Source organism: Squalius cephalus (assembly GCF_949319135.1).
Source record: "Squalius cephalus genome assembly, chromosome: 10".
NCBI lineage: Eukaryota > Metazoa > Chordata > Actinopteri > Cypriniformes > Leuciscidae > Squalius > Squalius cephalus.
This window is the reverse complement of record NC_137131.1, coordinates 18,125,566-18,197,654: the sequence shown is the minus strand read 5'-3', so window position 1 is coordinate 18,197,654 and position 72,089 is coordinate 18,125,566. Positions and strand designations below refer to the sequence as shown.

The window sequence follows — 72,089 nt, the reverse complement described above, 5'->3', positions numbered from 1 at the left end:
ATACAATATGTTGTTGTAAAATGTATTGTAAAAATTACATCAATTGCTAACAGTGTAAAAGACAAAACAATTGCATTGCTTACAAAATTCAATCATTTGTCTTTTGTATTGTCATTGTACTAAAGAAAATGGTAAAACTATCTGCAAAATATTTACCTTTAAGTTTTTTTTTAATGATTTCTGACTAGTCTTCAATTCATTCAAAACAGAAAAACATTCAAATTGGTGAAATATTATTTATAAAATATTAAATTCACGAATTTTGAATGTTTATTTTTAATGTTTTTGTATTTTAACCTTATTAAGATCTCAAAAATTAAACAGATTTAATTCACATCCTAATTGCACTACGACCGCCATAAAAACACATTTTGTAAAAGTGTGTCTGTTTAACCGTTAAGCTAGTAAATCCAACAAGAATGAGATGGATGGTGCAGAACAAAAGATAATCACTTTAAAGCAACACCAAAGAACTTTTCCTCTTCGGTCCCCCTACAGTTTGGAAGCGGAATTGTCCATCCGTACGACTTGATGAACCACTGAAACTATTCTGGAAAAAATTTAATTATTTTAAGGTAAAAAATAATCTTAGCCTGGTTAAAACCAGACAGTAGTAACTGAGTTATGGTCTGGCAAAACTCCTTTAATAACTCATTTCCAAAGGGGCGTCACCAACGGACGTCGTTCAAATGCCTCTGGGCGCAATTGGATAGACCTAAAACTCCTAAAACCAATCAGAGCATCGGCATCGTGTAAAGCATGCGGTGTCCCAAAGTTACACTACGCCATAAAAGTATGTAGGCTACACTTTTTGTGAAGAAAATGTATTTACTTTTGAATGTGTAGCAAAAAAGTAGGCAAGTTTTGGGACATACTACTTCGTCATCTTTATCGGACGGATCTGTTGCATGCATCCTGTCACGTAAACTGCCCTGTCAATCATATTGTCACAGTTAAAATCCTCTATTAAATCTAATTTAATTTCCTACCGTTTCGGAGAGAAATGTAGTAGCACGTTCATCTGCCAGTGGGTCTTTCATGGAGACTGTCCTCATGTGTTTGCAATTTGAATATAATAATGCATTTAAAACTTGGTGCGCTTCACCAACGGACGTCGCTCAAATGCCTCTGGACGCAATTGGATAGGCTAGTCCTAAAACCAATCAGAGCGATCGTCATCTTGTAAAGCCCGCCTCAACGTTTCTGATTGGTGCCATGATTTCGAGGCCATGGAAATGGGCTTGAATGAGCTCTTTGCCAGACTACTTGCAGAGCAAATCTAAATTTGCTGGAAGTTGTCTGGGTTTTCCCAGGCTAAATCTTTAGTGTTGCTTTAATAAACACAGAGAACAATTAAAAACTCTAGCGGGACATTTCATGTAGTTTTACTGTAAAATAAAATTAAATGTACAGATTTTGGAAGTACGCTGTAAAAAAAAATACCTTAGCATTTACTGTACTTTAACGTATAAAAAGCGGTAGAAATATTTTGATGTTTTACTGTACTGAACTTAAGTTTAAGGTTGAAAAAGATGGCAGCTACTGGTTGAAGTACTTTACCGTAAAAAATACAGTAGCAATATTTTAGGTTTTACTGTATTGAACTAAACTTTACGGGACAAACTGGCAGCTGTTGTTGCCAGTACTTTACCATAAAAAATATGTTATAAACAATTTTGTCATTATTTCTTTTATACGTGTACAAAAGTTATTATTAATAATCAACAGAAGCTTAGATATTGATGTTTTATTGGAAATAATAATTTGGTTTGAAACTATACTTAAGTGTTTGCTATAGTGTGTGTTTTCTAACATTAGTTTTTCTCTGGCTGATGTAACTGTTTACACATTTGTTATGGCAAGAAAAGCCAAGAGAAAATGTGATCAGATGACATTGGCTATGTATTGATGACTTAACACTGTGTAATGGCCTGATTCACTAATCTCATGGAGTCTAGTCTTTGATTATATGGGGGATGTGTTATTAATTTTGTGTTATTGATTATAGTAGCTCTGTGACACTACAGCATGAGATCCAGACATGTGACAAATAGATCATCTGAATGATTTTAAGTATAGTCAGAGATAAAATAATGTTAAAAGGTCAAGGGTCAAGATCCCAACTAAAGCAAACACTGATTACCAAAAAGTCAAGGGTCAAGATCCCAACTAAAGCAAATCACCATAATGAAACCAAACTACTATTTAATAAAACATCAACATCTAACCCTCTGTTAATTCTCAATAAGAACTTATGTAGATGTATGACAGAAATAAAGTCAAACTAGATGAAGCTGGTAATGCCATTTTTTAGTTGTTTAATCCTCCTCTGTTGAGATCTTGAGAGATTCAATGTCTTCTTTTATCATCAGTTGATTTTATCTGAGGCTGTGGCTGGAAGTCAGTTGTAGTTGTTGTCTATTCTCTTTTTTTTCTGTTCTTGTTTCTCTTTCCTTCAGTGATTCTGCTAGTTAACAGCAGGTGTTCATCACTAATGACACATAGGGCCCTATTTTAACAATCTAAGCGCATGGTCTAAAGCGCAGGGCACAAGTTCACTTAGGGCGTGTGCGAATCCACTTTTGCTAGTTTAGGTCACGGGAAAAATGGTCGGCGCGCCAGGTGCATGGTCTAAAAGGGTTGTCCCTATTCTCTTAATGAGTAACGGGTGTGTTTTGGGATTTACGTGCATTAAACCAATCAGAGTCTCATCTCCCATTCCCTTTAAATGCCAGTTGCGCTCGCGCCATGGCAGATTCGCTATTTACATGACGGAATTTGATAGTGAAAAGACCGAACGCATCTCCAGAGCGCAAACGGAACTGCTCGTGCGCGAGCTAAAAATGCGTAAGCAGACCATACGAGACAAGCCGGATTCCACCATTTCTTTATGTAGACAATAATAATCTTTTACATTGTAATCCTTTTATTTTAAATATTTGGCATGGTTGTGTGCTGCTGTACGTGCATCACTGTGCGTTTAATAAGCAGAGTGTACACGCGGTGTGGACCCGCCTATAGGCACACATTACTAACGCGCTCTTTAAATAACAAAAAAATATATATATATATTGCGCCAGAACACACCTCGTTTCCGGACCTGCACGCCCATGGGCGCACAAATGGGCGCAAATGTATTAGCTATTTAAACAACGTGGCGCAGAACGTGAAAATGAAAACTGCGGCGGACTGAAACTAGCAAAAAACACTTGCATCGCGCTTGGCGCTGCATTGCGCTGGGTATAAGATAGGGCCCTCAGTGTCACTTTTTTAAATTGCCTCTGTCGAGTGAACTATAGTAAACTAATGTAGGGAATAGTGAATGAGTATATGGGCAAATTCGGATACAGCCTGTGAATGTGGATGATCGGTGTTAATTGACAGTATATAATTGCTTAGGCTACTTTATGAAAATTTCCCAGAATGCATTGTTTTCTACAGTATATTTCTGTTTTAATGGAAAACAGTGTTTCTGTCAGAATTTTTTTTTTACATGTGAAAAACTGTAATAGATTTACAAAAAACTGCTAAATGTACAGATTTTGGAAGGAAACAAAACAAGTAGTTAATCATTTACAGTGAAAAAAACTGATATTCTCAGAATTCCCATGCGTGACACTTCACATTTGATGTTATTTCATTTAAATAATTACGGTTCTTCTTTATATTTGTTTGCAGTTATGTACTTTTGGGTTTTATTTTACATCAACCAATGCAGACCATTAGCAATGGTTCAAAATGCTGTCATCACGTGATGAATTTTAAAATGGCCATGGAATGAGGAAATTATAAAGTTAAATGTTAATATTAAATGCAGTCAGGTACAGCTGCAAGTGCTTTTCGTGTAATCTAAACAGCATCCATTGAGGATTTATCAACCTACACCAGCAAGCCACCCTGGACAAAAATATGCAGGTGGACAGAAGAAAATTTCCATCAAAATATCTGAATATGAGTGAGTTGGCTACCACCTTATCATAATTCATACAGAGAGTTTTTAATGTCAGTATGTTCAATAGACAATTAATTACAAAATTTAAATTATTTAAACCAACATTACAATTTAGCTTTCTGTAGGCCTACTTCATGAAATCTTAGCAAGTACATTCATGACTGAGAAAAAGCATAGTGCATATACATAATGTATATGTACATATTCATAAATACATGATATATAGGCTACATAATGTATGGAGAGCACTTACAGGCAGCTAGGGGAGTGTGCGGTTCCTTAATGACGCTGTACATAACTTTACTTTAATATTAAAAAAAAAAAAGAAAAAAAAAAAAAAAAAAAAAAAAAAAGAGCTGGACCATTGATGACTCTGAAAGAAAACACGGGACTCGGGAGCCCACTTTTGCCATAGTAACAAGCATAACTTTAACGAGCATCTGACAGATAAACTGCAGTATCTTATTTCACTGTTTGTGGAAATTTCTGCTAACAGTTTGTTTCATACATTCAGTTTAACAATATTAAGTTAAAGGTAAGGAAGGTAAACTTTATCATTCAACTGAACTGTGCACATATATTTTAAAAACTTACCTTACGTTCTTACTCTGTCCATGTAATAAATGGTAAAAAGTTTTTTTAGAGTATTTACTTTAACTTATCCGGTAATGTCAATGGTATGGCTCAAAAATCTAAATTATTGCTAGGGACAAAATAATTCAGTAATCTTTGGAAATTGGTAGGTACATGTCCCTATAACGTTCCTACTAAATTCTATGCCCTTGTGAAATATGATTTTTTTTTTTTTCCCTATCTTTTCTCTTCCTCCTCCTCTTTTCAACACAATATGCAGGAAGCCTTTTGCTAGCAGTCATCACATAAGAACAGAAATGAATGGAATGCTTTGCCCATTTCTCATCTACCAAAGCAGAGAATGCCAGAAAACATCATCGAGATATAGATAGCATGATTCTGAAAACTTCAGAGAGATGCTTCTAAATGAAGTTTAAGAGCCTGGCAAAGGCACGTAGGAATTTTTGCTGCTCTTCCATGCTCTTAAGCATTGAAGTCTACAGAAATACCTAATGACAAAAAGAGAGAAAACGAGTACCATAACATGGACATCTGTAGAAGAAACTTGACGTCCATGCTTGTTTTGGATTTTTCTATGGGTACTGTATTGAATTTTAAGAATGTTACTAAAAAAAAGTAACACATTTGCATTAGTAAATTGTACAAATTATTATGCTTATGAATCAGTTACATTTACCAAGCACATAGTAGGCTATTAAATGCATGAATACATATGATATGCAAGAAGATAGGAAACTTTGTTAATAAAGAGCAGTTTCATCAAAGCCTTTGAGGTCATTTCAATGCCAACCCCTCAAACAGCTGGTTTGTTGATCCATATGATTTTGTTTTCTGACAGATACCATCAGCAAATGACTTTCGGTGACTCGCGTATCAAGACTCAATGCATGTGTGGTAATACACCATCAGTAAGAGAAGAGAGCTTCTCCCCACTCCCTTAACACTTAACTCCATTCAACCCCTGTTTATCAACTTAATTATCCTTCTATCTGCAAGTGAAATACACATGGCCGCTTCATTCTCCAAGATATCCCTAAGTAAAAGATGAAAGCAAAGGGTGAAAGGTGTGCAGGCGAGAGAACGTGGGATGGAGAAGGAGTCAAAGTGTTTCATTTATAACCAGAAAGAGGCCCTCAGAGAGCATTTATCCATAATGGGGAAATAATGAAGAAAGATTAAAGCCCTCTGGGACATTTCCGTTTTTTTTCTCTAAATGATCATAACGTACCCCCGTTCGTCACAATGGACTCGGAGGGATCTTCAGACACCATTATATAGCCAAAAATGAGCCCTGGCAAAAGGGAGAGTCACTCAGTCAGTTAAATGCAGGCTGTAGCAACACCGGTGAAAGGCTTACCTGCAAATTAAGAGCAGCAGCTTTTGTCTCCCTTGTTTGGTGGTAGAAAACACCAGAATGGGGTCTATTTCCTGAGTGATTTGAGGTGAGTTAGGAGGTTCAATTGAACCTATCATTATGGCAATGATTAGTTTAATACCAGCAGGTGTGTTCAATGAGGACTTGAATAAGGATCTTTGGAGAGCTCTTTACAGCTTAACCCCTGACAGAACTATTTCTGTTCTGAAGAAGCAAGGTCTGCTCAATAGAGGTTTAAGAGCAAGAGAGAACAACCAAATGGTGAAATAAAGCATCAAAATGATAGCATCATATCTGGAGGAGCAGTATAAAGGCAGTATAAGCAGTATAATTTTATTAAAACATCTACCACGCCTCTTTTTACATTTTTTTTAAATGCTTTTCATAAATGGACTTTGTTTGACTTGTCTCAGTCCTTAAATATAGCCACATGGGCTTGGGAGTACTTTGGAAAAACCGTTAACACAGTCTGCCACTGCATCAAGAAATGCTACTTCAATCTCTATTACGGAAGGAGAAAGTTATAAATCAATTCTATGCAGAGATGTCGCCAAGTTCTCTGGGCCTGAGCTCATCTCAGATGGTCCAAAAGACAGTGAAAATGTGTGCTATGGTCAGATGAGTCCATGTGTTAACTTGTTTTTGGAAAAAACAGACATTAAGTTCTCAGTCCCGAAAGGGAGCATCCAGACTTTCATCAGCAACAGGTGCAAAATCAAACATCTGCCATGGTATGGGTGACTGTGTGAGGTACCAGTGACGTGGAGGTGTTTATTGGGATTCTACAGAGACATATATTGCCATCAAGATGACTTCTTTCCTGGGAAGTCCATGGTCAAGACAATGCCAGACATCATTCTGCACGTGATACAACAGAGTGATTTCGTAGACACTCTACACCTGTAGTCCAGATCTGTCTCCTATTGAAAATGCATGGACTATCATGAAAAGGAGAATCAGACCACAGACTGTTGAGAATCGGTCTGGTATCAGGTGAGATTTGGCTAAAATATCACTTGCAAAACAACGTCCTCATTTTACAACATCACTACTGGTATTTATGAATAACAGCAGAACTGATATCTTTCTGACATTATTTTTTATGTTATTTAAAGTACATTATGATAAATATTTGCTTGTTACATATACGTGCAACATTTTAGCCATAAATAAATAAGACATATTAGCTAGATTTGTTACCTGCCTGCTATGTTGATCTATAATTAAATAATGGTTTGTATTTTAAAAAAACATCTATCGCTTGTCATTGTGTAGTTAGTTGGTGCATGTGATTTTTGTTCCAAGTTACAGAACTTCCGTTAAGGGAACATAGTAAGCATCAATGCTTGCAGTTTTTCACAGTGTATTGTGGGACTTTTTAGGGAGCGAACGTGTCAGTGCACTGGTAGGATTTTGCAACTGATACAGCCCTTAAAATGGCCGACTCCCTGATCAGTGCCCTGACCTCTGAACTAAAGAGCTGATTGAAGTGCACCACTTGATTAGCTGGTTCAGGTGCATTTAATTGGGATTGGCGCTAAACTCTTAAGGATAGTGGCCCTCCATTCTGTGTGTGTGCTATGAGATGGAGCAAAACACGGACAAGCAAAAAATAAAAGTGACTTTGTGTGCGTGCATAAACAGTCAAATACATGCAAAAAAATTCTCGGAAACCCAATAGCTTATGACTTAAATGGACTTAAACAGTTTGGAGAAAATCAAATTTACAGATCCAATATACTGATACACATTACATGTCTTAAAAATTACAGGAGCCTAATAAACCTGCTGCACTCTGTGTCCTTAATGTTAATCAAACAACAAAAGTCAAAGAGGAAATCACTCACTGCTCTTGACTGAATGACTTTTGTAGCTTTAACAAGAATCATATAGCAAGTTTAACTCTTATTGTGAAGACTAGGCTGTGTAAAATTAACTTAAAGCACTGTTTGGTTCATTTGTATGTTTCTCTATTGTATTTAATCAAGCAGCCCTTCTCATTCAAATAACCTTTGATTACTGTAACATTCCAGACAACTCAGAACTTGGATTTCACCCACCTTCTACTTGAAAATAACCACCGGCGCTCGAAGTTGGAAGTGTCCAAGATGGTTGACTAAAGTAACATAGGTGACTTTCAAGTGGAGTTGTAAAGTTGTGCTTTTACTGGAACAATTTGAGGATGGAAGTGGAGCGTTTCAATAGCTTGTATTTAATTTTTCAAACAACTAACTGTATTTTTGCTTGTTTGCGCTGTAAACAAGCCATCATGCCGCCAAAAGGTCATGAGGAACAATGAAACTGTCATTTATAGGGTGCCTAAAAGTGTAGAAAATCCAGCTATCATTATTACTCCCCGGGCATCACAAACTGTGAATAACTCAGCCAAACAATATATGCCAGAAGGTCAAAGTGAAAGAAACTGGCCAGCAAAATGGGATTTCCATGAGAGGACAGATTAAAGATGTGGTGAGATGAAACGTTGACATGCTATACAAATGCATTTAAAAAAGTAATGAATATCCCTTGGTATGCCTGAATTATGGAGAACGGTCATTAATGAACTGACATAAAAAATATATATTTCACCTTAATTATGAAAAAAAGGTACAGCCTTAACATAGGGTGGAGCAGACAGCTTCCTCTGACACCTCAAGCATGGAAACACGCTTTACAATTTCCAGCTTGCTCAGGTATAGTTTGAATAACCCTGGGAACAGAAAATAACTCTATTGTGTGACGTTAATGAAATTTTGGCCAATCTAATTTGACTTGTTGCATAAAATTTTTTGGGCAAAACTTTTCTCTGCTAAAAATGCCTCTTATCCATTCATTTGTATGTCAAAAAAAAAAAAAAAAAGATGAAGGGGAGAAAATGGGAACAGATTGAAAAAGCCATAGAATATGCTCCCATTGTGCTACTGCAAACGAACGTGTGTCCTTCAAGAAAGAATAGCACTTTGCTTCTCATTCTGGAGTCTTGATGCTTTCCCTTGAATAAATCATTCACATCTATTGAATCCTTTTCGTTTCACAACACAGGCCGTCCTTTCAAGATGGAGAGAAAGGAGTCTGAATGACTTGGAGCTGGAGAGTTACCTTGCATAGAGAGGAATTAAGGACCAGTAGCCAATATTGTGGATCAACTATGCCCAGAAGAAAGGGTGCATTCTTGTGTTACCTGGCAGGGGAATTAAGCCACAATAGACTTCAAACAAGGGACAGCACACAATTCACGGATTGATTTTTACTTCAGGGACCTTAGATTTTCAAAACACACAATATCCACCGAAGATGGACATTAAGCTGTGAATGGCATGAATGGCTGATGTATTACCCCTCGTGGCTAGTGTCAAGGGAATATAGGTACCTTCAGACCTCTCTGAGTGACCTCAATCTCTCATACACCCTGTTAGAATGGCCAGGCGGTGAGAGCAGCTTTGTGACTCTTGTCACATATTGTTTGCGTACCAAGAGTTCTCCGTTCATTCTGCTGATACCTTTTCACCTTACACACTGAACTTGGACAAGAATTGGTTTCATAATACTAAACAAAGAGAATCCGAGAGTTCGCATCCACACAAACACTCAATTTAAGGAATAAAAGCATATATATATTTGCATAATTGGAGAGGTTCAGGTCATTGCGCATGCTAGCCATGTGATACAAAGTACAATGAAAACGAGAACTTATTATCAATCAAAGACATGTTCTATTACCAGAAAAATGTTTTTTTTTTTATTATTATTAATCAGAGAACTTAATTTTTGAAAATTTGTGGGAAGAGCCCTTAACCAGTGCCACGATTGCATGATTGCATGGGACTGTTTTCAGATTTTTGTGGCCTAAACTGACTGAATTTGCAGTGACTTTTCGCAAAATTTGCAGCAATATTTGCGCCATTTCTTGTGTTGTTTTGCAGTAAAAATATACCACACACAACATCCTTAACATTTTTATTACTTTTCTGACCCCAAGAAACAATGGGCTCTGTAATTTATAAAAACAGAACACTTAGAGAAACAAAAATAGAAATTTAAGTGTAGTCCTGTTAAACCCTATAAAGCCTACAGTATTAGATTTAATACATGCATTTCTAAGGAATCTATATTATCAACATGAACAAAACTTTGCTGAAAAATCTCTACTACATGGAGCAAAATCATTAGCATTAGACAAATTGTGTTAAAATGCATGCATCAAAAAAAAATTTATACAACAGGCTTTTGAGAAACATTTATTTATCTCTCAATCATCATTGTAGGCCTATTGCATTGTGTTTTGCCCACAAGTGACAAATTATATTTATATGCAAATATTACTGCTGTATTACTGCTGTTCCATAAGCGCCACCTACTGTCAGAGAGTGAATTTATTAATAATAATAATAATAATAATAATAATTTGTTACATTTATATAGCGCTTTTTCTGAGACCTCAAAGCGCTTTACATAGAAGGGGGGAATCTCCTCAACCACCACCAATGTGCAGCATCCACTTGGATGATGCGACGGCAGCCATATTGCGCCAGAACGCCCACCACACACCAGCTTACTGGTGGAGAGGAGACAGAGATGAAGCCAATCAGTATATGGGGATGATTAGGAGGCCATGATAGACAGAGGCCAAGGGGCAAATTTGGCCAGGATGCCGGGGTTACACCCCTACTCTTTTTCGAAGGACATCCTGGGATTTTTAATGACCACAGAGAGTCAGGACCTCAGTTTAACGTCTCATCCGAAGGACGGTGCTCTTTTAGCAGTATAATGTCCCCGTCACTACACTGGGGCATTAGGACCCACACAGACAACAGGGTGAGCACCCCCTGCTGGCCTCACTTAACACCTCTTCCAGCAGCAACCTGGTTTTCTCAGGAGGTCTCCCATCCAGGTACTAACCAGGCTTAGCCCTGCTTAGCTTCAGTGGGCAACCAGTCTTGGGCTACAGGGTGATATGGCTGCTGGCAAGAAGAATTTACATTTCCAATAAGCGTCTCCTTCAATAGTTCTGTCATGCTCCTCATCAATGTTGGGGTTGTTCACAGAGTGTGCGAGCCTCTTTTACGCAGCATGAAGTTGATCAATTGAACCTGTTGATGGAAAAGATGTTACTAAGAGCGCTCGTGTGTGTGTGTGTGTGTGTGTGTGTGTGTGTGTGTGTGTGTGTGTGAGAGAGAGAGAGAGAGAGGAAGAGCATGCTTGCTTATAGCGGGAGCAAGGATTGCAGTTGTTGGTTGACTGACTGGGAGTGACACATGCATTACCTAAGCAAAGGCGCAAACAGAAGTTTAGCGATCGATACAAAGTGGTCTTTGGCTGAATGCATGCTGTGAAGACATGTCTAGGCCCAAAATCTGCTATTTAGAAGAAACTGCAAGATCCTCTGAATATTGCGGAGTTTGTTTGATTTTGCGTTAAATTCTGTGATCAAAGAATCGCGAAATCCAGGAGGAACTGCTTAACAAGGGGTCAAAGTTTGGATGGTTAGCATGGTCCAGTTAGCCTCTCCCCTGCTGGTAGATGACGCAATTACACAATCTGGACCTCAAAAAAAAAAAAAAAAAAAAAAAAAAAAACATCTTTCACTAACCTCAGGCATTCAAGAGTAGCTCTGTATTCTGATCAAAGAAATTTACCAAATATTTCATCATATTATAAGTTGAAGTTTTAACAAAGCCTGATTTTTTTGTAGGGCTCTTAAAAGCATGAAATATTATATTTCTCTGTCTGCAGCTAATGAATAAATGAAACGCTTTATTAGGACTGTACCCATTCTTATTGAGTCATCAGCCAATATCATTTTTCTGTGGCTCCAAAGTGATTAGTAACATGGCATTTATAGCTCAGGTGTTTAGGTCAAAAAGGTGATCCATGAGAAAAGATTTTTGATGTGCAATTTTCTGATCGCATTCTTCTGAAGGCCAACTGCCATATAGATGAATAGGAATGCTAACAGATATCCGTCTCCAGACCTCCTTGATCCTGCCAGCGCAAGAGCTGTGACGTCAAAGCCAGCAGACTGTCCATTTCATGCTTTTAAGAACCCTCTAAAAGAAAATGTTACTGGTAAAACCTCTACTATAATATAATGAAATATGTGCAATTTATATGTTATCTTTTTTGGGTTCAGAATACACAGATTATTATGAATGGCCTTTAATGGAGAAAGAGTCCTGCAGTAGTTACAGCATCTACCCAGCAGGGTATTACGTTTTGTACTTCTTTAAATAAAGTACTTTTGGTGTCATTAGTTTGTAAATGTACACATCATACATATATCGCTAACTGAACAGGTCATTATTATTTCAGGTAGACCGATATTTTACCCAAAAAGTTTATTTAGATTTCATCCAACGGTTAATCTTTTACTAAAGTTCAAAGTCGCTTCGTTTACCGTTGAATTAAAGGCACACTATGTAAGATTTTTGGAGTAAAATATCCGAAAATCAAAATGTTATATATTTTGTTGACTTGTGTACTTACATTATCTCAAAAAGTTTCCAACACATTTAAATCTAGAGAAAACAGCAATTTTTAACCAGTGTAACGGCCCGTGTCATTGTGTCACGTGTCATTTAAGCCATCCTCTTTCCCTTCGATTTTCGGTATTACTTCCATAGAAACCATGGAAACACCATGTGTTTTATTAGACAGGTCAGCAACTGTTTGGAAACCTTTAGCAACAGAAAACTATCATTGTTATATAGCTCAATAGTATTATTGTTTAAACCTCTTCTATTCTTGATTTACCGCGAGTATGTTTGTACTATGCCTCAGAGACAACACAATTTTGTCAAGTGGCTAACATAGCACAAGCAGGAAAAGCTTTATTTGTAGTAACAGCATTTTCTCCCCCATACAATATATATTTTAAAAATAATTGCATGCCATTTAGCAACAGAGTAACGTTATGCAAGGAATAATTGATGACGGGCAGTTGAATTATTAGAAAACTGTTAAAAATATATATATATTTAAATGATATCTGTATTTCATCTGCTACAACATTGTGAACTTTTTAAAAGAAAACAGCTCAACAGCAAAACAGATACGTCAAAAGCTAATCAAATGTAAACAAAAGCGCAACCGTGCTTGCCTGACATGCAAGAACCGATGATGTTTATTATCTTTACTATATTTTATGTTTATATGCCTATGAATAAAAACTTTAATTAAATCTGTACATTATATAAAGCGACCATTTCTCTTCAGAAGATTAAACTGTTCGATTCATAGTAGATTCTTTTTACAATCTCTTTTTGTACTTTTTTGATGCATGACTTTTGGTTGCATTGACTTTCAATGGATAGGCAAAAATGATTAGAGAATCTAGTCTTTAGAAAAAATCTTATTTTTTGTTTTGAATACAAATGGAAGTTATGGGCTTGGAAGTACGTGTGGGTGAGTAAATTCATTTATTAGTGAACTACCATTTAATACTGCTGAATTTTTTCATTAGGTTCATGAAAATGCAATGCCTTTTCCCAATCACTGGAGGCCTAGACGCTGACTTTAAATGAAAAGGCACAGGCCATAGTCTCCTTAGGACCTGGCCAAGGCCACACTCATGAAGAGGGAGGGAGGAAACCTCAAATCATCAAACTACCCACCTGAGTGGCACGCGCTTGGGCTTGGTTCTTCCTTCTGAGGCCCTGATAACACGGATTTCTTATCGCCTTCAAGAGAGGAGATTTGGCCCCTGTCCAAGAGAACCAACGAAGCAAGAAAACCACTGTCTAGACACTTAAGGAGAAGTCAAGGAAAAAAATGCTCTGTTTGACAGGAAATACTGAAGGGGCTTTTCACTGAAGTCAGGCGAGTTGAAGGGCTGTAGTCCAGACAATGTCATTGTGCTGGACCGTCTCACCAAATCCCCTTTTCTCCCACCATTTCACAACCGTTTACCATGGATCTCAGAGCCGGACTATGGGGAATCACCTCTTATATGTGCTATCTCTGAGCAAGAGAGTGAACACAACAAGCATGGCTGCTTTTTGGTTTACAGTTACCATTAACAAAAATGATGGGGATGAGACATGACATTGGGCAGAATACTTCCCAGAGAGGTCACTACAGATTTTCAGATCTTTTTAAACATCATGTTCATATATAATTGTAGGTCAATGTCACTGTTTTCCTGGCCAAACACACACACACACACAGTAATTTCACTTAAAAATATGCCTAACTGAAACAATTTCAAAATTATTTTGGCAGACCAAGTTCAATTAGACTTACTCCAATAATCTATATTAATATTTTGTTGTTGTTGTTGTTGTTTTGGCTTGATTTGCCTTATAATTAAGTCATCTTGAAGCCTCCTTGGAAATTTGTGGGCCCTGGTAACTTTGTTGAGAACCACTGTGACATAAGTATGAATTAAAACAGTTTTGATGTTGTTGTTGCAATTTTCTACATATAAAATGCATGATTCAATCCAATCTCCCCATTGTTTCATGCACTGAGCATGCATTGAGAGACTGTTTGAGTGCCCTTCACCCAGAAACAGCTGAAAGAAAAAGGTACAAAGCAAAGACAACTGTGTTTACAGTCTCATCACATGCTTTGGATCTGAATGGCACCTCTGTGTCACAGCTCAGTGAAGCATGACGCGCCAGCCCCAAAGCGCTTTCAATAAAAAAAAAAAACATTACTCACTGTCTAACAAACATGCACTCACACACAGATAAGAAAAAACAATCATCTCAAATACACTGACCTCTTACCACACAATATGTCCACACACACAAAAACAACATGATATGAATCCATCAGTAACTTGCGAAAACATGCTATTAAGGGCTCTGACAGTTCAGTGATTTCGTATTGAATTCATATGATGTGATTTGTAAACAGGAACACAAGTTAAAAGAAAAAAGTAAGCAGGAAGTTCCACCCCGAAATCATCAGTGGGAATTTAAGGTGTAGTAAGCAATTTCTGAGAAACGCTGAAATATGAAGTCACCAAAACAAACACGCCCCTATCTAAAAGGATCGCCCTACACTCTAAAAAAATCTTGTGTTATTATTAGTGCTGGGAAAAAATTAATCGCGATTAATCGCATCCAAAATAAAAGTTTGTGTTTGCATAATATATATGTGTGTACTGTGTATAATTATTTTGTATATATAAATACACACATATGCATGTATATATTTAAGATTTTTATTTATTTATATATAAATTATTTATATATAATATAAATTATTTATAAATGTATATACAGTATATACATGCAAATATTTCTTAAATAAATACATGCATATGTGTGTATTTATATATACAAAATAATTATACACAGTACACACACATATATTATGCAAACACAAACTTTTATTTTGGATGCGATTAATCGCGATTAATTTTTTCCCAGCACTAGTTATTATTTGATCGAAAATAAAGGAATTATCATGCAAACCAGTGGTTGTGTGGAGTTTTAAAAAAAATTGAGGATTTAAGTTAATCCGTAAACATTAATTCATGGATGAAGAAAAAAAACACCTAGTATAGTAAAAATGAATCGACCCATTATGATGGGTTAAATCAAGCCATTATGCTGGGTTAAATAAACAACCAACCCAATATATTGGGTAAAATGAACCCAACACGTGTTATGTCTTATATTTACCTAGCCCTTGGGTTGAAAAAAACACAAACTGGGTTGTTTTTAAAACCAGTGTTTTTGTTTTTGTTTTTTTAATGTACCTTTATAGCTCCGCCCCCAAATTCGCAAACATGATATGCAAGACAGGCACCTCCCCCTAATGATTACTGCTGATTGGCTACAAGTGTGTTTTGTTGCTAGTCAGATCAACTTTCAACAGTGTTTCTCAGAAATCGCTTATTGCACCTTTAAGATTGTACGAAAACCTACGAATGATATATCGTACAAATTCATACGAATTAGCCAGCAATACGCCACATGTAAAATAGATAAGATTTCCCATAAGAGTGTGTTGTGTATCCTCATATTCAGGTTTGGAAAGATATCAAATGTAAACCATCATCTCTGAGGGGGGAAACATATCGGTTGACCACTAATCTGAATATTCCCTCTACAACCGAAGGCAAATAACAGTCATTTTAACAAACACTGGAGAAGAGTTGTTACCTCTGGCGTGGTTTTGATTGAAATATCACTGTCAAGTTTTGCTTCTGAAAGGTTGAACCCAGGAGGACTATGATGAAAAGCACCCGGAATATCAATTAAAAAGCAGAAGGAAAGAACAGAGCATACAAGGAAGAAGAGAACAGTGCTTTGGCGTCAGCTTCACTGATTGGTTGTACACATCCTTCTGCCCCCTTTGACCACAGGTGAAGTCATGGGAAGCGTGGGTGGCAACAGCAAGCAGAAGTAATTATTGTTCGGGGCCTTTTAATTTCAGTGGCATTTAAAATGATTAATCCTTTTCTAGAGCTCAGTCAGAGTACTTCATATTTTCATATCGGCCCCTGAGGAGTGACTGGCTTCTGAATAGGTCGTCTCTATCTCTCTTGATTGCTCTCTGTACATTCAGACATTGGAGACGTAACAGCAGTGTTTGTTATTGGCTGTGCAGATCATGCTTTACCCGAGTGGTCGGAAACCATCCGCTAATGGTCGCCGGTCTTCATTGTTGTTGGGCATTCAAAGCAATTCACATAATTAGAGTGCATTCTTACCACACAAAACCCATTACTGAAATAGATTAGAATGTGGAGTTTATCTGGTATACAACTGTGTAAATGAGATCAGGTATGTTTGTCGTGGATCAATTCACTCGCAGGATGCGCGGTTGGTGTTTTGTTGGTGAAATCAATGATTTGTCATCATTTTCCACAAAAAAAAAAAAAAAATTGTGAATGTCAGTTTTCATTAGGCACTGCTCTAAAAGAGAAATCTGCCAGCTCTGAATAATTCCAACATTCTTTCTTTATGAAGACTGGTAACCTACAATAGCATGGTATGAAAATGTATAAATAACCTTTATTCCATCACTACATGCCATGTGTCAAATTGAAATGAAATGACTTTTGAGCCATACTAATATCAAATACTAGGCCTAAATGTACTAATGAGCACAAAGAAAAGTGTAGAGAATAAGGCAGACTGGTTAGTTGTCACTGGTTGGTTAACTGTCTTCATTCAGAATAATGTGTGTGGATTCCATCCTCCAAACAAAAACCCTATATTATCATTTTTGTAGCTGTTGGATAAACCATAGTGAACACAATAAAGCCCAACTAGCACACATCAAGACTAAACTATTTAATGAACTTGAATTTCATAAACAGGAAAAGCTAACATTAATATTAGGGCATTTGGCGCATGTATTTAATATGCTGCATTTTATATGAATTACTATAAATTAATAATATAATGCAAAATATCAATAAATCATTTTTAATTTCTTAAAGCATTTTTGTCATAATCTTAATTAGTTATTTTTGTATGTTTCTAAGTCCTTAATTGTTTTCTTTCATAATTAATTTACTATTTAATTTATGATAATGTATATTAAATTCATTTCTTTATATATTTTAGATATCAAAGCGATAATAAAATCTCGAATTAGAGTCAATGAACGAACAGCCGTTCCCCGTTGTGACAATTTACCTCATATAGTGTTATATGAGCTGTATCTTTTTCCGTAGCCTTTTGCAGCCAAGACTTTAGGATATGGTACACATCAACTGACTTACCTTCATTGTCTTGATATATTCACTCGAGGGAAGAAAAAAAAAGTGACAGCCGGTCTCCCCTTTATCGATGAAACATGGGTAACACTGCCATCTAGTGGACAATCAGTAACAACACCAAACACAATTATTCGGTTTTAACGGTAAGAACACAATTCAAATAAACAATTGCATGCCCTTGTTCAAGAAAAGTTGGTATGTATTTAAAAAAATATTTACAAATATTAATTAAATATATATATATGTGTGTGTGTGTGTGTGTGTGTGTGTGTGTGTGTTTTGTTAATAACAATTGTTATTAATTGTTATTAGCGTCTTCTGCTGCCCACCACTACAGTGCGTGTGTAGCCCATGTAGTGGTGGGCAGAAGACGCTGGTTATAAACTGACAAATCCCAACAGACATATGGAGAAAGTCTGGCTCTCCAATGATCTCTCCAGTGTGGCAAATCAAAAACAAATTTCCTCCTGGGCAGCGGTAGACACGGACGAGCAGCAGATACCTGCGGCCACCTGGGCCACACTCCAAAGACTCGGCCAAGACAATTTCTCTCAAATCACTTCTCTATCTTAATCTGACAGCCCTCCTCGATTAGGAGGTGTGAAAATTACTTCTCTACCCACCAGCTGTCGTTCTGAAATTATCTTAATTGTACCATGATTATGCCTCTAAGCTCCTATGAGAGCAACCGTTGCATCCGTTAACAAGTACTAGCAAAGATGGGAAGACCTTCAAAGTGTAAGTGAACACCTCAGAAGCGCTGCACTCCACGCACACACAAATACAGACAGACAGGCAACAGGGAGTGTGTATACCTGCGTATGTCGCTTAATGTCAAAACATTATATTTGCACAAATAAGCTCATTACCAAACTCAACAAAAATTAGACCAAAAGATAATCTAAAAGACAATTAAACAAAGTTGCCCGTCTGTTAACACTGTTAGAAGTTAATAGTAAATATTGCACTTTGTTTTTCAAACGACTGGACTTAAGCAGACAAAAACATGGCAGCAGGCAAAGAGTTTCATTAACTAGCAATGCTTAATGTTTCTTTAAAAAAAATAAAAGATAAAAAAAAAAAAAATTCTTTAAAGGGGTCATATAATGGTACATGCACTTTTACAAGTTGATTGTACTGAAATGTGTGTTGGCAGTGCCTGTACACAACCATCATAAAATGATATAAGAAGATAAAAAAAAACACTGGATGGATTTTTATGTTTTCCCCCCAACTCAAATCAAGCCGTTCGACCATAGCGTTCGACCTAGTGACGTCATACGGTCGGACGCCCCTCCCACGATTGCTGATTGACAGCAGTGTTTCAACACAGACCCGCCCTCGCTCGTGAGCGAGCTGTCAATCATAGTCCGCGCGGACCATTGCGGTCATTGTTGATACGCTGCTGGAGCACTGTCTATGAGCAGAATGGCGTCTAAGCGATTGTGGTGTTCTGTTCTTGGGTGTAATAAGGAACACAGCAGTCATTTTGATGTTCCTAAATCCGAACCGCTGAAGACGCAGTGGCTGAGTTTTGTTTTGGAAGGGAATATTCCCCACGATCAACGTCAATGCTTTCATGTTTGCGCGCATCATTTCACACACCAGACTGCTCGAGTCGAGGGTGAAGCTGCTCCTGAAAAAAGGATCGTTACCAACTATTCGTGATCCTGTTGAACCTCCAGAAGAAGAAGTGAGTGTAACGTTTTATTAACCTTTATATTAATATTTATATTAATCTTTGCATATCGCTAGCTGCACGCTTCACGATGAATGCGGCTGTTTACCAGAGATGGGGGACTCGAGTCACATGACTTGACTCGAGTCAGACTCGAGTCGCAAATTTAAGGACTTGAGACTTGCTTGACTAAATAAAGAAAATGACTCGACTTGACTTTGACTTGAGATCCAATGACTCGAGACTTGACTTGACTTGAACTGTATGACTCGAGAATGACTTGATATACATTTTTATATAAATCATCGCAACATCAATTTGACCCTTCGCAAAGACCCGCCCCCCTTAGTTACTGTCCCTATGCCCGACAAGCTACGTTGTTCTCACGCCACACCATGTTCTCACGCAGTGAAAAATACATCGCGGAGCAGAGAGGAGACTGACAACACGCTGACAGACAGGACGGACCAGGTTACTTTTCGGTTACTTTTGATATTAGACATATTAAACAAAGTCTCACCTTTCAAATTTGGTCATTTTTTAAAAGAAATTTAAACGATACATACCGTTTTGTGGCTCTTAAATGTGTCTGACAGATCGCTGTAGAGCATCAGTTAAAGCTGCTCGTGAACCGATCATCTCTTCCTTCTCGTTAATTTATAGCATCAAATAAACATGAATGAACATAAGAAGGAATGTTGTTTTAACCGCGGAAAGGCGTCAGTACATTCCGTTTTTCAAGTTCAAATTCTCCCATGTTAATCAGCTATCTCTCCTGACTGCTTTGTCGGACAAAATGGCGGATGGCGGATTATGATTGGTTAGATCGCCTGTCAATCAAGCTCATGAACAAAATGAAAGCATTGACGTCAGTCATCAGATTCTGCGCGATTGCGTGACGCTGCACAAGCCCAGAAAAAACATACATCGCGGTGAGCGCGCTAAATACAAAAACATCTCCCAGCATCGTTTCTTTTTGGATATAGGCCTAAACACTAGAAATTGACCATATTCATACAAGAAGATTTGCTGTACGCATAATAACAGGCAAGGGATATCGACGACCATCACAACAACCTCGAACAGTCGAACTTCATTCACCACGTCTAAAAGTAAGCTTGTTTAACCTGTTTGTTATAGTTAATTTGACTATCTTTAAATCTAGAGAGAATATTGGTCAAAACAGCATGCCTCTTTATAGGCTACACAATTATGTTTTCATGTAGCTTAATGTTGTCAATATTCAAATGATAATTAATGATGGCATATGTTTTGTATAACATTTGCCACATTTTTTTCCAATCATGCTTTAAAGCCAAATATGTCGTTCTTTCCAATGACAAAAAACAACATAGAAAACTGTTAATGTTTTGTCGTGTTTTATGTTTCTCTTAAAGCAGGGATTAGATGTTATCAGGGGGTTGGGGGCAAAATGCCAGCAGAATTAATATGCACCCAAAATTCAAAATGTGGTGGAAAAATTGCCCTAGTATGGGTTTTATTATTTTTATAATTATATTATTATAAAAATATATAGTATTATTTTTATAATTATAACATATGATATTAAAAAATATTTCCAGAATATTGGCGCGATTGCAAATGTGATAATGATTTTATAAAACAGTTCAGTAAACAAAGAGTGAATATTGTGATGTGACATTTTAGACATAATATTCCAAATATTCTCTGTTTTTGCTCTATTTCTCCAATGACAATAGTTCTAAACAAGCCACAGAAAGAGTTATTGTGATTCAGTGACCTAGTTGCTTAGTTCCAGAACGAATCTGCCGTTTTGAACAAATCAGTTGAATGAATGCTTCTTTGACTCGTACATTAAGACGGTGATTTGGCGCCACCTATTGGCGGTTTTAACTTCATAATTAAAAATAGCCTAACTTATATAAAGGGGATGCCAGTTTGAAGAATGCCATTTGGTGGCACAGGAACCATTATACTTGAATTGTGAATTGTTTAATCCCTTTTAATGGTCTTCTGCAATGTTTGAGGCATTTTTTTTTTTTTTCACGCTTTAATGTTGGCCTAATTTCACTTACATTTACATTTTAGTCTATGTAGTTTGAAATTTTATTTATTTTTTATTTTTTAGATTTTTATTGTAACCACTCAGCTGTGTGGAAATGCATATTTAAAAAAATGCTGCAAATAAAACCATAGTCCACAACTTTTGTAGTTTTAACTTATTTTAATATATAAATTCAGTGAAATCATCAAACGTTTGTATGACTTGCTGTCACATGCCTGTCCTGTCTTGTGCTGCACATGGGTGTTTTGTTATTTTGGGCCATGTGCTCGTGTCTATTGTCTAGCCCCTCCCATCTTGTTACCTGATTATTGGTTAATTTGTCCCACCTGTCTGTCTCGTTACCCTCCTTTGTTTGTTCCCCTATTTAGCCTCCTTGTGTTTGTAGTCTTGTGCTGGTTCGTTGTCCGAGTTTCTGTCACGGGATAGATGATCATGAGACGAGGATACAGATGCAGAGGAAATTTAATAGTGACAATCAGACAAGGTACAAAAACTCAAAACACAGAGACTCTAGGAACAAGAAACTCGGACAACGAACCAGCACAAGACTACAAACACAAGGAGGCTAAATAGGGGAACAAACAAAGGAGGGTAACGAGACAGACAGGTGGGACAAATTAACCAATAATCAGATAACAAGATGGGAGGGGCTAGACAATAGACATGAGCACATGGCCCAAAATAACAAAACACCCATGTGCAGCACAAGACAGGACAGGCATGTGACACTTGCCAGTGACTTGTGACCCAAGCTACGACTTGACTTGCTTTTCACAAAATTGACTTGGACTTGCTTGAGACTTGAAGGTTAAGACTTGAGACTTGCTTGTGACTTGCACATGTGTGACTTACTCCCACCTCTGCTGTTTACACTCAGGGAACATTACGGCATGTTATATACGGCGTTCTCAATATAATTCATAATCCCACGTTTATAATGAACAACGCGTTATGGTTATTGTGTTATTAAAACTGTGTACGCACAGAACAGAGGGGCGGGGTGAGCAAAGCTCATTATCATTTAAAGACACATCCACTTAAACGCGTGCTGAAAACAGCTGTTTTTGACCAGGTAAAATGAGTGTTTTCTTACAATACTAATGAGAATTTTTAATTAAAGTATATTACAAACTTTTAATTTAGACCCTAAAGAATCATATTAGCTTGTACAAAAATGGCATTATATTACCCCTTTAACTATAAAATACAAAAGGGCAGAGGCACAAAGTTGGTTAAGCTCCACGTGTATAATTAACAAAGGTCGCTGCCGTTGTTTCCATTGCTGTTAACTTAACTATAAGGTAGGCAATTTTCGGTGGAAGCATGGGATCCCACCCTCCCTTCAAAGCTTTCAAAGCTTTCAAAGCCACGCCTTCTTCAAAACACACGAAACACAACGCACAGGGTCTGCGCTGCACCACGAGACCAGAGAGGGTGTTAAATTACCTCATCTCTCAAAGCACAAAACATTCCAACGATAATGAATGTAAACAACTTACAGAGCTCTGTACCACCTCACTGCTGCAGATTCATTTCGGAGTTGATGTTGCCAGCTGAGAAACGCATACTGAAGAGTCTGAGGAAGTGAACAGCTCCGGGTAGAATGTCACCGGTTGCCATCTTATAATTACGTTAGGACATGCCATGGTGCAGCATAGGCATCTTGTTTTTGTTCAGGAGCCAGGAGGAACAGTGTTTCTCAAAACCAAGAATGCAAAGAACAGACTTGTGTTCTTGGGGAGAACGCTCTTGCTAGTCGTTCTTGGAAGAATGAACTCACAAGGTGACGAGCACACAGAACGCTGCTGACAGTTTGAGACGATGTGTTCTTGCTGGTATTGCGCAATAATACCCCCGCACAGACGCCGTCTGCAGTACCCAAACATAACGAGAATTATTGACGATAACAGCCAGGCTTTATCGCCCAAGCCTACCCTCAGCTCAAGGGATTACTCTACAACTGTACACTACAATGTAATGTATATTCTTAACAATAAAGCAACGCTTATGGAGATTCTCACTTCCGAAAACGTTTGAGCACATTTTCGATTCGCCATAAATTTTCGTAAAAATGCCAATATTTGAAATCTACACAGTTGATTTCTCGCATCAAATGTTCTCAGAAGTGAATTTAGTGATGAAATAGCGTACGAAATTGTATAAAAACGACTTAGCCTACTGTATTGACCTGCCTCTCCTTCCTCGAATGCCGAAATGAATGCTGGGATATTTCTGCCGTCAAGTTCACACAAGTTACCAACCGATGCATCCTCGGTAAAATGGGCGTGTCAAGAACACTTCCGGGATTTTTAACCGTTCTTACCAAAATGCAAAATTGTGTATTGGGACAGTACTTGGGCAGCGACTGATGACGTTTCACAAGTCCACAAGAACACAAGTACAGACAAGAACGCATATTGAGAAACGGCCACTATAAGGGCGCTTTCACACTAGGGGGTAGGGGTCATGACAGCAACAGTTACTCATAATCACTTCGTCTTTAGTGATTTTGCCTTCAAAATAAAAGCACGTGAACGTTTTTGCAGCAATGTTTTATTTTGAGATGAATTGAGAGCTTTTAATTTGATAAGTTCTGAAAGACATTCAATATGGCAAGCCGTTTTATCTTAAATTGTACCCAGCGTTACTCGTCGTAATTGCATTTTTACTAGTAAGAATTCAATTAGAGAGCTCTACATTTCAATTCTTACTAGTAGCAATTACAATTAGAGAGCTCTCTAATTCAATTCTTACTAGTAACAATTCCGATTAGAGAGCTCTACAAATGAATTTTTACTAGTCATATGTCTCCATTGACTTCTATTCATTTTTAATTACGGAGCTGTACAATTTAATTGTTACTAGTACGAATTACAATTAGAGAGCTCTACAATTGAATTGTTACTAGTAGGAATTACAATTAGAGAGCTCTACAATTGAATTGTTACTAGTAGGAATGCAATTGCAGAGCTCTTTAATTTAATTCTTACTAGTAACAATTTAAATAGAAAGCTCTCTAATCCAATTATTACTGTAATAATTCCAATTGGAGAGCTCTCTAATTCAGTTGTTACTAGTAAGAATGCAATTGCAGAGCTCTTTAATTCAATTACAGAGCTCTGCAATTATACATATCTTTAATTTGTTTTGTTTTTACTAGTAAAAATTCAATTAGAGAGCTCTCTAATTGGAATTGTTACTAATAATAATTTAATTAGAGAGCTCTCTAATTGTAATTCTTACTAGTAACAATTCAATTGTAGAGCTCTCTAATTGTAATTCGTACTAGTAACAATTCAATTGTAGAGCTCCGTAATTAAAAATGAATGGAAGTCAATGGAGACATATGACTAGTAAAAATTCATTTGTAGAGCTCTCTAATTGGAATTGTTACTAGGAATTGAATTAGAGAGCTCTGTAATTGTAATTCTTACTAGTAATAATTGAATTAGAGAGCTCTCTAATTGTAATTTTTATTAGTAATAATTTAATTAGAGAGCTCTCTAATTGTAATTGCTACTAGTAAGAATAGAATTGTAGAGCTCTCTAATTGAATTTTTACTAGTAAAAATGCTATTGCGACGAGTAACGCTGGGTACAATTTAAGCTAAAACGGCTTGCCATAATTCAAAAGAGTCTGTGGATCACTTCGTTGCCTATTCGTTGCCAGCTTTGCATTCACAAAACTAGGTAGGATGAACGCATAGTTGTCTTTCCATTCTTCTTTGTAGGCTATGCCCTATTTTCGCTGTCAACTTTCCTCTTTAGACCCTTGTAGTGCCATTTTCTCTCACCAGCTAGCTTAAATGTTAACATCCCTCACACGACATAATAGCGTACCTGGCTCAAGCACGCAAACAATAAAAAAAATTAGTTTAGAGGATGCCAAGGAATAAGTGTAAAAGTAGTCTACGTCAAATAATTATTACAATAATTTATGCTCCAGTGTGTAACAAGCAAATTAAAATGATACACTTGTGTTATACACAATATGGAAAGAGGAAATAAAACATAGTTTGTTAAGAGCATGACTCAAACATGATATTAATGGGTTTATTCAAGTCTATTATTTTTTTCCATTCCGCATCTCCCACATATGTGTGTTTTAGCAAGGGCGGTCTGTGTTGCAAGTTGGTGAATGAAGATACTTGCCAGGTTACGTGTCACTACTGCTTTATAAATTTATCCACTTTAAAACCCGGACACCGCCACACAAATGTGGCTTTTTGTTAATGACTGTCCTACTACAGGATTTAACACAGAGTAACAGCTCACTACTAGTTACAAAAGACACTGTAACAGTCTGTCACAGGCAATTCTAGTTGCATTTTTCATCAATTAATTTCTTAAATTAGTCTAGTGGCCAAAATCTTTTTGGCCCGATGCCAAACTTACCTTCCGACCCCTGGTATAGGAGTGGATTGAAGTATTCTCAAAAATAATAATAATAATAATAAAATAAATAAATAAAAAATAAATAAATAAAAGGATCGACTTGAATTAGCCTGTCACAATTCTGTTCTGTCTGAGTGTTTTTTTGTCACTGGTCACATGTCTTCCTTTGTTCTGTTTTCCCGCCACTCCTTGGTTTCCATGGTTACCCTCATTAGTTCATTTGTATCACCTGGTTCCTCGTTAGTCTTGTCAGCTGTGTCTTGTTTCCCTGATCTGTTCTCCCCTGTATTTAAGCCCTGAGTGTTTCAGTCTTCACTTGTCGGTCAATGTTTATGTTAGGTTTATCTATGTTCTGAGCACACGCTCGGGTGATTCTCACGAAATCCAGGTTTAGAAGGTGTCCAGCATCAGAATTTTTTAAATGCCCTTGAAGCCAATTTTCTTTTTGCACATATAAGATTAAGGTCTGAACTTACTATAACCATTATTTTTAGAAGATTTTAAAAAAAAATCCTATATAATTATTTACATTTTTTAGATGAAGTCCATAAAAAAATGATCATTACCGCAACATGACATTACATTAAATATATGGTTAAAAATGTGTATTTTTGGCTAATGTTAAAGTAGACTCTTATTACTCATGCTCAAAGCTATGTAAAACTCTGGAGAGATTATTTTTTCATATTTATTATTTTTTGTAATTTCCTTATTTTCTCTCATTACCGAAACATAAGTGATGATTTACAGTTTATTTTATTTAATTGTTTCACTAAAAGATAACATACACATTTGTTATGTAGCAGACCTTAAATAAGTAGTGTTGTATAATATGTATATACATTTTAAAACAAAATATGATTATCTAATTATTACTTAATTTGTAAAAAAGATCCATGTTGCGGTAATGAAAATGCCATTTCGGTAATGAGGATCAATGTTTCGGAAATGAGATTTGGGCAATTCCACGCAAAGGTCATCCTTACCCTGAAAAAATAAAGTTTTTACCTAAAGATCAAAACCCCTTTTAAGTTGTCCATTTAGGTCTGTAATATACTGTATTAATGTGCTGTATCAGAAATTTGAAGAAAATTGCCTTGTTTTTCCACCACATATGAGGTGAGCAACAATGCTAAAATTTTAATTACAACCAGCCATATTTCATGCTTTCAAAAGAGGTATCAAAGACCCCCCTTTTAAAAACTTAATTTGAACATAAAGCATTTTGGTGAAAGATGGAGGCATGCCTGAGAAATAAATATACTAATTTGGTCATAACAGCACTGCCTGTTGAATTTATAAGGGCTTTAATAAAGAGGTCTGGACGCTTCAGTGCTCTGTCACGTCCGTAACGTTTTAAAGATTAAGTTTATATAATATAACAATTATAAATGCAAATAACTTGAAACTTTATATGCAAAGCTAAACTATGTTTATGCTTACTAGGATCGACATTTCATTCCACTACTTTGCTTTGAACAACCATAATAATGCGTTACGGACGTGACCGTTACGGACGCTTCACATCAAATCATATGCACTTGTGATCGGTTTCAGGCTTACCATATATTCAGTGCATATCCAATAATCGCAATAATATTTGTGCTTTGTTAGTTTTAATATGAAAAAACGTCTCAACTTTCAAATTCAGTCTATTTTATAACAAAATGTAAACAATAGAGACCGCTCTTTAATACGGCGTGGTATATTTCTATATATAACGCCTCAGTGCGCGGCGGATAAAGCGCACATTAACGGATCTTCTCTTCCTCTGCCAGTTACAGAACGAAATATGAATATCAGAAGGTAGTATATGATACAGTACAACTTTAAGAGCATATGTCTTATAGCCATAGGACACTTCCTTCGGGATGTCGCGTTTTTCCCTCTTGGTTAAAACATGAATATTCATCATAATCCCGCGATCAAGCTGACAAAATAACAGTGATATTGCAATCATTTTGACTCACGACTTAAAAGTAGTTTAAAAGTAGACATTTCAGACGTCCTATAGATATATTTCTCAGGTATGTGAGGCAAGTAGCCTACATTATACGCGGAGTTTCGGTTCATTTATGAGGCGCGCTCCACTTCACGCGACGGCGCCTCTGTGTCCTGATTATATTGTCTGCTATAGCCTATTTTCTTCTTATTTAAAAAAATCCAGGCAATTGGTTGATGAAACATTGATTAAAATTAAGATACAATTTATATAAAACGAAATTCACATTAGGCTTTCTACAAAAAAACTAAAGAATTGGTCAAAATCATGCCTGCCCACTGATATACCGTATGATACGGTCCGTATCCGATATATTTGCATCTTATGATCTTACTCATGCTGTTATCCTTTCATATAATCAACATATGAAATAAAAAATACAATTATTTTATTTAAACATTAATATGAGACTAAATGCCTACTCAAATGTAATGTTGGAGCTGGATTTGAGTGAACGCGTCTTACCGGTGAGCATGTTGGGGGAGAGGTACGATTTTCGAACAAACATCGAATATTATTTTTGCTTATAATGCCAATCCTTAATATTTGGTGTTTTAAATGCCTGTTTGAGGTCTCTGTGAACGTTTTAAGCAGTATTTTAGTGCCGCTTTCAGAGCGGTCACGTCCGTAACGTCACGTCCATAACATTGTTTTTTCCTCATAAATGCGAAAACGAAAAATAACATAAAATGAATATTTTATGTTCTGTGGAGAGCCAACCCTTCTTCATTCGGTGGGTACTATTACTTTTGGTTTGTGCAGTGTAATTCACAGAATTACTAAAAAATATTTTGGTAACAAAAAGTTAGAGATTTTTTTTGTCACGTTACGCATGTGTATTTCCCTCATATTAAATATAAAACGCATGCGTAGACTGATATTTTTCTAATGTCTGGACTCCTTTATTAAGGTAGTATGGAAATATAAACAGATGTTTACAATATATTGGTATTAAATGCATTTTCTGAGAATTAAAAATTCAAGTTTTGACTGCAAATGTCACGTCCATAACGCTGGAATTGCCCATTTAGCTCACACATTAACTGTTGACAAAGGGGTTTGATGCCTAACCCTATTTTACATATTTAAAACACATACAATTTTTAAAAGAATATTTATTTCATAAACAGTGTTTCATTTTCTCATTTATCGTAATCATCACAGTACCATGCCTTGTGTTAACAAGTGTTGTGTATACAAGTTACAATCTTGTGTCTTAATTTGACCATTTTCCTTACGTTTCCGATACCTGGAAAAGGAAAAATAAGGAAAAATTAATAAAAGGTGAAATGCAGTAAGAACTGACATAAATACAAACTTTGGACTGTAATCAAAATTGCACACAATTGTTCATTTAAGAATTTTAGGTGTGTGTGCGTTTGTGTGTGCATGCGTCGTGTGTGAGCGTAAGCACACACATGGGCATGCATGTCTGTGTGTGATTTGTGTGAAAGAGAGTGTGTGTGTATGTACAATAGTGTATACTGTACAAATTGTCAGCCTTCACGTTTGCATGTTAGCATGCTTTCATTGCATATATATTATATTATATTTTAATATTATATTTTACATATACACTCACCTAAAGGATTATTAGGAACACCTGTTCAATTTCTCATTAATGCAATTATCTAATCAACCAATCACATGGCAGTTGCTTCAATGCATTTAGGGGTGTGGTCCTGGTCAAGACAATCTCCTGAACTCCAAACTGAACGTCAGAATGGGAAAGAAAGGTGATTTAAGCAATTTTGAGCGTGGCATGGTTGTTGGTGCCAGACGGGCCGGTCTGAGTATTTCACAATCTGCTCAGTTACTGGGATTTTCACGCACAACCATTTCTAGGGTTTACAAAGAATGGTGTGAAAAGGGAAAAACATCCAGTATGCGGCAGTCCTGTGGGCGAAAATGCCTTGTTGATGCTAGAGGTCAGAGGAGAATGGGCCGACTGATTCAAGCTGATAGAAGAGCAACTTTGACTGAAATAACCACTCGTTACAACCGAGGTATGCAGCAAAGCATTAGTGAAGCCACAACACGCACAACCTTGAGGCGGATGGGCTACAACAGCAGAAGACCCCACCGGGTACCACTCATCTCCACTACAAATAGGAAAAAGAGGCTACAATTTGCACGAGCTCACCAAAATTGGACAGTTGAAGACTGGAAAAATGTTGCCTGTTCTGATGAGTCTCGATTTCTGTTGAGACATTCAGATGGTAGAGTCAGAATTTGGCGTAAACAGAATGAGAACATGGATCCATCATGCCTTGTTACCACTGTGCAGGCTGGTGGTGGTGGTGTAATGGTGTGGGGGATGTTTTCTTGGCACACTTTAGGCCCCTTAGTGCCAATTGGGCATCGTTTAAATGCCACGGCCTACCTGAGCATTGTTTCTGACCATGTCCATCCCTTTATGACAACCATGTACCCATCCTCTGATGGCTACTTCCAGCAGGATAATGCACCATGTCACAAAGCTCGAATCATTTCAAATTGGTTTCTTGAACATGACAAGGAGTTCACTGTACTAAAATGGCCCCCACAGTCACCAGATCTCAACCCAATAGAGCATCTTTGGGATGTGGTGGAACAGGAGCTTCGTGCCCTGGATGTGCATCCCACAAATCTCCATCAACTGCAAGATGCTATCCTATCAATATGGGCCAACATTTCTAAAGAATGCTTTCAGCACCTTGTTGAATCAATGCCACGTAGAATTAAGGCAGTTCTGAAAAAGCAAAACAAAAATGTAGAATTAAATTAATAAAAAGACAAAAAGACCTTGAGATATGTTTGGTAATTGTGCCTGAATGAATTGAAAATTAATTTGCTACATTTCAGATTAATATGTTTGTTTTCCTTAATTTGAATTAACAGTAACTTAAACACTTAGCAGTTTGAATGATATCCTGTATAAACAAGATGACGGAGTATGTTTTTATGTTTCCACTGTTCGATCGCGCCCGCGCCTCACACACACACACGCACGCGCACACAAATATAAGTAAACACTTTGCGCCTTTTGATCGCACCCACGCCCATCTCTCTCTCTCTCTCTCTCTCTCTCTCTCACAAACACACCATATTCCAGCATTGCAAACTTTACACAGGGGGGTAATCCAGCTCTCAAATAGCGTACCATCCCAGAGGGCCGCCATTGGCTAACAAGCCATCACCTGCTGTTAGCATTCCATTGACTCCATTCATTTTGGCGTCACTTTGACAGCGAATAACTTTACATCTGGGGCGTTTAAAGACTCCATTTGTCCATTGTTTATTTCTAAAGAAACACGACAATGTATGAAAGGCTCCATTACCTTGTATCTTACGTTATGGCCCCGTAGAAGCAGTTTTTGTAAAAAATAGGCTAACGATTGCGTCATAACCACGCGACTCTCTGGAAATTACCGTATAGACGGGGAGAAGCTCGCTGTCAATCGGGGGGGCGTGGAGGCATAAAGTCCGATAAAGTCAAGGGAGAAGCCCATAGAGAGTCATAAAGTTGCTCCTGCTCCTAGCTCATGGACAGCTCCTACTCTCCGTCTCTGCAAGATTCGGAAGGGAAATGATTCAGATTTCTCTTGGCACAGCTACTAGAAGACAGACGGGTTGCTCACGTCACATCTACGTCGTCAAGCTCAGTTTGAGTCTGCGCAGTCGCTCAGCGATCAGAAACTGAGTGCCTCTAATTGACTTCACTTTTCTCCGTTGAATCCAATGGGGTATCTGTGTCCATTTATTTTACTGTCTATGACTTAACATCGCAGCCTGCTTCAGAGCAAAGCAAATCTCTCTTCAGAGCAGAGCAGAGCAAACTGAGAGTTGCGTGGTTATGACGCAATCGTTAGCCTATTTTTACAAAAACTGCTTCTACGGGGCCATAACGTAAGATACAAGGTAATGGAGCCTTTTATATATTTTCATGTTTCTTTAGAAAGAAATAATGGACAAATGGAGTCTTTAAACGCCTCAGATGTAAAGTTATTCGCTGTCAAAGTGACGCCAAAATGAATGGGAGTCAATGGAATGCTAACAGCAGGTGGGGGTTCGCTAATCAATGGCGGCGCCCGGGGAAGCTTACATTTTTTACGAAACATTGGCCCCCTGCTTCAGAGCTAAGGCGGGGCTACAGATTATGTGTCCCTAAAGAACCCGCGTATCTAACAGTAGTTCCGCCTTACATTAATTAATTATTGTATGTTCTGAGCACACGCTCCCTTTTTTGTTTGTATTTGTTTATATTGAGAATTAAAATCTTGGAATTCATCATCTTCGTGTTCGTCTCCTACTTCATCCTTCCAGAAGCCTGACAGCCTGTTGCTTAAGTTTGAGATAGCCTATAAGATGTATTTTTTTTCCCCTTTCAGAGTCAGGCTACAAACTTTCATGATGTCCAAGAACAAGCTGAATATACAGTGAGGAAAATAAGTATTTGAACACCCTGCTATTTTGCAAGGTCTCCCACTTAGAAATCATGGAGGGGTCTGAAATTGTCATCGTAGGTGCATGTCCACTGTGAGAGACATAATCTAAAAGAAAAAATCCAGAAATCACAATGTATGATTTTTTCACTATTTATTTGTATGATACAGCTGCAAATAAGTATTTGAACACCTGAGAAAATCAATGTTAATATTTGGTACAGTAGCCTTTGTTTGCAATTACAGAGGTCAAACGTTTCCTGTAGTTTTTTCACCAGGTTTGCACACACTGCAGGAGGGATTTTGGCCCACTCCTCCACACAGATCTTCTCTAGATCAGTCAGGTTTCTGGGCTGTCGCTGAGAAACACGGAGTTTGAGCTCCCTCCAAAGATTCTCTATTGGGTTTAGGTCTGGAGACTGGCTAGGCCACGCCAGAACCTTGATATGCTTCTTACAGAGCCACTCCTTGGTTATCCTGGCTGTGTGCTTCGGGTCATTGTCATGTTGGAAGACCCAGCCTCGACCCATCTTCAATGCTCTAACTGAGGGAAGGAGGTTGTTCCCCAAAATCTCGCAATACATGGCCCCGGTCATCCTCTCCTTAATACAGTGCAGTCGCCCTGTCCCATGTGCAGAAAAACACCCCCAAAGCATGATGCTACCACCCCCATGCTTCACAGTAGGGATGGTGTTCTTGGGATGGTACTCATCATTCTTCTTCCTCCAAACACGTTTAGTGGAATTATGAACAAAAAGTTCTATTTTGGTCTCATCTGACCACATGACTTTCTCCCATGACTCCTCTGGATCATCCAAATGGTCATTGGCAAACTTAAGACGGGCCTTGACATGTGCTGGTTTAAGCAGGGACCTTCCGTGCCATGCATGATTTCAAACCATGACGTCTTAGTGTATTACCAACAGTAACCTTGGAAACGGTGGTCCCAGCTCTTTTCAGGTCATTGACCAGCTCCTCCCGTGTAGTTCTGGGCTGATTTCTCACCTTTCTTAGGATCATTGAGACCCCACGAGGTGAGATCTTGCATGGAGCCCCAGTCCGAGGGAGATTGACAGTCATGTTTAGCTTCTTCCATTTTCTAATGATTGCTCCAACAGTGGACCTTTTTTCACCAAGCTGCTTGGCAATTTCCCCGTAGCCCTTTCCAGCCTTGTGGAGGTGTACAATTTTGTCTCTAGTGTCTTTGGATAGCTCTTTGGTCTTGGCCATGTTAGTAGTTGGATTCTTACTGATTGTATGGGTTGGACAGGTGTCTTTATGCAGCTAACGACCTCAAACAGGTGCATCTAATTTAGGATAATAAATGGAGTGGAGGTGGACATTTTAAAGGCAGACTAACAGGTCTTTGAGGGTCAGAATTCTAGCTGATAGACAGGTGTTCAAATACTTATTTGCAGCTGTATCATACAAATAAATAGTTAAAAAATCATATATTGTGATTTCTGGATTTTTTTTTTTAGATTATGTCTCTCACAGTGGACATGCACCTACAATGACAATTTCAGACCCCTCCATGATTTCCAAGTGGGAGAACTTGCAAAATAGCAGGGTGTTCAAATACTTAATTTCCTCACTGTATATGCACTACAGGGTGCAATTTGTCAGGCACTTTTACTTTTACATTACTTTTATAACTATTTAAAATGATACATTATATTTTGATTATATTTGATTAAATTATATAAATTATATATAACTTTTTTTTCTTTTACATAATTGATATATGCATATCCAATCTGTGGTGTTTCTGCGCGATAGATTACTTTTCAAAATAAAATGAAAGCATTACATAATCTAAAAGAGTCTTTGCGTTGGCCGGGAATCGAACCCGGGTCAACTGCTTGGAAGGCAGCTATGCTAACCACTATACCACCAACGCATGTGTAGCAGTGCAACTGGCAGTCATTGATTCCACTCCGTAACAAATCTTCGTTTTCATTATTATCTGCGTTTCTTGTAGAGTAATCTGAACATGCAACCCCAAATAAAGTAAAGCCATGAACATTTTTTCAGGTTCTGAATAAACTCTTAAAAATATATATGGGCTCGTCCGGGATTTGAACCCGGGACCTCTCGCACCCAAAGCGAGAATCATACCCCTAGACCAACGAGCCATGTGATTACTATATCTGTGAAAGTTTATGAATGATCTGTTTTGTACCGGGTCTCTAAAAGATCAGATTAGTTTTTGATGTCATATTTTGATAAAACCCCGTGAAAGTATAATGAACTAAAATACTGTAACCGTACAACCACACGGGGGAACAGACTTCAATCGTCTATCTAAAGAGCTCATTCCGTCCATCATAATCACGGCCGGTTAGCTCAGTTGGTTAGAGCGTGGTGCTAATAACGCCAAGGTCGCGGGTTCGATCCCCGTACTGGCCACAATGTTTTTTCAATCACATGTTCAACAACCTAGATTGATTTAAACGGTATAAAACATTTGTTTTTGCAATTTCTCCTCCAGTCTGTCGTTCAACATTATTCACAAAATTCTAACATTTACATAATCAAATAGTTGAAAGAAAATCTATCTGAAATATAATCCCATTCATTTGCCCTCAGTTTCAGACAAGGCTTAAGCCTTGTCCCAGTCTAAAATGCATGTTGGAGCCGTTTTAACTTGTCCCGTCAAATATTAAAATATGTCAGTGCCATTATTTTGTATCAAGATTCACACCAGTAATGTTTTTTTCTAAGGCATGTTTATTAAAGCTACTAAATGTCCTAATTGAACTATATCCTGGTTTAATCTAAGCCCTGTCTGTGAAACCAGGCCATGGTAAGTTTTTTATAACCTTAGTGATCAAGAGAACTGAAAAGTGATAAGTCAGGACTTTGTTTCACTGGGCTCTAAATATGAAGTGACACAGGCCAAATGTTTAGTTATTCCGTCAGATGACAAGACCTAGTAAGAATACAGTTATGATGTGTGAGAAAAGGTTGTTGAAAGGCACAAACTATGAAATGGCTCAGATAATAGTTTAATTTTTGGAATTTTCTCATTTACACTATGTGAGCTTTAATCAAAAGTTAAAATCAACTGGTGATGGTGGAGGATGTGTCTATATTGGCCCTCCACGCACTGAGGAGGGTTGTTTGTGAGGAGGATCAAAGTTGGAGAATTGCAGTTGCTGGTTGGGTCTCCAAAACTATGATCGGACCTAATTTATATAACTACAACTTGTTTGGGAAGGTTGCAATAATTATGGCAATTATGGCAGACAGAAACATACACATTATCATAAACTCTAAGTAAGTACCAACTGATATTAAATCAACACCTGATTGAATTTGTCAGGAAGCTTAAAATTGGCTGTGGATGGATCTTCCAGCACGGCATGGATCCAAATCACATCTCAAAATGAACAGATCAGTTCACTGACCACAGAATGAAGGTTTTGCCATGGAAATAACCCCATATAAAAACCTGTGGGATGAGCTGTAGCACAATTGAATAGTTCTTTCTTAATTCTAGAGAATTTAAGAGTGTACATACTCTTAACCATATACCAAAGAATCCAATTCTACTCCGTTTCATGTGGATTTACAAAAGTCTGACTTTGACTTGACAATACTCTATGAATCTAAAAATATACAAGGTGAAATACAAGTGAGAAATAACTGCTAATTTTCAGCAACACCCAACCAGCATTCACCACAAAGGTTACGGCTGGAGGGTTTGATGGATTCTTCCATGTGGGCTATTGTAACTTCTCCCGTACACACTTTATACGTTCTTATTGGTTATCGTGCATGTGAAAAAAAACAAAAACAAATCAGTCTCACCCCAACAAGTCCAGATACATTTTCGATTTTTATTTTCCTTTTTGGACAGTTTATTTTCCAGTGTTATCCATAATCATTTCCTTTGTCATTTTTGCATAATTCTTATAAGGCTATTACGAGGGCCATTGCTATGGTTTCACACCAACCTGCATAGCAATTGGAAGACCAAAAAAAGGGGCTGACACTGACCCATTAGCAAGAATGAGTAAAACATGACTTGACATTTCATTGGCACAAAATTGTCTCTTTCACCCATCCAAATATTAGAATCTTTAATAAACATGAATTCTGAATATCAAAAACTGAAATTAAAAAGAACAAACAGTTTAGTGTACGTTTTAGAGACTTTGGGAACCTTGGGACTTCTACTGCACAAGCAACTACATCCCTGGGACTTCCAAAGCAAATGGCAGTTTGAAAATACTTTTGTAGTGAAAGTCCCTCTTTTTTAAGTCAGAAAAGTTGTAAAGGCTGCATGGAATCCTTTCCCAGAGTCAGAGAATCAGGGATGGGGACAGAGACGAGTGAAATGTCTGCAACAAAATGGCTACCCTAGGGAACGAGGCAAAAGTACAGCTGGTTACCCATTTCCTATGAATTAATTTGACTTCAACCAGAAGCAACATCTTTCCGAGGTATACAGTATATTTTTCCCAAACCCCACTGCAAAGGCAACTATGAAACAGAGCAGCTTAATAAACCAAAAAAATAACCTTTGTAATGAAATAATGTTTTTGTAATTAAGTCATATCAAAAATCACTTAAACCTGGATCATTTCATATCTGAAGCATGGTCAGGAGTACTTTTGTTTTCCTTCAATTTTTGATTCGCTCTAAAATGCAAACAGGTTGTCTCATTTCATACTAATTCAGGTGAACCTGGTAGAGATCACCCCTCATAAAGAGAACAATGTTTACCACCGGTTTTGTTTTTAAGGGTCACTGAGAGACTAAATCAAGACCCTTACTAGCAGAAGTAATTTGAGCAGAGGAACTGTGCTGATATACTGGGGGTCAGAGGAAGTGGTCAATCCATATCCAAATGGGTCAAATGAGGGATAATAGTAAAGAGGAAACCAGGAGGTTGCAACATAACCACTGAAGGACACACATTTTAAAAACGCTTGGGTCCCCATGGAGATGATCTTGCAGCAGCCACAGGTGCACCAAAACTGGGGAATTCCTCAGAGCTGCTCATATCCGGAGCCTTAAGCCAAAAACACAGGTGACAACAGGTTCAATTCCTCTATTAGTATTATGCACAAATCTATGGCTCAATTTCAGTCATTTACTCTGCAACAGATTCTCACTCAAGACATAACATTGGTTTACCGGTGCACTGCCAGTGGTCCAAGGAGCCTCCCGCACAACAAAGCCCTTGGATGGGCCACGAGGTTCATCCATGCTGGAGGCAGTGGAACCAGAAGGCTTCATATAGGCCATTTTGGCTTCATTTTCAACTACGTCGGCCAACTAAGGGTAAGGAAAATTATATATGTTCACAAATTTAGTACTTTAAAATTAATAGCCTTTAATAGTCGTCTTCTGCCAAAGTATAGCATAATCTTACATATTCCTCCTCCAGGTTCAGAAGGTGATCAATGGCTTCATCAACCTGCTCTGGACGGCCAGTCACAGTCACTAAATTTGGATCTGCAGCTCCACTCTGAGGGAACCGAACATCAACCTGGAAAACACAAAACAATATATAGAATATGTACAAACATTTATTAACCCTCTGGGGTCCTTCGTTTAACAGTCACACTTGGGACCTTCGGGTCCAAATGGACCCGGAGGGCGGGATTAATATATATATTAAAAAATCTTAATATTTTTTTTTTTACTTGTTTTTTATAATATTTTTTCTTTTCTTTTTTGGTGTTTTGAAATAATTTTATGATTTATAATTAATATTTATGCAATAATTATGACCCATTTTTTCCCATTGAATATAATAGAAATTTTTTATATATATATAATTTTTATTTAATTTTTATTAAAGCTGTATTTCATTTTAGAGTCAAGCCTAGGCCTCATGAAAGCAATTTTTGAAATGAGATGGGCGCCAACTGGTGGACACACTGAGCATTTTTATCACGCAATAGCACATTTTTACCACTAGTGGATTTACAGCTCTCTGTAGAAAGGCTTGCGAATTCTAGTAATTTTTGCCTGAACAGATTTAGTCTGTTTTGCACTCTTGATTTTTAGAGATTCACCCCTTCACTGTTGAGTCCTTTTTTTCTGCATCCTGGCTGATTTGTAGATTGTATGCACAAAAAAACTCTGTGTTTTCATATTTTTGACAATTTCCCATTCATTTCCTATGGGAGTCATTTTTGACCAAAGAGCAGAAGTGTGATGACCACTTAGCATGGTTGGATCATGACCTCAATATTTCTTGTGTGTTCACATACCTAATACCATAAAAGTCACCTAGTTTCGTAACATTCCGATGAAGCTGTGATTTTTAAAAATTCAAAACAGATTTTTGTAATCTGAATTTATTAGTGTGTATGTGTATAAAAGTATGTTTGTGTGTGTGTGTGGATGTGTCTGTTTTGCACTCTTGATGTTTTAGAAATTCACCCCTTCACTGTTGAGTCCTTTTTTTCTGCATCCTGGCTGATTTGTAGATTGTATGCGCAAAAAAACCTCTGTGTTTTCATATTTTTGACAATTTCCCATTCATTTCCTATGGGGGTCATTTTTGACCAAAGAGCAGAAGTGTTATGACCACTTAGCATGCTTGGATCATGACCTCAATATTTTTTCTGTGTTCACATACCTAATACCATAAAAGTCACCTAGTTTCGTAACATTCCGATGAAGCTGTGATTTTTAAAAATTCAAAACAGATTTTTGTAATCTGAATTTATTAGTGTGTATGTGTATAAAAGTGTGTTTGTTTGTGTGTGTGTGTATGTGTGGATGTGTCTGTTTTGCACTCTTGATGTTTTATAGATTCACCCCTTCACTGTTGTGTGCTTTTTTTCTGGATCGTGGCTGATTTGTAGATTGTACGCACAAAAAAACTCTGTATTGTCACATTTTTGCCAATTTCCCATTCATTTCCTATGGCGGGTCCATTTGGACCCGAAGGTCCTGAGTGTGACTATTTTTTTTACAACCACTTAGACTATTCAAATCCTGTCCCCAATTTTTTTGGGTGTTCATATACCAAGTACCAACAAAGTCACCAAATTTCGGATCATTCCGATGAAGCTATGATTTTTTAATTTTTTTTATTTAAACGCTTCGGGTCCATTTGGACCCGAAGGACCCCAGAGGGTTATAAGTGCATTTAAAAAACAACAACAAAACAGTCAAGATAGAAGTCAATACTTGGTCCCAAAAAGATGACCCCACCACCATCTCACCTTAAACTCATCCATGATCTTGCGGATTCCCTTGCCACGTGCCCCTATGATGCGAGCGTGGACTCTGCTGTCCAGGGTGATGTCTTCAGAGATCATTTCCTCCAGTTCACCCACTATAGCCTGAATGGCATCACGTGCCGCCACAGCATTTTGCTCATAGCCAGTAATGGTAATCTGATCCTAAAAGACCAAAACTAAATAAATGGAATGTTTTCAAAGAAATAAGCTTTTGCTTTATCAGTTTTTAGGCTCCAGCCGGTTACCTGGTTCTCATCATTTTTCTCTGGAAACTGAATGTTGACCTCATGCTCGTTGCGGATTTGGGTGATAATGGCGCCTTTGCGTCCAATAATCTTGGGGTGATACTTGGGATCCACAGTGATGGTCAGCTTGAAGCTCCTGAGAGCCTGCAGACAAAAATATATTATTTAGTAATTATATAATGAGTAATTATAGAGTGGAAATAATTTGAACAGTGTTTCTTTTGCAACTCAGATTTCAAACTCACTCGATCCTCCTGTTCAGCCTGTAGCTCTTTGACACGCTCAAGAAGACCCTCTTTAGCGCGGTCAAGGTGGGAGGCCAGGCCAGTAATGGAGATAATGTGAGACTGTAACTCATGAGCAGGCACTTGAATATTAACCTGTAAGAAAATATATCTGTCAGGAATGACAGGACAACAGCAAAAAAAAAAACAAAAAAAACAATGCATCTCTAAACACTTCTCTAGGTTTATAATTCAACTGAAATCAGCTGTAAAGAAACCAACCTCAAACTCATCCATCATCTTGCGAATTCCACTTCCTTTTTGGCCAATGATGTAACGATGAAGCTCAAAAGGCACTTCCACCGCAATGGTCACAGGAACCAAAGCCTAAACGACAAATATTGTTTGAACAATCAACAAAATGCACTGGAATACACAAATCAGAACTGTGTACAATGGAAATGGCAGTCGCACCTTAAGCGCCTCAACAGCAGCTTCACACCTCTCTTTGCGGCCAGAGAGCACAATGACATCGCACTTCTTTGGGGCCAAAGGATCAGCAGGTTCTTTCACCTCTCCATTGGCTTCTCCATTCTCCTGAACTGGAGCATCAGCTGATGGAGCTGAATAAACAAAGGCCACAGATTTGACCTTAGGCTTGCCATAGAAATAATATGCATGTGATTCTATGAAACAAGGGTAATGTTTCCCCCTTAAAGGTTGTATCAGTGATTTAAGGCCCCAAAAAAAAAAAAAAAAAACCACATTCATCTAATCTTTCCTAACGATCCACTAGCTGCCCGCCCCATAAGCAGGCCGTCAAAAAAACGCATCTCTGTAGGCAGCCTAGGCTCTGAGATCTGCACACAAAAACAATTGGTTTCACCACCACTCAAAACCAAAACAAATAGTGTTCCAACCAATCACCGACAGGGGGAGGGTGTTGTGAGGTTTTGAGTCAGCTCCGACTTCGCATGCAGCCATGCACGAGCACAAAACCTCACAACACCCTCCCCCTGTCGGTGATTGGTTGGAACACTATTTGTTTTGGTTTTGAGTGGTGGTGAAACCAATTGTTTTTGTGTGCAGATCTCAGAGCCTAGGCTGCCTACAGAGACGCGTTTTTTTGACAGCATGCTTATGGGGCGGGCAGCTAGCGGATCGTTAGGAAAGATTAGATGAATGTGATGATTTTTTTGGGGGGCCTGAAATCACTGATACAACCTTTAAAGTACTCTTGTAAACATGTTAAACGATTTAATTTTTGCTTGCCATTTAGTTGTTCATGACCACAAAACAAACTTTGGACTGCATGCATAAATGTTCCAAGAGGCACAGAATGACTTCAAGGATCATGAATTGAGATATCAAATTTTCCTTGATCTTTTGACATAAGAGGTCATTGTACTATACAAATATCCTTTAAGTTTCAGAACTCAAAACTTCCTTGTGTGTCAAAAAACTTAAAAGCTTTCATTGAAACCAAGCTCAGAAAAACGACTCGTTTCAGACTTGTCTCATTGGTCATGCGATGAAAGACCGCCTCTGCAGAAGATCACTAACGCCTACTTCAACAGTCTCTTTAGCCCTGCCTTGATTCACATATCATGTAGTAGTAAATATGAGACCGGTGCAAACACAGGATTACTCCAGCGTTTTATAGTTACAAGTTGTGGAAAAAATTCTTTGCATTGGCATCCTTGTGATCCTAACATTAAGCAAGCGTGGATGAACCATATTTAATGAAGTTCCAGTCAGATCACGTCAGTAAGACACTTTCATTGTTCGCTTCATTTTACTGCGGATTAATTTTTAAATGATACAGTTCGAAGAAGGCTTTTCAGAGAGACAGAAAATAAAAGTCAGTAAGACGTTACAACATTGTCATTTGCAGTGTCGAGTTTTAAATGAACCATGTACATTTTTTTTCCGCTTTCTCTAAAAGGATGAACTACGAATATCCTAAGAACGACAGTTCATTCATAATTCCGTTTACACAAAACGCAGCAAGTCATCCTTTGTAATAAGATATTTTTCAACAACGGAAGTTTTCAAAACTACTTCCAACGTGTAATGGCGGGGACACTGAAATTAATTTTAATATGTAAAACTGTTACCCAATCATAGCAGTTTACTTCCAAGTCTTGAATGCGGCACGCCCATCAAAACGGAGTGTTTCAAAGAGAGGGTCAAAAACAGGGTAGAAAATAGCTTATTACTTCTAAATTAGGATGTTTTTGATGTAAAAATCTTGATAACAAGTGAACCTCAGAGAACATTATAAAAAAAATAAAAATAAAAATAAATGCAGATCATGAGCAGTGTTAATTGACAGCAAATTTAGATTTAGTTTTAGTCAGTCTTTTGACTAAAATGCCATTTAGTTTTGGCCTTATTTTAGTCATCTGAATTGTTTGTCAATGAAATACAATAAGATTTTAGTCGACTAAATCTACAGTAGATTCAGTCGACTAAAATCTAATGGGTTTAGTTAAATTGTAATGCATTCAATTAGAATTTCTCTAAAGTTTCCAAACCCATTATATACTTCCAGAGAAAACCTCTATTAACCTGATAATATGAAAGATTTTAAAGTTTGAACATGCAATACAGACACTGATTTAACTGCTGTGACAAAGAAAAAAAATATCTTAAATAAAACCACTTCTCCTAAAGTAGAACACTGTCTTCTTTTCAATTAATGATATATGCATTCTTTAAAACATCTTGCATACATCATTCTTTATTCTTTCAAGCAGACATATTTATTTGTATAAATTAAATATAATTAATCCTTATTAAAGAGCAGTGAATGCTTCTCTTTTTCTTTTGTTGTTTGATTAATATTAAGGGGACAGACTGCATTAGGTTTATTACGCACTTTCACTTTAAGACCGAATGTGCGTGGATCCAATTGCACTGATGCAGATCCGATATTCTCACATCTGTTTACGTTCTGTTAAGACAAACAGACCGTTTACGTGAATACTCTCCAAAACAGGCATTTAGACAATGTTGTGTGTATCTGTCCATTCAGACACGAAAGAGAGCTTAATTCAGGACTCGCATATGTACAGCTCTATGTGCATGGCTGCACGCTTCAGGTAAGTGCGCACAGAAAACCGTACCAAATACAGCTTTCTATTGAGTCGTCACTCTTATTCAGATCTATCCATATGTCTGCTCTTCTCTTTCTCCCAGACGTTTACATTTTTGAACGTTTTATGAGACATGCATCCAGCGCATGCCAACTCATGTCCCGCCGGGTAGATCAGCATGTTACAATTCAAATGTGTGCATCTACCTCAAACGCAGGACATCAGTTCTGACTGGATATCTTCCCAAAACATCCCTCCCTAACATTTGTCAACGAATAAAAACTAGACGAAAATGTTAGATCAACAGATTTGTCAAAGTTTTTGTCGTTCTTATTTAGTCATCTCGTTTTCGTTTGTGAAAAAATGTCATTGACGAAAATAAATGACGAAAATTATTTGTCAACAAAATTAACACTGTTCATGAGTCATGCCACCTTTAAGCATTTGAATTAATACCTTAACATTCAAATCTAACTTAAGATGCTTAAAAACCAAACAAAATCAATATGCAAACATTTGTTTTTGAACACACTTCTGGAATACAGAACATACCTCTAAACAAATCATGGTTAATTTAATAAATAGCTTAGTCAATTACAGCAGAAATAACGGAAAAAAGCTTCCCCACATCTTACCCTTATTGTTAGTTATACCAAATTGCCATCACTGATGTGTAAATGTAAGTGTTAATGTGATATCACAACAATGAAGATTTCAAGATGAGCCATTTTGGTGTCTTATTATACAAGGGAGAGTTGAGCCTTATTTCAAAAGATCAAGAATTATTTGATTTTCCCTGATATGGCCTTTAATTATCGACAGTCACTGTGGTATTTACCTTGCTGGTCCTCTCTGTCTGGAAACTTGATCTGCACATTGTGGTCTTTAGTAATCTGCTGTATGCGAGAGCCCTTCGGCCCCATTATGGAGCGGTGGAACTTCTGAGTGATCACACACTCCATGGTCACTTGCGCATCCTGCAGATTTAGGGAATGTACAATCCATTACCTCCTTAAAACAGCACAATAACTGCAGTTGTCCGAGATGGGAACTGCATTCATTTATTGCAGATTTTTACATCTACTCACCAAATCATCAATCAACTCCAGCATGCGTTTCTTGGCAGCCTCCACACAATCTTTGGCTCCCTTTAGGGTGACCTTATCACTCTGAGAGCCAGTTCGGGGGAAACTGACTATAACACCACCATACTCATCAGCGATGTCCCTCAGGACTTGGCCACGACGTGCCACAAAGAAACGATGGTGCTTGGGATCGACGATCATGGAATCCTCAACAACATTATCCTGATATTAGAAATATGAGAGCAAAAGGAAACCAGTCAGAAGATACTAATATTTTACTGATCATCAGTGTTGGGGTTAAAATAGATGAACATTGGGACTAACCAAGCTCCTAATGAGTGCCTCCAGCTCTTTCTGTGCTTCTACTACAGCTTCCTCTGTACCGATGACTGTGATCAGCTCCTGATCCTTATCTTCAGCAGTAGGGAAGATGATCCTGGCGCCTGTGCTGTCCCGTACTTTGCGGATATTTGCACCTCCTTTTCCAATAAGGAACTTGTGGTATTCAGGTTTGGCACGAAGCTCAACTGTGTGGCTTTTAGTTTGCTATTAAAAAACAAGTTGATTAAAGTAAATTAAATTGTTTTAAGAGCAACAATCACTGGGCTTGTGTTAAAAGCAGTTTGGATACTTTTTGGATACAGTTTGGTACTAACAAAGCCCGTGCCCAAATAACATTCCAAGCATAACACCAGTATTACCGGATTTAAGTTTCAAGTTCTTCAAGGAAACCCATCCCTTCAAACATACCTTCTCTTCTGCCAGGGACAGCAGCTGTTTCTTGGCTTTCTCAACCTCCTCCGCTGGGCCTCTGATTGTCACTGCATCGATGCCAGAGCCCTCCGTTGGGAAATGGATATGTACACCACCACACTCCTCCATGATGGAACGCACAAAACGCCCCTTAGAACCAATTAGGGAATTGTGCAGTTTTGAGGGGATGGACACCTCCATCTCTGTAATATTTGCCTGCACAGATATTTGAGAACAATGAATAAAATTATCTTCAATCCACATTCACATACTATTCAAATGTTTGGGGTGTGTAATGTTTTTAAAAAGAAGTCTCTAATGCTCACCAAGGTTGCATTTACTTGAGCAAAAATAAAGTAAAAACTATATGAACCGTTTTTAAAAATACAAAATTCTTAGAGCCCAAACTTTTAAAATGCCCCTATTGTGGTATTTTAAAGGTTCCTAATTTTATTTTGGAGTTCTCCTACAATAGATTTACATGCATCCAAGGTCAAAACTCATTTTCACATAATATACACTGCACAGCACCTCTTTAAGTGTCTGAAAACTGTTTGTTCGAAGATTCTGTCTCTCTAAACCCTCCCTTCGGAGAGCCTACTATGCTCTGATTATTCAGATGGCCCAAGTATGGTCTACTGCTTACAGTGTGTGTCAAACGAAACGCCTATTACCATATCTAAAATTTCAGCTCCCAGAGGATTCCTCAGCACTTGTATACACAGTGATATGAACAGTGACAATGGCGTCCATTTTACTGTGTCAATTCAAGCCAGAATCCTTTTTCTTTTGATGTACAGAAACCTTTGTCCTCGCGACATGTCAACACGAACTAAACACTTCCAAGCCTCAGCTACAACTACAGTGTTTTGGCGGATCTAAGTAGACGTTTGCGGGCAGCCAATTTTGTCAGGTATTTTTACATTTAGTCTTAGTCCTGTGTAAAATGTACTTTTTAGTTTTAATCTTATTTAGTAGGGGTGTAACGATTCGTTTTAACAACGATTCGATTCGTATCGCGATTCGTGGTTGTCGATACGATTCAAGGACGATATTGGTTCATTTAGAACGATACGATACGAAACGATTCAGTGACTTGAAATCGATTCAGTGACTTTTTAGCCAAAAATTCTTGAAAGGGAATCAGGTATCAATTAATTATGCGCGTGCAATTAAAGAGTGCACGCTACGAGCACAGTACGATGACAGGACATGAAATTTCGTTTTTCTGAGGTGAGAGACTATTTCATTACAAGTTATGAAAATAATGATAGAATAATGACACGGACATATAGCCTGACAACATCATCTGACCGCAGATACTGAATCTGGACAACACGTTTTTTTCTAATTTAAAACGTAACGACGTTGCATGCTTGTAGTTTATTTTGTGCTTTATATATAGGCTAGTGAAACGACATAAGCCTGCAGCGCGCAATTGAAGAGTGCGCGCTACTGCAGTATAGCGGCTGAGAGGACAGGAAAGTCCGTTTTTCTGAGGTGAGAGACTTTGCGCTGCTTGTTGTCTTTGCGCTGCTGCTGGCGCGTCACGCATGGCGATCACGTCACAGATAGGCAGACTGAATCGAGTAACGTTTAACGCCTTTATCATTAAAAGTGCTAAGAAAAAACATCCTTATAAAGTCTGACGTGCTTAAATCCAATGCGTTATTTCATCGTCGATAATCAATTCATTACCTTTAAAAACGATGTTAGATCGATATAACTTGCCGAGCACAGATCGATGTAGTTGGATCATTAAGAATATAAATCGATACATCGATGTAGTTGATAAATCGTTACACCCCTATTATTTAGTTAACCTTGCCCCGTTTTCATTCAATCAAGTTTTAGACGACAAAGCCTGTGCAATTTAGTCCAGTCTGTCAATGAAAACTTAGCCATATTTTCATCATGCAGCATAATGGTTAAATTGATAACGATTATTTTGCTTACAATTATAAAAATCACAACAATTGTTTTAAATTCTTGAAATCTGGAAACCGCAAGAATTAAAACTTGTAGCAGCTTGTTAAAAACAGTCTGTTATACAAAAGCAAAGAGGTTTTAGTAATGCTTTTATTTTTTAAACTACATTTTAGTCTTAACAACATTGTATGTTGATATAGTCACAGTTATCGTTGAATGACGTTGGTGTGTCGTCTTATCGTCTCATCTTAATCATGGAAGAAAAGGTCAAAGAATATTTTGTCATAGATTTCTTTAACGAAATGAACACTAGACCATAGTCTGGCATTATGCAAATGTGTTACGAACCTACGTAGGAATTATTGACGACTCATTTAGGCAGTTCAGAATAGATTATTTGTTTTAGGAGACAATAACTATTTGATGTGCACTTTGATTTTTAAATCTTTGCAGACCTTTTCCATTCACAAACACACTGCAATATTACACACTGCATGAATGGTAACATTCGGAAAAGCGTAATAGGGGCCTTTTAACAAATGTGATGGACATTTAACCTCACATTAAAGTTGATTTAAAAAAATAAAATAAAAACTCACCAGTTCTTTCTGAATGGCAAGGATTCTGGTTTTTGCTGCCTCACAGTTTGCCTTCTTCCCAGTGATGACAATCATTTCAGAGTTGCTGTTTTCGGCAGGTAGGTCAATCTTAGTGTTAGTCTCTTCACGAATCTAATAAAGAAAAAAGCGCCAGTAAAGTAAACCGTCTGTGAATGGATGAACGTGCAAGTCTAAAAAGTAACTACTCACCTTCTTTATATTTGCTCCTCCTTTGCCAATTATGTTTTTGTGGAATTGCTTGAAAATGGGAACTGAGACAGAAAAGCTGTTCTCAACCTGAAAAAAGAACAAAAGTAGGCTAGTTTAAGAAAGGGCTAAAAATTGACTTATTTCACAGATTGTTAAGCCCAAAACACAGTGCACACAATCCAATGGAGTTTGAAAAGCTCTACCACAGGCGGTCAACATAGGTACTACAAAGTTTCATTCTTGTCCAGTGTCTGTTATTTCTCTATAGAAGCGTACAGATAAAATTGCCTTTGTATTCATTTAAACTAGAGCTCCATGCATTTCTTAATCCGGTCACACAAGCACTCGTCAATGTGGGAGTCTATTGCAGTTGCAGCAAATTTGCCAAAATTCAAGTTGCACGCTGTACGCATACCCTCGTGTGTAAAAAAGTAAGCATACTACGGGCTTTAAGGCCCATTTACACCATAACTATATTGTTAATTTTAATTAAAAGAAGGAATAGGGAAGACCACACCACAGCAATAACAATATATTTGGAAACGCTTTCAGAATAACTTTTTTCAGCTGATTAACAAAAAAAACTACACAAAACCGGCCAATAAAAATACACACCCAACTTGAAAGTGGCAGACAACAGACCTGCTGCCTGTGCTATATAATATAAAGATAATGGATATAATAAACTATGTAATTGTTCATTGTGTGGACACTAATATAGTTCACTCTTGACACTCTATATACACTCTTGACACTCTATACTGTGCTTAGAACATGACAGACATGGGGTGTATCAATCAGCTCCATTGTTTAGTAAGTGCCCTGACAAGGGTTTTCCAGGACTTTTAATTTACAAAGATGGACAGTAAATAAAACAAATAAATGTTTAGATGTTAAGTGGATCAAAACCATTGCCATTGTGTTTCTGATATATTGATTCACAATATCAGCAAATGAGTAAAAAGACACGGCAAGAGAAATTCAGGAAAAATTTGAAAAATGCGTTTACCATTTCAGCCACCACTTTCTGCATAAACTTTGCGCATTTTTCCACCTCAGTGCGAGGCCCACGCAGTTGTACAATGTCACTTTTCTGCGCTGGGTCAGGGAAGTTGATGATGACCTGAAAGCAAGGGGGAAGAAAGATTATTTCCTTATATGTAAACAAAAACATCTGATTGGAAAAATAAACCATGCATCCCAAAACACTTACCTCAGGGAACTTATCCCGAACTTCCTTAATTTTCTCCCCTTTCTGTCCGATGATGGCTCGATGAAAACGCTGTTCAATGATCATGTCCTTTGTACGCTCATTCTCCTGTTGAAATCATGACATTCTTAGAGACTTTAAGTCAAGAGTTGCCAGGCAACTCCTGCAAATAACCCAGAGGATTTTATACTCCAAGGCTGTGGTTTTTTGGGGGGTTTTCCCACCGACACATGCACCTGACTCCTTTAAGAATTATGCAAACCAATTTACAGCAGACAGAAATTATAGAGTAAACTTTTTAAGACAAACGCAACCGTTACACACAACAAGTGGTAAACGCTAAACGAAAGAACACCGAAGAGAGAACAGTAAACAGAGCCGCCTTTATTCAATTACAAATCCATCCAACTTGCCATGCGTGACGCTAGCTCCAGCAGCTCCTTCTTGGCCTCCTGCACGCCCTGGGGATCACCCTCGATACGGATAAGGTTACTCTTCTCATGGTCAGGTGGAATGCGGACTGACACTTTGTGCAGTTCCTTTATGCGGTTAACTAGGTGTGGAGAGAAAAGTACACGTGTTATGTGTTTGCATAATATCTGCTTTAAATTTCACAACAGCTGTATACTCACTGTTTGCACCGCTTTTCCCAATCAAGTGTCGGTGGAACTTGGGGTCCACACTTATCTCAGTGTAGTCCATTCGACTAACCTATAAAGAACACATGAAAACCAACCAAACTGTTTAGGACACATTGAGGCCAAAAAATAAAGCAAGTGGAAACCTATGTTTTTCATGTACTGTAATAGGGAGATTAGTCTTACCAAATCTGTAACGATTTCTTGAATCTGGCCCTGTACTATCTGTACGTCTTTAGTGGGCCCCTCCAGCGTGATCTTGTCCTCACCCTCGGTGAACTCAATGTGCACCTGTTAATAAACAGAGCATAACAGGGTTAGTTCACCCAAAATGCCATCATTTACTCACCCTCATGTCATTCCAAACCCATAAGATAATATATGTTCATCTGCAGAACACAAATGACAATATTTTAATAAAACCTGAGAGAATACTTTCCCCTCCACTGAAAATCCATTTCACCAAAACTTTGACGCTTCAAAAAGTTTATAAAGACCTTACATCGTAAAAGTAATCAATATAAATCAAGCGGTTTAAGCCAAGTCTTCTGAAGAGACGCAATCGATTATTTAATCTAGGCTTTTAATCACATAATGAACATAGATCAATGCACATACATAGAGCACATCAAACATGGTCAATGGAAGTTCAAGGCTGCTTGCTAGACGAATGAACTATTGAGGTTTCTTGTTAACTCTTTCCCCTCCATTGACGTAATTTTCTGTCATTTATGACAACGCTTCCCCACCATTGACAATTGATCAATGTTCATATATGAGTAAAAGCCTAAATTAAATGTTCAAAGCAACTGCGATCTTGGAATAAATCGCACAATTCATATAGATTATATATGGATTACTTTTAAAATGATTTTGAAGCATCAACGCTTTAGTTCAATGGTCTTTTAATATAGGAATTAAAAAAAAAAAAAGTGAAATTTCCTTTAATGCACTTCCTGATCTGATTGTCTTTAGAAACTCATCAGTAGCAACAGAGAACAAGTAAATGCTCATACTGTTGCATCCAGGCTATGTATCATTTTATAAGACTTAAATGAAATGATTAATGTATCTGCAACTACTGTGTGCTTCTTGGCTCAAGCCCCATGTCATTCTGAACTACCTGTGTTGGTTGATGCAATTACTGCAACCTTTGAACAGTCACTCTGACATGTAACTGGTCAAAAACACCTGCTGAAAATGATCAACATCTACACATGCCCCTCACGGAGCAAAACGATGGATATTCAGGCCAAGCACTCTGATGTGATAAGGGAAAAGTTGACTCGCCTTGGGCATTTGCTGCGTGATCTTTGCCAGATTCTGTCCTTTCTTGCCAATAATGAAACGATGAAGCCAAGAGGGAGCAGAGACTGAGGACACAGTGTAGCTGTTAGCCTGTGCAGAGAGAGTAAGGGTCAAAGGTTACAGTCAAATTGTTAGCCCTTCTACTGTTACATTTTTAATACATTTCCTAAATTAAAGCGAAAAGAGAAAAGCACAAAAGGAGCTTGAGGGAAAGAATTCTTGTACGGAAACATAGGGGGAGGAAAACAGGCTTGTTTACCTTGGCATACACTTCAGTGAGTGCCTGGCCCAGCCGGTCTGGCTCCCCACGCAGGATTACTGTCTCGGAGCTGCTGTCGAGGGGTGGGATCTCGACCGAGACGCCGGTCCTGTCCAGGATCTCTTGCAGGGTGTTACCCTTAGGCCCAATCACATACTTATGCTGAGATTTCTTTACCTCCACTGCAATAGTGGTTGCATTCTTCTTCTGAAAGAAGCAAAAGGCCACATTTTAAACATCTTCCTCAGTTGCTTTCAGGTTTATCATTACTTATTTCACATGGATATGCAGTCCAGTGAGTTTCAGCAGCATACTGTGGATTTGGAAAAGTCAATAAAAGTCCATTAATTATTCTGTCTTTGCTCACCTTCTCCTCATAAATCTTCTTGATCTTGGCCAAGGCCAGGGCCACCTGCTCTTTTTCCCCAGTGATGACAATCTCAGTTTTGTTCACACTGGGTGGAGGGACATTAATGCGGGCTCCCGTCTCCTGCATCAATTCCCCCACCAGCTTGCTATAAGCTCCAGTGAGGAAGGGGTGGTACACCTTTTCAATGTTAATTCTCTCCACAGCACGCTTATCCTGCAATTTATTGAAAACATCATCACCACCACCATCTTCTAGATTGAATCTGATACATAACTATGTGATAACAGAGTTAAACAAAAAATGGAATAAAGTTCCAGACCTGCTCGGCAGAGATGAGCAGGATCTCGTGCTTGGCCTTCTCCAAGCCTTCCTTGGTTCCAGAGATCTTGATCAGGTTACTGGGGTCTTCGGGTCTAGGGATCTGGATCTTGGTGGCAGTCTTCAGCTCGAGCTCCTGTAGCTTCTCCCCATTCTTGCCGATGACAAAGCGATGATGTTCTTTGGGGATGGCCACAGTAGCTGAAGCCTGTTGTAAAGTATTTTCAGGAATTACTAGGGATATACAACTATTATAATTCTGAAAAATACCGACAAGCTGACAAATTATTTTCATGACCAATAGCAATAAATTGTCAAAATTAAAATTGTATGCTATTATCTAAATAAATGTTTAAACAAAAACTAAAAAGCAAGTGTTTAAACAGTACAAGTGAAATGAATACTCATTTTGAAATTTGCAAAACATTAACACATTTCTTTAATTAGTATTTTAAAGATCAACTAGCTTAACCAGCGTCATATGATAACAGTAACTTCAATTTAAAAGAGCAAATATATATATACAGTGATCAAAATAAGTATTTGAACACCCTGCTATTTTGCAAGTTCTCCCACTTGGAAATCAAGGAGGGGTCTGAAATTGTCATCGTAGGTGCATGTCCACTGTGAGACAATCTAAAAAAAAAAAATTCCAGAAATCACAATATATGATTTTTTAACTATTTATTTGTATGATACAGCTGCAAATAAGTATTTGAACACCTGAGAAAATCAATGTTAATATTTGGTACAGTAGCCTTTGTTTGCAATTACAGAGGTCAAACGTTTCCTGTAGTTTTTCACCAGGTTTGCACACACTGCAGGAGGGATTTTGGCCCACTCCTCCACACAGATCTTCTCTAGATCAGTCAGGTTTCTGGGCTGTCGCTGAGAAACACGGAGTTTGAGCTAAGATTCTCTATTGGGTTTAGGTCTGGAGACTGGCTAGGTCACGCCAGAACCTTGATATGCTTCTTACAGAGCCACTCCTTGGTTATCCTGGCTGTGTGCTTCGGGTCATTGTCATGTTGGAAGACCCAGCCTCGACCCATCTTCAATGCTCTAACTGAGGGAAGGAGGTTGTTCCCCAAAATCTCGCAATACATGGCCCCGATCATCCTCTCCTTAATACAGTGCAGTCGCCCTGTCCCATGTGCAGAAAAACACCCCCAAAGCATGATGCTACCACCCCCATGCTACCACCCCCATGCTTCCCTCATCATTCTTCTTCCTCCAAACACGTTTAGTGGAATTATGACCAAAAAGTTCTATTTTGGTCTCATCTGACCACATGACTTTCTCCCATGACTCCTCTGGATCATCCAAATGGTCATTGGCAAACTTAAGACGGGCCTTGACATGTGCTGGTTTAAGCAGGGGAACCTTCCGTGCCATGCATGATTTCAAACCATGACGTCTTAGTGTATTACCAACAGTAACCTTGGAAACGGTGGTCCCAGCTCTTTTCAGGTCATTGACCAGCTCCTCCCATGTAGTTCTGGGCTGATTTCTCACCTTTCTTAGGATCATTGAGACCCCACGAGGTGAGATCTTGCATGGAGCCCCAGTCCGAGGGAGATTGACAGTCATGTTTAGCTTCTTCCATTTTCTAATGATTGCTCCAACAGTGGACCTTTTTTCACCAAGCTGCTTGGCAATTTCCCCGTAGCCCTTTCCAGCCTTGTGGAGGTGTACAATTTTGTCTCTAGTGTCTTTGGACAACTCTTTGGTCTTGGCCATGTTAGTAGTTGGATTCTTACTGATTGTATGGGGTGGACAGGTGTCTTTATGCAGCTAACGAACTCAAACAGGTGCATCTAATTTAGGATAATAAATGGAGTGGAGGTGGACATTTTAAAGGCAGACTAACAGGTCTTTGAGGGTCAGAATTCTAGCTGATAGACAGGTGTTCAAATACTTATTTGCAGCTGTATCATACAAATAAATAGTTAATTTTTTTTTTTTAGATTATGTCTCTCACAGTGGACATGCACCTACGATGACAATTTCAGACCCCTCCATGATTTCCAAGTGGGAGAAACTAGCAAAATAGCAGGGTGTTCAAATACTTATTTTCCTCACTGTGTGTATATGTGTATATGTGTGTGTATATATATATAAAAATCTGTCTGTTTAATTGTGCGCTAATTTGCGCTTTTAAATTTAAGTTATTGTTATCATCATATGACACTGGTTAAGCTAGTTAAGCTAAAATACTAATTAAAGAAATGTGTTAATGTTTAGCAAATTTCAAAATGAGTATTCATTTCACTTTGTTTCACATTTCATTTTACCTGAGTCTGCAGTCGGGACACAATCTCTTTGCGGGCTTTCATGACAGCGTCATGTTTCCCAGAGACCATTATGGAGAGGCCTTGGTCTTTAGCCATGGAGAGTTCCAGGTGGGCTCCAGTCTTGTGCATGATGTCAAGACACACTTTAGCCTGGTCTCCTTCTCCAAACTGGTTTATGTCCTTGTACTTGCGCTCTTCCAGAGGCACATGGAAAACCTGTATTTATCCAAGCGGAAAACAGTCAAACCAATGAATAACCATTCCCCAGGTAAGATAGTGACTCTAACTAGCTCGATCACCATACCTGGGTAATTATTGAGGACTTGAGAGGTTTGAGTTTAGACGTCCAGGCATTTCCAGTCTCCTGTACCCCCTCTGGCAAAGGCTTTTCAGGCAGAGGGGGAAAGGCATCCTTGTAGGTGGGGAGGCTATCCTCCTCTTCAACACCGCTAGAGCCCGCCACAGCAGCTAACGGGGAAGAGAGGTACAACATTCAGCATTCACATTGCCAGAGAATGGTTACGGACAAGTCAAAATGACCAAAACCACCATTTACCTTTGACCTGCTCTGGCAGAAGGCCACTGCGGTGCTCATTAAAGCTTTCTTGCGTAAGTACAGCGACTGAGCTCATGGTCGAAATCCCACGTTTACACGGAGTCCGAGTGTGCCACTAGGATAGGAAGAGCTCAGGTGATTACTACATAAAAGGAACAGTGCCTGGCTGAAGTTACGACCAAGATTAAACAAAATACAACCTGGCAGTTAAGATATGAACCATTTGTCAACATGGGTGGAGCTTATACCTTTTCACGATAACAGATTAAAGTCAGCAGCATGACAAATTCACACCAAAATGAAAATGCATGTTATTGATTTTATTGTGAAAGATTCATCCATGTAGGTTTCATTAAAAAAAAAAAAAAGTCATAACTCGATCTTCCAGTGAAATGACAGAATTCTCCAATCATTTACTCCACTTAAACCCTGCCTCTTTCTTCCATGCAGCCTCCATCCAATCAAAAACAAATGATAATCAAGTCACCACCCAAATCTTTTTCGATAATCAATTTCACTCTGGAAAAAAATAAAATAATAATAATAATAATAATAATAATAATAATAATAATAAAGAAAAAAGATCTGTCACTACTTCCAATTTCATCGCAACTTTATAGAAAGGGGAAAAACCTAAGCTATATTTTGGAAAATAACTTTCACAAAATTTCACAGATTTCACAAAATAATGTGGTTTTGTTCAGAGCAAAATAAGTGAACACTGCCTGTAGAGGCAAATTTAAAACACTGTTTAAGGACTTATCCATTTTGTGGAAGGTCAAAGTTGTCCATCTGTTACCTTGGACAAGGGCTAATTCTAAGCCACGGAGTTAAATGAACGAGCTCTAAAGCTAAGAGGATTTCCCCACTAACCCTTATTTGTTGTACCCCTAGCATGCAGGGCAGCAAAAAGAGAATTTCTCTACTTCGTAAATAAAAGTTCCACAAAGCACGCTCGCATTTAATTGAAAACATGCACGCCACACCTCAGTGAAACGTCTACTTGGCAGACTGCACTCCTACTCCCCGCACAGGACTGTGAGGAGACTAAAAAGACAAGAACATAAAAGCTGAGGCTACTGTTACAGCCATGCAGCCTTGAGTTATGAAAGACCACTTATATTCACTGCTGAAATTACAACGTCAAAGACTTGCATGGCTCTTCAAAAGTAGGCAGTGAAAATGGTGTGCAGAAATTATACAGTAAAATGGAGGACTATAGATGGACTAACCCTTGGGATAATTGGCTAATCACTATTGTATTAAGTCATACAACATTCTTTCCAGTTCACTGTGACAATCTGGCCCCTCAAACGCAAACTCCAAACCTCTCTACACAGTACAAGGCTGTTTTAATGTGCTTTTCTCTGAATACCCCTTCCAGGGCCTCTTCCTCTACAGGCCTCCTAAAGACTTGGACCCAGAGGCTAAACACATACATATACAGCTCCTCAAGGCAGATCAAAAGCACTCCTGGGGAGCTGATCCACAAACCAAACACTAAAAAAATACTTCAGATGCTCAAATTACATTTAATCATATGACCACTCATAAGATTTGATCTTAATGATCACGGCACACAACTTGTGATCCCATGGCTACAAACAAGACAAACAAGGTTCTTGCAGTTCAAAGCAAACATTAGGCCTGTCAGCAAATTAATCTAGTAGAAACAAGGCGGTGGTCAGTGATCTTACCAGCTAAATGGTCAGTTACCAGATAATCCGTCCTGTAAAGCTGCCCGTTCGTGTCAGCCTGCCAGCTTTTGCCTAAGACAAAACAGAATCATGGGGAAATTTGGGGGGGGGGGGGATCAGAAACATGGGGAAATCAGACCGTCACTGATGATGCAAAACCACTTTAGTTTGCCATAACTTAGTTACACGTGGCATAATTTGTTTGCATTTCATTTGACCTTGCATAATTCTTATTTAAATGCATGCAAATGTGACTCATTAAAGCTGGAAATGGGAACTAAAAGACTGATCAATCCTGTTCAGTCACCTACTTGTGATCTTCGTTCACCAATTTCAATTATTAAATCATAACCATGCTTAAATATACATTGAATATACTCACAAACATGTGCATAAATACTTAAAATACGCAAAATTAAACAAAAAAATAAATGCATGTCTTTAAGTGTTGAAATGGCCCTCTCGCGTCTTGCTAACGTGGCCATTCCTGCGTATGTCAGATTTAAATATGGCGGATTTACATCCGAATTTCTCTCAGAATGACACAAAAAGGGAGACTGGGATAATAGCTCAACGTATTTTTAATGAACACAATGTTTTGTGTGTCTAAAAAACGACTTTTGTATGTAAAATCTTCTCAGCACTGCTACATGCGCGCTACGTCAACTCATGACACGCCATGCTAACGGCTAACGGAGTAGGAAAGACGGATTTCTCGTTTAACACTTAATTTCTCAACAATTCACATCTAGAAACATTTAAATCCCGGGAGAGGTTGATGGGTATATATTTAATAGAATTAGTGGTGTCTGTCGTTGTAAGATACGTCAGTTTTTGTGGTTTGCGGAGATGAAAAACTTGTCCTGGCTAGACACCAACTCCAGTAAACTTTGAGCTGCGCGTGCGCGATAGTGACACGTACACCAGCTAGCGCAAGCGCTAACACACTGGATTAGGAAAACTTTACTCTTATTGATCCATTATAACCTAATACTCCGAGATTGACAACGCCTAACAAGTATGCACTAAAAACACGATCTTTGCTGATGGCCGAGTGTGAATGTTTATTCAAGATAAGCATTAGTGACTGTCCACACAAAGTCCACGTAGGCATTAGATCAAAGGGTGAAACAGTGGGGAGAAATTGACATGGAGTCGAGCCAGAGCACATTTGCACGGCAGAATGTTCCTCTAACGATGTACGTGTATCAGAAGTCAAGAAGGAGTAAAGCAGACGTTCGGATGTATAACATATACTGACTGATTTGGAGAATGAAGAGTGACTTACTTGTGTTTGTGTTCCCGTCTGCCCTGTGTGGTGCAGAAGCTTGTAGTGAAACTCCACTGGCGAAAGGGAGGAGCAGCAGCCTGTGAGTTATATAGCTCAAGTCTCCTCCAATCACATTCCCTCACGTCACTGCCCGTGCAGATCATGCACTTCTCTCTGGAGAGGGTTTCTTTAGATCATATTTTTCTTACTGGTTGAGGTGTGCTATTTCTCTGTATTTTTTTCTCTCTTTCCTTTTATGTTAATGTATTCAGTGCTGTTTCTTTTTTTGCTAAAAAATAAATAATTAGAAAAAACGGTGTTCAATGTAGTGGGGGATTTTGTGGATTCATCTCAGTAAGAGTCTTTTCATCAGAACGATTCGTTCACTTGTTATTTATGCAGGTTACATCAGCAGTAGGCTAGTCAGTGGCTGAATCCGAAATCGCTTCACTTTCACTATTCCCTTAGTCCACCAACACAGTTAACTCGAAAGAATGAATGAAAAAGAGAGAGAATTCGGACAGCCGTTGAGCTTACATCGGTTGTTATTGCAGTGCATATGTGGGATTGAGTGTAGTCAATAACGTCCACTATGATTTCGGATACCAAATGGCCTCAAATAATGCTTAAGGGTATATGGAGCGATTTCGGATTCAGCCAGTAGGCTAATTTGTGTATTATGAATCAGTGATTGAATCATTCGTTAATAAACACCGACCGAAGGCAAAACAAAATCTGTCTTTTTTACGTAGCCTATTTACAAACATACCAAAATGCTTGATCTAAGTGTAGCAGGGTGAAAGTGTACCCTCGTTGTTCATTGGCAATGTCATGAAAAAACGTTGAACTCAGAGCCGTTTAGTAGTGAGGTGTCATGGTATAAAATGGGAGGGCTTTGTTTGGTTACCTTGCATGTGTTGTCATTCGTACCGCCCCATTTTGCGAGAGTTCGCCAATTTTTAATGGAATAGTTTGGTGTGCTGTCTCCGCGTCATTCGGCTGTGCGGGCTCCACCGAGTGCCAGGTTGGTGGAGGCTTTAAGTTTTTGTCAATGAAATGTTTACTCATTGAGTTTTTGTGTAGTTTGTTGACGAACAACTAGTTCAACAAATGACCTCCTCTGGAATGCTTTTAAGCTGGTAACTTCATAGCAGTCCCAACATCCACTCGGTTAACCATTTCAAGTTTCTCTTTAATGAAGATCTTGCTGGAAAAATCATTGAAGGTTTTAGCTATGCCTGGTTTCAGCATGTTGATGACTGCTGATATAATATTTAGACCTCACTGTCTGGGGCACTGCTACTGTTTTCTAGGCAGATCAGCCTTGTTTCCCAAACGTAAACCACCATGAAGTGAGAGTGATGGAGGGTAGGCCTGATTTCCATTTTTGAAGAAGTTTTCTTGGTTCCCATTACGGGTCTAACAGGCAATGTAGAGTCTGGAAAACAGTGCACAGTCATTTTTCAGCGAGTTTTGTCTTGGACTGTCCTCTTATCGGAGCTGTTTTAAAAAGAGGGAGCTTGTTCCTCTTCAAATGGGCAGTGATGCGTTTTGTGCCCTGCATCCTCTCTGCAACAAAGACTTTGTACTGCTCTTGTCTTTGCCCATCCTCTACTTTAAAGTCACGTTTGATGCAAGAGATTTTCCACAGGTGGCACTCTGTTGTCTGTGAATGGAATCTGTTAGTGTGTGGTGTGCTTTCCTGGTCACAATCGCGGCACTCCACACTATAGAGGAAAAAAACGGATAAATCTATGATTTTTTTTACCGTTATGTTTGTGATCTCTCACATTTTGAAAAAATTATAAGTTTTAAAAAATCTTTTAGTGTGGCCCCAGCTTCAGATGAGATTCTCAGATACTGCGATTTCATTGTAATCCTTCTCACAATGTCACTGAATTCACCATTAACTATTCACCTGAGCATTTTATGATGTTGTATATGGTATCATTGTAATCCTTGACCATCAAAACATAAGGGTAGACATCACACTTTCCATGTTATCATGTTTGGTTCAGGAGATATAATACAAAATACATAATTTAGTAATGGCTGAAATCAAAATGGCCGCCACGAGGTGTTTTTGCGATGGCTCCATTTCTGAAAATGTCCAGGGCCGCAAACTGTACGTGTACCAAGTTTCATGCTTTTATGAAAAAGTGAACATAATTTTCACATATCACCTGTTATTTCTGGTATGTATGAGTCATTCGCTTGTTTTGGTGGTTTTACGATCATTTTTAATTCTGTTTTATGTTCGATAGGTTGATTGCATGACCAAGGGTTTCCTCGCCGTGTTATGGGGTGGAACGCACGTCTAGTGATGTAATGCTCTGCTGCCTTGCCTGGGTCTCATTTCAGTCGAATTTGTTTTGTTTGAACTTTGTGTGTATTTTACTTTGGGCCAAGTTAATTGGTCGCCGAGGAGTGAGAAAACAGGTGTTAAGCATGGCCGTTCTTTGGCTAGTCTGTTCCTCCAGCGTGCGGTGATTTGTGGCCTTGTTTATTTTCTTTGGTTTGTTCTTTGTTTGTCTTTGATTTGTAATCATTATTATTGAAGTAGCTCTCTTTTCTCAGTTTGTGTGTTTTATATGTATTTAATGTAATGTCATTTATTTTTGTTAGTTTAAATTTCAGTTTTTCATTTAAGTTACAACGTGTGACTGAGGTATTGTTTTGTTTATTTTTTGTTTTGTAAATTGATTTCTTAACCTGTCCCCATCTGTGTAGGGCTGATATTTTGCGGTGTATTCCGGGTGGCGTAGTCGACTATTGGATTCTAGTTTACTTTGTAACTCCTCCTACCTGACCGCTCTTGCCACATAAGCAACTAAAATAAATTGTGATTTTGATTCATAGTAACTCCAATCTTTTGAATCCTTTCACCAAAAGATTTGACACTGATTTGTTCTTTCTGCAAGTTACAACAGCAGCAGGTGGTAAGTGCATTTTTGTAGAGCCTATTATAAATCAGTCATTGAATCATTTGTTAAAGGGGATGTCTAATGCTATTTCATGCATTCTGACTTATTTACACTGTTAAAGAGTTGGATTCTCATGCTAAACATGGCCAAAGTTTAGAAAAATTAGTTGGACATATCTCTGTGCTAAATACACTCCTTCAGGATTCGTATAGCCTACGTTTTGGAAAGTATACTTTTTTCGAGTATGGCCTTTGTATGACATCGTAAAGGGTGGAATTCCTTGTATGGGCACTTCTCCCGGAAGAGCACGTGCACACATCAACCACCAGTGGGAGAAGCTGCTCAATGCAGAGTAAACGGGTGGAACCAAGGGGGTAATCCAGCACCCGGAAAGCGTACCTTCTATGGGGCATCCATTGGCTAACAAGCCATCACCTGCTGTTAGCATTCCATTGACTCCCATTCATTTTGGCGTCACTTTGACAGCAAATAACTTTACCTCTGAGGCGTTTTAAAGACTCCATTTGTCCATTGTTTATTTCTAAAGAAACACGACAATGTATAAGAGGCTCCATTACCTTGTATCTTACATTATGGCCCCGTAGAAGCCGTTTTGTAAAAATAGGCTAACGATTGCGTCATAACCACACGACACTCTGTCGCACAGTAGAGAAATTACCATATAGACAGAAGGAGAAGCTCGCAGGCAATCGGGGGGGACGTGGAGGCATAAAGTCAAGGGAGAAGCCCATAGAGTCAAAGTTGCTCCTGCTCCTAGCTCATGGACAGCTCCTACTCGCGCTCTCCGTCTCTGCAAGATTCGGAAGATAATGATTCAGATTTCTCTTGGCACAGCTACTTGAAGACTTACAACTGTCAGACAGGTTGCTCACGTCAGATCTACGTCGTCAAGCTCAGTTTGAGGCTGCGCACTACGCTCAGCCATCAGGAAGTGAGTGCTTCTAAGTGACTTCACTTGTCTCCGTTGAAGTCTATGGGGTCGCTGTGTCCATTTCTTTTACTGTCTATGGGTGGAACTTACATCTAGCTAGCTAGCTAATGTAATTTGGGCCTAATGTGGGTGGAATATCCAACCACACCCTTACCACAACTCTATCCCTCCACCCCCTTAAAGCTCCAGAGAGGAGGAGCTGGACTAATCCCACCCCATTGGAGCTGGGAGCGAGAGCAAGAGCGACACCCATTAACGTGCTTCGTTCGGGTTATGGAGGCTTTTGGCAGTGCTGTAATTTAGTTTTTAGACCACGAAATCAACAATGTCACCAAAGAAGTGTGTTTTCGTTTGTGACGGAAAGGTAACCTTGTTCAGCTTCCCACAGAACCCAGCGTTAGGGGAACAGTGGATGCAGTTAGTTTTTCTGGGGCAGCAACGGAGTTGAGCAAGTGTGTTTGTTTGTTCCCGGCATTTCAGTTACAAATGTTTTATAAACAAGGCCCAGTTCGACGCTGGATTTGCAGATCATTTGAAACTGAAAGATGGAGCGGTCCCAATTCTGGTCATGAGTTGGAATTGCAGGCGGTAACATCAAATGTCTGTGTTTTGTTGGTAAGCGTTGGTAAGTGCATGTAATGTTAACAACACAAACATATAGTGAATCAAAAGTTATCCAGGGATAATACGATGATGTATTGTGCGCATCTCTTTAGCTCCGCCCATGACACGCCTCCAGGAGCACGGTGTATGTGAAGGTTTAGCTCAAAATACCCCACAGAATTTTTTTTATTTTTTTTATAGCATGTTAAAATTGTCCCTTTTGAGGGTGAGCAATAATGCGTTTTGTTGTGTGTCCCTTTAAATGCAAATGAGCTGCTGCTCCTTCAAGAAGAGGGCGTAGCTACAACAGCTTGTGTCCTTAGTCGCTTGTAGACATGCACTAAAATGTCAGAAACTGTTCTGCCTTTTATGTCCAAACTGGAGTTGGACAATTATGGAGAGACTCAAGAAGTGACAACATGTAGAATGCAACAGGACGTTTTTGAATGGTTAGTTGATGAATTTATGTTGCTGATGTGGAGTTAATATCTTCAAGTCTTTGGTTAGCATATTCTGTAATGATAATCTATAAATCGCTTGTGTGGGAACTGTTGTCAGATGCCTACTGAGTGAAATGCTATTGCATTTGTGTTACGTACTGTATTGCAATAAATGTGAAAAGACGGATGCGACAGCTTGAGCAGACTCCCAAATACTCTTCTCATAGGCTGTGTCCGAAATCACCCCCTAAACCCTTAAATAGGGCACTATTTGAAGGGACAGCCATTTGTAGTGGTGTCTGAAACAATAATGGACGTTATCGAGTGCACTCATTCAATCCCACAATGCAACGCAATTACGAGTGTACAACTGATTTACGCTCAACAGCTAGAGAATACCCATAATGCACTGTGAGTCGCGTGCTGAATGAACTCCCGCATCTCGCCAGGAGATTCATGCTGCAATCCAATCAATCATCCATCCATTTTACAAACCGCTGTTTGTAATATCCAGCGTATCCTGGTCCAGCGTAATATCATACAGGTATAAATTCCTTTTTAATTGATTATTAAATCATTTAATTACGGTTTATACATGCTAGTTTCCATAGCAGAATTCAGGATAAATCTTTTCATTACTGCTGGAGCTGCCAGTTTGCTACGTTTCAATTAATTATTAAACAACAAGCACAAACTATGCCAAAGCGTCAGTCCTTCTGGCATCTCAGTGCCCGAATTCACTCACTTCTTTCATTCACTCCTTCACGTGGACTATCTTAATGGAGTAATATAGTGAATGACCGGTTAGGGACGATTTCGAACGCAGCCATAGACTCACCCCCTTTGTTGTGTGTTCCCGGGGGCAGGGTTTATGTAAATTTTAGGGTTTGTGATGTCACTTAACGACTTCTGTAAAAGAAAATATCTCCCTTTCCTTTGAACTTTGAGCATTGTAACTTTGCAGATGTTGTTTATGCTCAAACAGCAACATTACACACTAACTAAAGTTAGAAAAGTGAGATCATAATCAACCACCGCTTTAATAAACACAGACCAGATCAACTTTTTTTTATTAAAACGTAGGCCTACAAATATAATCTACTAAAATACTTAATCTACAAAATAATTCAAATGTATTGGTAAGAATCGAGTAGGCTAATTTTAGTAACTCAAATCATTTGAGCTCATATCATTCACTAAAATATTTGTGCATAATTTGTTCACTGACCATTTTTGCAGGTTACATCGTAACTTACAACATAAGAGGCACTGAGGCCACTTCACAAGTCATTCACGAGTCACGACCAAAAAAGTTTATCTTGCAAGACTCCACTGGGCAAGGAGGAGGAACCCCACCCCACCCCCCACCCCCCAATAAAATAGGCTAAATTAAGAGAAATGTCTGTTGTTTTATTCGTGTGCGGACAATCCGGACATCTGTCATTTTTACAATTTCAGGCCGTGAAAAATATGAGTCCGTAAATAGAAGTGAACAATGATTCGTTCACTTAAAAGGTTCCTTAAAAAAAACTGAATCGTTTTCGAAATCATCACTATAAGCATGTTAAGTGTTCTATAGATACTTTGCAGTCACGTGATATCTGGCGGGCAACAAACGCAGTTAGTGCATCCAATCGCACAACAACTATCTGGCATGTCGTGTACACCTCAAAACACCAACTTTTGTATATTAAAACTGGCAACGTCCTGGCAAGATCCTTGATTAGTTACTGGTTTTCGTTGCTAGAGAGTGACGTTCTCGCCCGCCAGCCAGTACAACTGACGTCACGTGCAAAGTATCAATAGCCTATCAACACCTATGATCTCTCACAGACAGACAGACAGACAGACATATATATATATATATATATATATATATATATATATATATATATATATATATATATATATATATATATATATATATATATATATATATATATATATATATATATATATATATATATAGACTATATGCATACAAATAGACTCTGTATAAAGCATAAACAGTGGTAACATATGGTGAGCATGGATAATGACTGATTTCATAAAATCATGTAATATATATAATATATATATGTATATTTTTTTTAATTAATTTAAGACGCCCCTGCACCCATGAGTAAGTTAAACCATAAACCATAGACCAAACCATAGCTTGGTGAGCTTCCCTTGCATGTGCATGGCCTTTACATTGCATAGTTTGTCTTAAAGGGCACCTATTATGACTCTTTTCACAAGATGTAAAATAAGTCTGATGTCCCCAGAGTATGTATGTGAAGTTTTAGCTCAAAATACCCAACAGATCATTTTTTACAGCATGTTTAAATTGTAATTTTTGGGGGCTCAGAAAAACGCGCTGTTTTAGGCTACGTTTACACGGAAACGATCTGAAGAGAAAACGCAAAAGTGATCACTTTTTATTCTGCGTTTAGACGAGCGTTATGGGGGGGAAATCTGCGTGCATACGGTGACGCAAAAGTGTGTGAAATTCAATGTAGTATGCACTCCAGGCGGCTAGGTGGCAATGTGAAGCACTGATCGGTGCCTTCACTGTCTAGCAGACTTTTGCGTTTTTACCGTCTTTACCGTTTAGACGGAAACGCGACGGTGGAGCGTTTTTAAGATTTCCACTCTGGAGGGTGGTTTCACTTTTTTGCGTTTTTAAGCCCCAAAAACGCCGTCGCCGTCTAAACGAAAGGCACATCTGATAAAATATTTTTACGTTTTCACCCGCGAGCGTTCTCGTGTAAACAGGGCCTTAGTGTGTGTGCCCTTTAAATACAAATTAACTGCTGCTGCACGGGACAGGGGGCGGAGCCTCACGAGCTCGCGCTCAAGAGTCAGGACAATCTCATCTGATAATATCAGAACAGAAACTCTGTTGCGGTGTTCATTTCGACTCGGAGTCGGACAATAATGCCCACAAAGCCAGAGAATATATGCTGTATGGACATAGAACAAGTATAGTTTAGTTTAATTATGGTTATAACTTATTTGTCATCTGCTTTTATCCACTAATACAAGCCTGCTGTAGCAAAACCCGTCCGAATGATGACCAAAATATACTGACGAGTTCAGTGAAGTTTATTGTACATCACACAAAAGATGAGCGTTAGTTTTACTCCAGAGAATCTCTATAAGAGCTGAATAAACATAGTATAAGAAGTGCGCATTAAAGTCTTATCCATAAACTCTCTCTCTCTCCCTTTCATTATCAACAACATACACAGCGAAGTACACAAAACACTCGTTACAACTAACAGTAAACAAATATACACACCTTTTCAGTGGGTGCTAAATAAACTGGTAAACCTTATATCCGTAAAATGACTCGAAGAGCTGTCATAAAGAGCGCGCTCGCACTTTCATTTCTTCTGTGTCCAGTCACGTTAGGCCTGTTGCTCCGGAGAGTGTAAGCTTGATCACAAACAGTACAGATCTATCCTTGAGTAACAACGGGAGTAAATGAAGACTGCTATGTTCATTCTTACATCCATCAACAACACACCTCAATCGCTTAGGAGACATTCTACAGCTGCTCAAGCATCGAACAATGGCGGACTCTGTGTCCAGCTCACTCAGGGCGGGTCTAGGCTCAAACTGAAGTGTCACTCAACAGTCATGGGAGGAGCCTGCTCAATTCTACGTCACATTGCGCCAAATCTGAGAACAGCTCATTCTGAGACAGTGCTTATGATTTATTGAGATTGTAAAAAAACCACTGGGTGGATTTTTATCATTCTATGGTGGTTTTGCTCACACACTGCCAACACACATTTATGTTCAAACACATGTAAAAGTGAATTTTGCATAATAGGTGCCCTTTAAGGCTAATTACATCAATTTGGATTTAGATCTTTTTGTATTGAGACATAATGCATAATGCAGTCATGATGTGGCATATGATTGATGGCTGTTGTGTTGTTTTTTATCTCGACTGGTCTTTTGTTGTCTTTCAATACAAACGTAAACTTATGAAAACCTTAATCTAAGTCTGAGTTCACGGGTTTGTTCTGATTGACAGGAAGGAAAAAAACAAAACTAAATGCTAATAAGTAACAATGCCTATGCTAGCGAAACCAACGAAACTGTATATGAGTTAAAAAAAAAAAAAAAACGTTAAGGCTATTGGTAAATCACACCTGAGTTGTTGTTTATAATTTATTTAACAGAATTAACAATAAAAAAAAAAAAAAAAAATGCCTATGTAAATAATTTGACTTGATGCAAGTGCAACAAAAGTCTATAAGGTCTTGGACCACTCCACTGAACACTCGTTTTTTCTCCTTTTTTTTTTTACTGTCTAATTAAATCTCTTTCATCTTTATGCATGTTGACCAGCAAGCGTAACACATAACTGCTATCAGATCTTAAGTGATTGTTTTTAAGAATATACATATTTGCTCCAAAAGGAAGAACAGAGTTAGATTACAGGAAAATACTCCTTATTTATTCCTTAATTTAGAGGTATACTGTCTTTTAGAGGGATCTGATCTTTTGTTATATATTTTTGGTATTCATATGAGAGTGTAGTCATGTTTTCGGCCATATGATTTAAGATCATTTTGTTGCAGATTTACAACGTGAAGAAGTTCAAGTTGCAGTAGTGCAACATTATCCACAATGTTGTCCAGCAGATGGGGACAGATCCTTCTCATTGAGCCAATGATAGAGAAAATGACTGCTGTAATTTCTTTAAGTTCTTTAAAACATTCATTTTTTGGGCCACAAATAGGATGAGAACCTCTTTCGCAGTGTTTCAAAAGCCGAACATCTACCATACAGTGCAAGATTATAGTGCACTACGGACTGACTGACCTCAGACATAACAATAACATCACTTACTTTGCAACAATGTGTATATATAATATAGTATATATATATAGTTATCTGTATATATTTTTTCACTTACTACTTGTGAATCATTCCCAATGTTGCTACAGCATGTATACCTACAATTCTGTTTTTACTGTTTACCTTGTTTACCTTGTGGTCCTATTGTTTGTTGTCTTTTTTTATTTACTGTTGTCTTTTGCTCCTCGTGACTGTCTATAGTCTATACTGTTTAATTTTTACCCATTGTCATGCAATGTTGACTTTAAAGATATAACATGAAAATGGTGTCATACGCATGGCAAAAAATATAGGCCTATATCATTTGTTATGGTGCATTGTGAAGAACACACACGCACGCCACCACCTTTGTTTGCTTACTAGGGTTTTAACTACATGAGGACCTTAAGACATTTTAGATATTACTGCAACATTTTTCTGTAAAACTAAAACAATGTCCATGTGAAAAGTGCTGTATAAATACATTTGACTCGTTTTTTGACAGGTTGTGCAACTTGTGTATATTTAGGTAGTTCATCCTGTTTTTTGGTGTATTGTGCGGCATTTTATTTGTTGCTCTCATGGTTACAGCAATTAAGAAAAAAAATTGTCGTTCTAAATGACAAAATACAGTACAGTTGTGCACTTCTCTGCTATTTTGTATGTTTTAATGACTTCTGGGTTGTTTGCACTGGTAGAGGCATGTGTCATAAATAATTAGGGAACTAATTTCAAAGCTTCATCACATATAGCAAACTTGGTTGATGGCATACAGTTTTTGAAGAACATTGTGTTTCCTGGAAAATACAATATCTAAGAGATGTGTAAAATCCTATTGTGATACCGCTCTGGTGTGACTAGTTATATTTTATATTTCTATAACAAAATCTTAATTTTGCTAGAATAATCTGTGTAAATTACTCTAAGGATGCATGTGGATGCCAATCTTTAACTGATTGACTCAATTGGCATGTCAGGACCAATCCTCTATTTTCCCTCCCCTCACATGTGAAGTTGAGACTAAATTCAACAATTACTGGGAGAGAGTTGTGTGATGGATTCACTTGGCATCCCTATACTCTTGGGTAGAATCAGTTAGTGTGGGCTGAGGATATCACCTTGTGGATTTTGAGTAGTGTAGGTGGACAACATTCCAGAATTAAAAGCAGGGAATACAAAACTGAGGTGAGGTTTTTTTTTGTTTACTTGCCATGTGATGTGCGTCATATAAAATGCCTTGATTCGTCCTGACAAAAAAAATTGTGTGGAATACAATTGTGAATCCAGGCTTCTTCTTTTTCTTCTTCTTTTTTTTTTTTTATGTATATACACAATAAAAGCAAGAAATAAAGCTCCAAATATCTACACAGAATGCAGGTAAATAAGCTTTATTCCAAATATCAATTTCAGCAAATAAGGTGTAAATTGTTATGTACAGCACTTTGGTCGACCCAGGGTTGTTTTTAAATGTGCTTTATAAATAAATGAAGAAAGAAAGAAAGTTAAAATATTAATAGAATATTATGTTACCTTATTGCAAGTGCAAATACTGAAACTATCTGAACACTACTCTTTGTACTGTCTGAACTTGTTTGTCATGTGTTTCAGACATTTTTTAACATTTAAAAGACAATACTGTAAATGGGATGTATGTGTTGTTCATAAAAATGAAACAAGCACATATTTCTGTGGGCTTATAAAATTTGGCCTTTCATTCCACATGTTCATATTTTCAAGATGCATCTCTCTTATCTTCCATCTCTTTAAACTGTTGAAAGTTTTGACAAGGATTGCTAAGGGCTTTTGGCACACTGACTGCATTGTTTTCTCAGAATCATTTCATAATAAGGGAAAGTGGACTAAAGTGCTCACCTTAAGGTACTTGTAACTCAGTTAAGAAGTGAACGAAGAAGAAATGCTTTGGAATACAGACCTAAAGAAGACTGCTCTTTTTAAAGCAGATTATTGCTGAAGTGAAAGCACTTTTTTTTTTTAAATGAAGTTTAGGCCTAAGTTTACTAAGCAAATGTAATGAACAAAACTTTTTTTATTTTATATAAAATATATATATTTTACAAAATAATTTGGACTTTAAAACCGCTAGAAGATCAAAAACATATGTCTAATGGTCTAAACAAGTTGTGTTCCAAATTTGTAGTATTACAAAGAATTTAGCCAATTTCAAAATATCTTTAACAGGATGAATTTTGAGTGTTTAAGCTTTCGAATGGTACCTAATTTATGATGATTACTAAAATATGGGATAGGAAGAGAAGGTGATAAAAAGTGTGCCAGGTGTCCCACTACCTTGACACTGAGCCTTAACAGGCTATCTTAATAAAAAAACATTAAGAATTTGCACTTTTCTTGATTCAGGTGATGGCTTAACACAAGCTCATCTTGCCTTTCCCGTTTTCAGTCATTGGTAGATTTATGGAAAGTGGGAAATTTCCAAATTCCATCACAAAGGTGACTTGGTTGAAAGGTTTTACCTGCTTGACACAATTTAGTAATGTCTTAGATGATTTAGCTGAGCTGGCAGCGAGTGGAGACATGTGTGATCGTACTTGCCAGAAAGGTGGAAATCCCGAAATCAGCTCTTTTTACAGCATGATCCAGCTGTTCCCACAAAAAGGAAGTTGCTGGTGGGTTTGTGTGTGTGAGCTGGGTTGTGGGTGTTCAGAAAATAACATATTAGGCTATTAGTGCACATAATGTTTCAATATGTGAGTACTGGTTGTATTTAAGCACATTTTACTGCTCACGCTCTCAATGCAGGCTACAGACACCTCGGGTGTCACTAAATTAATTATCTTTATTTATCAAATGAGATCAAGATCATTTAAAGCCTATCTGGGCCATAATGCTGAACCAATTTTTTTTAGAGTAAAGCACACACCAAAAGGCAAGTTTGTCTGAGCTCTTATGTGCAATCAGATGAAATCACACACACTCTGTCTGGACCTTTATGTACATAATATAGCAATAACATGCAGACCACAGCATGTGGCAGTTACCAATTAGAATGTACTTCATTACAAATGACCATTTACTTACAATAAAATGTAATCAGTAACTGTACAGTAACACCATATAATAATCTAACTAATCTCATTGAGTTATATATATGCAAATAATAGGCTAACAAAAGTAAACCATATCAATGATATAGTATTTATTTAAAGGGGTGGTTCATTATGATTTCACTTTTTTAACTTCATTTAGTGTATAATTTTGGTGTTTGAGCATAAACAACATCTGCAAAGTTACGACGCTCAAAGTTCAAAGCAAAGGGAGATATTTTCTTTTAAAGAAATTGCTTTTTAAGGACTAAACAAACGGCTGGTAGGGACTACAAGACAATCACCAACCCTAAAATTTACATAAAACCCACCCCCGGAAACGCGATTTATAGATTATCATGACAGAATACACTAGTCAATGACTAGAAGATGATCCTAAGACATTAGTTCATCTTCGTAACAGAAATGAAGATCTTTTTAATGAAATCGGAGAGCTTTCAAAACATCCGCGTTGCTTCATAAAAACTAACTGAACTATCTTGACGATTGGCTCATTATGTGTCAGTCAAAGACCGAATTATTGACACACAGATCCATGCTCCTCAGCTATTTGGAATGCCTGGAGTTCAGGGTCAATTTTTCCAAGAGCAAACGGTTACCCAGCCAGAAGATAATCTTTCTGGGCACAGTTATCGACTCTACAATGATGAGAGCGCGGCTCACACCAGAGTGCGCTCTCTCTATAAGGGGTCCTTCAGGGTAGGTGCGTGCATGCCCCTCAGGAAGTTTCAGAGGCTTCTCGGTCTCATGGCCGCAGCATCGTCAGTACTCCAGCTAGGGTCCGATCTTATCAGTCTACCTATTACTGCCCATTAGCACAATTGTCCTGGGACTTATGTTTAGAGCAAGCCTGGCTTTTATATTCCAGCCCCTTATTCATGAAACCAGACTGGTTACTGTCACTATGTTGGGGTTTGTTATGGCTTGTTTCTGTGAGCCTCGGGGTGCTTCTCTAGGCTCCAGTTGTATGCAGCCAGTTGCTAATAGTGCAGCGCTTTACATTGCGTCCCCACTGCGTATTAGCTACGTAATACGAAGTGACCATTCTCGAAAGGGAACGTAACCTCGGTTCCCTGAGAGTAAGGGAACGAGTATTGCGTAGCCTGCCGCACTATTGCAATCTGTCAGGATTTGTCGCTTCAGTCGATTTAAACCTGCTATTTGGCCAGAATGGGCATCCTTTATAGACTAAGGCCACGCCCCTTTTAGGCGCGCTCTGATGTGTTGGGCGCCAAGTCATCTGATTGGGTCACACGTCAGAGGCGCTTGGCCATAGGTTGTGCAGTTGCCGCAGTTGTGCTTAGCTTCCATTGCAAAAAGGTCCTTGTCCTGCACCTTGTTATGTTTTAGGACTAGGTGAAACAATCCCATTTTTAAGAGACCTGAGGTATGAGTGGTGACGATGCATCCATCTGTGTAATTTCCTCATTGTGATGGTAGTTGAATGTGATGAGAATGGGGGTTTTAGCTTCATCGGGGTCATCAGGTGGGCACCCTCCTTCTCTGGTGTTTCAATGATAGGCCCACGACACCTCCAGAGGGCTCATCGGCAGCACCTGGCGTCCCAGGTGTGCCCCCCTCTGCTTTCAACCCCTCAATGCCTCAGGTAATATTAGGGGCCCAGTTGGAGTCTCCCCTTTTCACCCAAAGCCATCGACTTGCTTCTTCTGCTGCACCTGAGAGGGCTTTGATGGTTCGGCGAAGGGTTTGACCTTGCACTCCCAATTCCTTAAGCAGCCTGATGGTTGACTTGCCCACGAAGCCTCTGCAGCCGACTTCTACTGGGCAGACCTTGGATTTCCATCCGCGTTGCTCAGCATCAGCAGCCAG

The 72,089-nt window shown here is 38.3% G+C and overlaps 1 protein-coding gene across 1 annotated transcript; it reads right to left on the bottom strand.

Annotated features, from left to right (window-relative positions):
- Nucleotides 1-35,969: 35,969 nt before the first annotated feature.
- hdlbpa (high density lipoprotein binding protein a) lies at nucleotides 35,970-57,710 on the bottom strand. The gene is made up of 28 exons (XM_079884264.1): nucleotides 57,440-57,710; nucleotides 56,152-56,223; nucleotides 54,455-54,569; nucleotides 54,203-54,366; nucleotides 53,899-54,114; nucleotides 51,606-51,812; nucleotides 51,284-51,499; nucleotides 50,917-51,123; nucleotides 50,640-50,747; nucleotides 49,536-49,640; nucleotides 49,344-49,422; nucleotides 49,125-49,264; nucleotides 48,715-48,819; nucleotides 48,511-48,624; nucleotides 47,502-47,588; nucleotides 47,292-47,423; nucleotides 44,761-44,979; nucleotides 44,335-44,556; nucleotides 44,014-44,232; nucleotides 43,764-43,902; nucleotides 40,302-40,450; nucleotides 40,110-40,214; nucleotides 39,849-39,983; nucleotides 39,604-39,747; nucleotides 39,341-39,520; nucleotides 37,531-37,647; nucleotides 37,293-37,433; nucleotides 35,970-37,167 (listed from the first exon to the last, which is right to left on the bottom strand). Exons 3-28 carry the CDS (start codon nucleotides 54,528-54,530, stop codon nucleotides 37,075-37,077), a joined length of 3,819 nt encoding a protein of 1,272 aa, XP_079740390.1. The 5' UTR covers nucleotides 54,531-54,569; nucleotides 56,152-56,223; nucleotides 57,440-57,710; the 3' UTR covers nucleotides 35,970-37,074.
- Nucleotides 57,711-72,089: the final 14,379 nt, after the last annotated feature.

Coding starts and splice junctions, on each gene's coding strand:
- hdlbpa (XM_079884264.1), bottom strand. CDS start 54,530: ATGAGCTCAGTCGCTGTACTTACGCAAGAAAGCTTTAATGAGCACCGC. Junction 54,367..54,454: donor TCTGCCAGAGCAGGTCAAAG/GTAAATGGTGGT, acceptor CTTCCCCGTTAG/CTGCTGTGGCGGGCTCTAGC. Junction 39,748..39,848: donor AGGCTGAACAGGAGGATCGA/GTGAGTTTGAAA, acceptor TTTTGTCTGCAG/GCTCTCAGGAGCTTCAAGCT.